The sequence below is a fragment of the Papaver somniferum genome, chromosome 2 (assembly GCF_003573695.1).
Source record: "Papaver somniferum cultivar HN1 chromosome 2, ASM357369v1, whole genome shotgun sequence".
Lineage (NCBI taxonomy): Eukaryota > Viridiplantae > Streptophyta > Magnoliopsida > Ranunculales > Papaveraceae > Papaver > Papaver somniferum.
The window spans coordinates 103,085,016-103,157,104 of record NC_039359.1 but is presented as its reverse complement, the minus strand read 5'-3'; the positions used below and the strand labels follow the sequence as shown (position 1 = coordinate 103,157,104).

General features: G+C 38.6%; 2 protein-coding genes and 2 long non-coding RNA genes across 4 annotated transcripts; all 4 read right to left on the bottom strand.

Moving 5' to 3' along the window:
- Positions 1-17,934: 17,934 nt before the first annotated feature.
- On the bottom strand, positions 17,935-20,449 carry LOC113348631. Its single transcript, XR_003359744.1, has 3 exons — positions 19,433-20,449; positions 18,299-18,821; positions 17,935-18,207 (listed from the first exon to the last, which is right to left on the bottom strand). It is a non-coding gene; the product is annotated as an uncharacterized LOC113348631 (long non-coding RNA).
- Positions 20,450-26,923: 6,474 nt separating this feature from the next.
- On the bottom strand, positions 26,924-27,740 carry LOC113348630 (glycine-rich protein HC1-like). Its single transcript, XM_026592474.1, has 2 exons — positions 27,529-27,740; positions 26,924-27,425 (listed from the first exon to the last, which is right to left on the bottom strand). Exons 1-2 carry the CDS (start codon positions 27,638-27,640, stop codon positions 27,097-27,099), a joined length of 441 nt encoding a protein of 146 aa, XP_026448259.1. The 5' UTR covers positions 27,641-27,740; the 3' UTR covers positions 26,924-27,096.
- A 32,165-nt stretch (positions 27,741-59,905) lies between these two features.
- Positions 59,906-61,953, bottom strand: LOC113353773. Its single transcript, XR_003361517.1, has 3 exons — positions 61,391-61,953; positions 60,587-61,191; positions 59,906-59,953 (listed from the first exon to the last, which is right to left on the bottom strand). It is a non-coding gene; the product is annotated as an uncharacterized LOC113353773 (long non-coding RNA).
- Positions 61,954-69,995: 8,042 nt separating this feature from the next.
- Positions 69,996-70,812, bottom strand: LOC113348629 (glycine-rich protein HC1-like). The gene is made up of 2 exons (XM_026592473.1): positions 70,601-70,812; positions 69,996-70,497 (listed from the first exon to the last, which is right to left on the bottom strand). Exons 1-2 carry the CDS (start codon positions 70,710-70,712, stop codon positions 70,169-70,171), a joined length of 441 nt encoding a protein of 146 aa, XP_026448258.1. The 5' UTR covers positions 70,713-70,812; the 3' UTR covers positions 69,996-70,168.
- Between the last annotated feature and the right edge of the window lie 1,277 nt (positions 70,813-72,089).

Below are 72,089 nucleotides of genomic sequence, written 5' to 3'. Positions count from 1 at the left end.
AAATTATTTGGATTTGAACTAGAAATAATATTATTATTAAGCTCAGTTGGAGTAGCAAATTCCTGATCACTATGCCTATTTATTTCAAATTCTTCATCAACACTATCCTCATCATAATCATTATAATAACATGAAAATAGTTGAACCTCATCTAAACAAGTAGTGTAACCAATTTTATCCTCGTCATCCTGTTTATGCAAATAACTATCCTCATTTTCAAGGGTATTATTGGAGACACTATATTGAAAATCAAGATTATTTCGAGCAATTCTTTCGTTCGTCTCAGCTATCATCTTGAGGGATTCCTCTAAAGAAAGTTTTCTTTCGTCATAAACGAAGTTATTCATCTCAGCTATCCTACGTGTCGACTCTTCTAACTTCCTGAGAGACTCCTTTAAAGGATAAATATAAGAATTTTGCTCATATGACCGGAGCGTATGTGGATAGTAATTGGGCTCACCACGGTATGGACCATAATCTTCAAAAGGCTGATGTTCCCAACCACTATTCACACTATGGTCAAAGTATTAACGTCCATTTTGAAACTCAGTCGGATATTCGTTGTATTGGCTATTGTAATACCAATTCGACATTCTACTGCAGGGGTGTGAGTTGTCACACAAAATAAAACCCACTGACAGGGGATTCGTGGGTGGATAGAGTCTTACCTCCCGTACCAGACGGGCGATGAACCGTTGAAGTCGACTCAGGCCACTGACTCCAATATCAGTGTACGAACCCGAGGGGCCGAGACAGTATCGTAACTGTCGTCCTTCCCTGCAAACAGTTTATATTTAATTTTTAACCCTTCTTTAGGGGTTCAAAATAATAATAATGTCCAGTCCAAAAATAAAGTCAAAAATAAAAATGTCCAAAAAGGAAAAGAAATATTACAAAAATAAAATCCTATTTACAGTTTCTAAAAATAAACAAAATAACCATATACAAAATCTTCTTCTTCACTCCTTTCAGATTCCTCTTTTTTGTCCTTCTTTGGCGATGCGTTCCTTTTATAGTACTTTTCTTTCCTTGTAGCTTCGCTCCAAATCTGAAAAGAATCGAAAAATACCAAAACGCGTAAAAAAGAACAAAAAAATAAAAAAAAATAAACCTAAAACAAATCTAAATACAAGTCTGCGTCGGCAGCGCCAAAAATTGATGTAGTTTTTTAAGTGGTAAATAAAGTTCGTTCAACTCGGACTTGTGTAGACTCAATTTCAGACTTAATAATAGAAAACAATAAAAATAAAGAAAATATATACACAAGGTTTGTCACAATGTCGAGAGATTACTGAGACTCAGGATTCCACCAAACCTCATACCATGTGGTTCAAAAATCAATTCTTAGACAATTATAGCTTTTGTTTATTGACTCTAATTCTTTGCCAGGGTAGATTTTAAAAAGATTAACTGTAAATCACTAGCATGATGCATCAAAAGCACTTAGACCAAGCATACATCATCATACGACTTCACAACTAATTAAGAAAAATCATAAAACGATTAAATTAATGCAAAAAGTCATAAAAAGAATTAAATATAATTACCACACGTATGAAATATGGCTTCCTCCGTCATCCCAGTGTTGGGGTTTAGCTCCTCATATTAATCATGATCTCAAAATATGTGTTTGTTGCTCAAAAGATAATTAAAAGAGGGAAAAGTAATAACACAGACTGTTTGCAACAGTGTATTGGTGTTGCAAAACAGCTGTTACAATGGAACTGTTACAGAAAAACTGTTGCTTTGTCGCTGATTTTAAGACCCTAGAGTAAGACTTCCCTGAACAGCTTAATGTTCTTCAGCTGTTAAACAATGACACTTTTCTGCGACTGTCTACCGAGGGTCAATGTTCTTCGGCTGTTCTTCTTCTTCAACAGCAGCAACATCAGAAACAGAGTTTGGTAAAGCTCTGATTTCTTCTTCTCTGGCTCTCCTTAGGTTCCCAAACTCCCGACTCCTCTTCTGTATGACCCAAGACATCTATTTATATCAAAAATACCGATTAAATCTCTCTCAAATCTTCCAAAATCTCTTTCCTTCTCTTCACGGCCAAGTTGCGACAATTTCTTGTTTTAGGATTTCTACGCGTTTCTGAGCTTTCCTTTTTATTCTAAACTCTTACTTAGATATATACAAATCTTTGGGAAGGTTTACAGTGTTTTAATCACTCTAAAATTCCCTAAAACAGGTCACACACGTGACTTTCCATATTTTCTTGTTGTGAGAAAAATCCGTCGTTTGAGCCCAATCTAATCGATTTAAACACCCATATCAGATTACTAGACCCATAAGGAGTCTATCCTATGAAAATCAGAGGTTTAATCGACCTCAAACTCCTCCAAATCACGATTGCCAAAACTGCTCTTTAACTACACTTTTCTTCCCGCCAAAACCTGATTTTTGAATGTTGAAGATGGTTGCCCCTTATCCAGAGTAGGGGTGCGATTAGAAGATGCCTGGAAATGGGATTCCCCTTAGCAATTAGGTTACCCCTTATCCAAAGTGAGAGTCCTAATAGCAAATGTCCTCCCATGAATGCAAAAAACACTTTTCGAGCCAATTTCGCCGCAAAATCTTATTTTTCAAAAACACCTACAAAGACATAAAAAGTCAAAATAAATACAAAATCGAGCACTAATAATATATACAATTGAGATTATATCAGACACAAAAATGTGTCTATCATGTTGTATTTGGTGGATTCTGCAGTGAATGGAGCGATGGATTATGGAGCTTCTGAAGTGCAGTGGTTAGGGTTGCAGTTGAGAATTGAGATTGTGCTGTGTGAAGTGTGGAAAGAAACAATTGGAGGTGATATTCAATAATGGGAAATTGAGTTATGGAAGAGTGAATGGAACTGAATTACTGTGTGGCCTGAGCTGAACTGAAGTTGATGGTTGAACTGAGTGCAGTCAAGCCATGGCATTGCAGGTGGTATGAAACTGAGCTTGGTAAAGGTTCGTGTTTTTGATTATTGTCAATTAGATTCTAATCCTGTGCAATGCACGGTGAGATTGTATGAAATTCGTAGCTATAGGTGTTGTTGGGATATATGTTTTAAAATAATTCTTTTGTACATTTATATCAACAATTCGATCTTGGCCCATTGGTTAAGCATTTTGGGCCTGGAGGGTTAGGTCTCAGGATCGAATCCCTCCCCCTACTGATTGTGCATATATATTAATATATATAACATTAGTCCGGGAGCGGGGCCTTGGGAGGTCTCTTGAATTTGGAAAGTATTTTTGCTGTTTTTAAAAGATTTTTTCAAAACGTTTTTACTGCACTTAATTATGTTTTAATTGCGCTAATTATGGCATGATTTATTTGCCCGTTTTTTGACTGTTTCGAATGGAATTTTAATTGCAGCAATTAATCCAATTTATTCTCCATTAACCTGCATTGACTGCCTAGTTATAAAAACAGTTTTGAGAACAGAAAAAAGATACAAGTTTTTACACTATTGTTTTTCTGAGAATCAAGAGACCAAAAAATACTGAGCAAGAATAGAGAGAGTAAAAGTGATCGATTTCTCATTGTGTGCGTGAGAGATCGAAAGAGAGTTTTTCTCGGCTGTTCTATCCTGGGGGCGTTGTGATGGAAAAGAACTGCTTGCACAAAATTCAAGGCAGAGCCACGAAACGTCCTAAAGAGAGCGACCTGGTCGTGACTCATCCGTCAGTTTGTTTCGTGTCTTAATCTCTGTTTTGCAGGTGTGAAATCGGCAGTTGTTCCAACAATTTTAGGACGTATCTTTCTGCCATGGAATCTGAAAAGAAAACAGTTGCTGATATCAACAAGCCGTTCAAGTTTGAAGGACTTCACTTCAGAAGATGGAAGCTAAAGTTGTTTTTCTACCTCAAACTGATGAAGTTGCACATGATGGTAACCTCCATCAAACCAGCTGATCCACAAGATGCAGAAGCTGCAGAAAAAGCATCTCCGACCGCAACAAGTGCAACTCCTCAACCAACTGAAGAACTTGTTGTGACCCAAACTGCTGAAGAAAAACAAAAAGCCTATGAAAAATGGATTGATAGTGACTTTGATTGTAAAAACTATATTCTGAATGCTTTGTATGACGATCTATATGAATATTACTCCACATTTGATACTGCTAAAGATGTGTGGGATGCCTTACAGAAGAAATCTGATACTGAAGAAGCCGGATCGAAGAAATATGCTGTAAGTCGCTACCTGAGATATCAAATGGTGGATGAAAAATCAGTCGTTGCTCAGGCTCATGAACTTCAGAAAATAGCTCATGAAATTATGACGGAAGGTATGAAAACTGATGAACAATTTCAAGTATCTGTATTGATTGATAAATTACCCCCATCTTGGAAAGGTTTTCGTAATGCTTTGCGTCATAAAACTAAGGAATTTTCTCTTGAAAGTTTGATTGTTAAGCTCAGGGTTGAAGAGGAAGCACGGAAACAAGACATAAAGGAAGAGATTCTTATCGTTTCCAATAATAAGAATCAGACTCAACCGAGTTTGAAACCTAAGAAAAAACCGATGAAACCTGACCAGAACCAAAGGAAAGGAAAACCTAATCAAAACAAGAACCCACACCCATCAAGGAAATTTCAGAATTCTGATTTTGAGTTCCTTTGTTATACCTGCGGTAAACCAAACCACATGGCTAGGGACTGCAGGAATAACAAAGGAAAGAATAACGCACAAGCTAATGCTGCTGAAAGCGTTATAATTGCCATGGTTTCTGATCCAGAGATTCACATGGTTGGTGGAGTCGATGGGTGGTGGATAAAAAGTGGTGCTTCACTCCACTGTTGTTTTGATAGGTCCCTATTTAAGAGCTATGCAGAAATCAAGGATAAGAAAGTGTTGTTGGGAGACTCCCATACCACTATTGTGAAAGGTTCTGGTACGGTAGAACTGAAGTTTACCTCTGGGAAGACAATTATGCTGAAAGATGTCCTCCACACTCTAGAAATGAGAAAGAATCTTGTTTCCGGCTATCTTCTCAACAAGGATGGGTTGTATCAAACTATTGGATCTGATGTTTACACAATTACTAAAAACAGAGTGTTTGTAGGAAAAGGTTATGCTGCTGATGGGATGTTTAAGCTTAATGTTGAAATGAATAAAATTGCATCTTCTTCTTATAAGGTGTGTACTTTTAATGTTTGGCATGCTAGACTTTGTCATGTGAACAATAGATCAGTAGATACCATGAGAAAGCAAGGTCTTATTCCAAAACCATCCATGCATGATTTGAAAAATGTGAATCTTGTAGTCAAGCTAAGATAACCAAGAGTTCCCATAAATCTGTTATTAGAGAATCTGAACCATTGGAGTTAGTGCATTCCGATCTGTGTGAATATGAAGGTATATTAACTAGAAATGGAAAGAGATATGTCATGACTTTTATTGATGATTATTCTAATTATACCTATGTCTACTTGCTAAGTCATAAGAATGAAGCTATTGAAAAATTTAAGGTTTTTATTGCTGAAATTGAAAATCAATTTGGTAGGAAAATTAAAAGATTTCGTAGTGATAGAGGAACTGAATATGATTCTAAACCATTCACTGAAATTTATGAATCTTCTGGAATTATACATGAAAAAACTGCTCCGTATAACCCTGAAATGAATGGAAAAGCTGAAAGAAAGAATCGTACATTTACTACTCTTGTGACTGCATGTTTGCTGAGTTCTGGTGCTGCCCCTCAATGGTGGGGAGAAATTTTGCTGACTGTTTGCTATGTTTTGAATCGTGTGACAAATTCAAAAACTAAAATTTCACCCTATGAACTTTGGAAAAACAGAAAACCAAATGTATCTTATTTTAAAGTATGGGGTTGTTTGGCTTATGTTAGTATTCCTGATCCTAAAATATCAAATCTAGCTAGTAAAGCTTATGAATGTATTTTTGTTGGGTATGCTCAAAACAGTAAAGCTTATAGATTTTTTGATCTAAATAATAAAGTTATTATTGAATCTATTGATGTTGATTTCTTTGAAGATAGATTTCCTTTTAAATCTAGAAATAGTGGGGGTTCTCTACCTAGTACAAGTTCTGAACTTAGAATAGAAGAACCTAGAACTGCAGAGACTAGAGACGCTGAAATTGAACCCAGACGTAGTAAAAGGGCTAGGATTGCGACAGACTATGGTTCTGACTTTGAAGTTTATACCCTAGAGGAAGACCTTTCTAGTCTTCAAGAGGCACTTAATTCTCCTGAATCCGGTTTTTGGCAAGAAGCCATAGATAATGAAATGGACTCCCATAATCTTAATGGAAATTGGCACCTAGCAGATTTACCCCCTAGTTGCAAAGCAATAGGTTGTAAATGGGTACTTAAAAGGAAGTTGAATCCTGATGGTTCAGTAGACAAACACAAAGCTAGGTTGGTAGCTAAAGGATTTAGACAAAGAGAAGATGTAGATTTCTTTGATACTTACTCTCCCGTTACACGATTGACTTCTATTCGTGTTTTGATTGTTGTTGCTGCTGTGCATAATCTTGTTGTTCACCAAATGGATGTTAAAACAACTTTTTTAAATGGTGAATTAGAAGAAGAAATTTACATGGAACAACCTGAAGGTTTTGTTGTTCCTGGTCAAGAACATAAAGTGTGTAAATTAGATAAGTCATTGTATGGTTTGAAACAAGCTCCTAAGCAATGACATGCAAAATTTGATAATTTAATGATTTCACATGGTTTCAAAATTAATGAAAGTGAAAAATGCATATACTATAAGTTTGGAAACAATACATGCATCATGATTTGTTTATATGTGGATGATTTGCTGATTTTTGGTTCAAACTTATATGTGGTTGAAGAAACTAAGAATATTCTTAAGTCTAACTTTGAAATGAAAGATTTGGGTGAAGCTAGTGTAATTCTGGGAATTAAGATTATTAGAACTAATGATAGTATTTCTTTGGATCAGTCTCATTATATTGAAAACATTTTAAAGAAGTACAACTTTTTGATTGTAAACCTGTGAGTACTCCTTTTGATGCTAGTGTTAAACTGTTTAATAATACTGGTGATAACACTAGACAATCTGAATATGCTAGTATAATTGGTAGTCTTCGTTTTGCAACTGATTGTACCAGACCAGACATTGCATATGGAGTGGGGTTTTTATGCAGGTTTACCAGTTGTCCTGGTTTGGAACACTGGAATGCAGTTGAGAGGGTTATGCGGTATCTTAAAAAGACCGTTAACCTAGGATTACACTATAAGAGATTTCCCGCAGTCCTTGAAGGATACTGCGATGCTGATTGGAACTCTCTTTCAGATGACTCCAAGGCCACTGGTGGATATTTGTTTAATATTGCTGGTGGCGTTGTGTCTTGGAAGTCAAAGAAACGGACAATTCTGACTCAATCTACGATGGAGTCTGAATTGATAGCACTAGCAGCAGCTAGTGAATAAGCAGGATGGTTGAGAAACTTGCTTTCTCAAATTCCTGTATGGGGTAGACCGATACCAGCTATTATGATCCATTGTGATAGTACCGCGGCTATTGCAAAAGTACAGAACTGTTTTTATAACGGTAAGAATCGACAAATGCGTCGAAAGCACATCACAGTTAGAGAGTTTCTCACAACTAGTGTTGTACGTGTGGATCATGTTAGGTCGGAAGAGAACTTAGCTGATTCTTTGACGAAAGGATTATCTAGGGAAAATTTATTATATACCTCTAAAGCCATGGGACTTTTCCCACTATAAGTTGAGTCATTTTTTGATGGATACCCACCTAGAAATAGGTTCAAAGGGAATAACGATTCACAAATGATATGTAGATAGAATCATGCACCTTTCCCACGGCATGATATCTTGAAGCAGGTTAAGGTTGAGTTTTTTAACTCTTAATGAAGTCTATAGCTCTGTATAGAGTGGGGTACCAAGCTACAGGAGTACCTTTGATAGACTCACCTATGTGAATGAGAAAGTATGGCCGCTTTCTATGAGAACATGGACAGTTCTCTAGAACATTCATTGAAACTGGGATAAGCACAGGGCCGTAATGTGCCGGCATTTAAGACTTTACTCTTAGTATAGTTGTGTGTGTGTTAAGTAATTTGTTCTCTCCATAGAGTTCAAAGACATGTGTTGAGTGTTCACTCTGTGACAGAGTTCAGAGAATTATATACTATGTAAAGGTTCAAAATCGAAAGATACCTTTGCTTATACACATAACTATACGAATCTTGCTCAATGATTTTAAAAATATAAGTGGGGGATTGTTGGGATATATGTTTTAAAATAATTCTTTTGTACATTTATATCGACAATTCGAGCTTGCCCATTGGTTAAGCATTTTGGGCCTGGAGGGTTAATTTCCCTACTGGTTTGATTGCCGAAATAACTACTTACGTAATTAGCCCTTGCTGATCACTCTCTTCATACTTTCTTTTTCTTTTTTATGTTGTCTTCATTTGAACGAAACATTTGGTATGTTCTGTTTCTACTAGTTGTTGACTTCCAAAGGCACAATAGTGGAGTGCCGTAGATTCAATTTCTTGAGTTTCTTTCTACTATTTGTTACTTCTTTTTGTTTCCAACTGTCATAAAGCTTGTTTCTGACTATTCCGAAGCTTCAATTCACCTTGGTTGTCAATCAGCTTAGTAAGCTTATCACTAGCTCTGTCATGACTAATGCCTATTTGCATTAACAGTTTTCCAAGATGAGTATCATTATAGTACAAACTAAAGAGAAACTGCCAGAGGATTTGTTGTAAAATATATATCAGGTTTGCTGAGAAATTTTGGCTTGATTCATGAAGTCATTTTGTCAAGGTGTAAGTCTAGTTCATGTTGTAACTGCCTTCGTGCTTGTTGTTTATTTTTGGAAATGATGCAGGAATTTGGGACTGAAAGTTAAGATAGTTGCATCTTTGATTCAAAGTTGGTTCATTGGTGAGACTGTTGTCTCATTCAAAATCTATGTTCTTTGGGCCTTAAGTGGGACTCTTGTCTTACTCAAAATACTGTAAGTTATTGTTACCATGTTCTTTTGTTTTAGTTCTGTAGGACTGTATATGATTCCTATACTTCCAACCACTTTTGCAGAACTGCGAGCGTGGGAATACTTATTTTGAGAGTGACAAAGGCAGTAACACAATTGGCTCTCTAACTGTCAATAAGCTCTTTTTCTTCAGGTTCTATTTTTGATTTAGTAAGATACTATTGATCATCTGTATTGCTTTTAATTAATGTCGAGTAATCGTCAATTTTAAGTTCTACTATTGATCTTAAAACGGCTTTTCGGATAAAATTAGGTTCCCTGCTCTTAAGATGAGGAAATTCTAGGAGAAGGTGATGATACAAAGCTCGAGATTCTGGTGAGTAAACCTTTTAGTGAAGTTTATACAAGTGTGGATTATGTGGCTTGTATGAGATGATACCATATTTTCCTGTCGTAACTAAATGAAATTAGACAAGGATCAGAAAATCCTGGTATAAGAATGACAAAGGAAGATCTTATTAAGGACTTCAAAACTAATACAAAAACTGGAACTTCTGGTATTTTTTCTACATATGGGGCTTCTTATTTACATATACCTCCCTGTTTTTTCTGCTCACTTTAAGTATATTGGTTTCTATACATACAGCCTTTGTGGAGAAAATGCAGACAGTTGGCGACTTCAATTTAATTGGACAGTTTGGAATTGGGTTTTACTGTCTATCTTGTTGCCGATTATGTCGAATTCATTAGCAAGCATAATGATCACAAACAGTAGGTGTTTTACATTACTGTATTTGCTAGATATTTTTCATGATCTTTGTTAAAACTATCTCAAATACAATCTTGTAATACTGGTTTCAGGTACATATGGGAGTCTAAGGCTGATGAAAAGTTTTTGTTATTTCTGAGGATGAATGTAATGAACCACTAGGACGAGGAACTGAGATTAGGTTGCATCTAAGCTGGGGAGTTTTGGAGGAAGATTAACTTAAAGTTAGCACTTGAATTTTATGTATAATTCTGTTGGGTATTTACTTTCCATCCCCTTAGCGTGCCAACGAAAACATTATCCAGAAAATTTCCTGCCCCTTTCTTCTAGGTTGTATGATCTAATTGGTTTCTGCGGATGATGTAACCAAGGAAGTGGATGTTGAAGTTCCAGCAGACGAATATGACAGCGAAGCTGAATCAGGTACGTACTTACACATTTCACTTTTAGTTGATGATCATACATGAACTCCTCTCATATGGTTTTACTCTTGCAAACAGCTGAAAGGAGTTTCATAGAGGGTAAAGAAGTAGAAGAAGATGGTGAGAAATACAAACTGGACAAATAGACTGGATTGATCAAGGTAATCAACAATCTTTTGCTTACCTATCTTCTCCACCCAAGTTTTCATTTGAGGTGTTAATTGGGATTTGATTACAGGTAATCTTTCTGGATGTTTTCTCCGAGCTCAAGCCATTGGTCTCATGCCTATGATCGACCAGGTAATATTCATGCTATGCACTAGCTTAACATTTTCCTGGTTTATGAAGAGAATCTAAAATGGCATCTCATCTCATATCGTGGATGTATGATAGATGCAGATCAGTGTTGCTGGCGGGTTAGTGTTAATACGGTACTTATACAAGGTCAGTTGTTTGCATTTTATCCAAAGGAATGCTATGTTAAGAGTAGGGCTGTTCATGGTCAGTTTTGGTTCGGTTTCTAGCCAAACCAAAACCAAAACCAATACTATTGGTTTCTAAAAATCTAAACCAAACCAATCCATTAACCATTGGTTCGGTTTCCAAATGGTTCCAGTTGGTTTCGGTTTGTCCCAGTGGTTTTTGGTTAACCAATAATTATGTCAAATCAAAAAAAAATACACAAATTTACAGATAAAAAAATCGTAGTTGCTGATAGTATTGGTTTACACAAATATACAGACAAAAAAAAGAAAAATCAAGAATAGTTAAAGCTTACTCTAAGTCTAGAGATCAAAAGAAGATATATAATATATCTTAATTTAGTTATTGACAAATAAAAAAGAAGGAAGACGGGAAGAAAAAAGTCGAGTAGCGGCAGCTGTAGTTGGGGGTGGAGAAGGGAGACGGCTGAGAGAAAGAGAAAGAGGGAGAGTATCATAATGAAATATTAGATTTAGGGTTTCTATTTATCCTCTAAATCAATGGGTAGAATCTAATACTTTTAAATCGACGGTAAGAACTAAATTTAAAAATTAATCGGTTCCCCAATGGTTTTTGGTTCGGTTTTCAGGTCAAACCAAAACCAAACCAGTAATGTCGGTTTTTCAACTTTTTTTACCAAACCAATCCAAATCTAAATGGTTTGGTTCGGTTTCTTTCTTATTGGTCTGGTTCGGTCGGTTTCCAACGGTTAACCGACACCATGTTCATCCCTAGTTAAGAGGTATTATTGCATTTTATATAAGTAATGGATTTGCCGACATTATGCTACTTTCTGATGATAATTTCCATTGAAGGGATCTGTATATCCATGTTGGCTGGCCTCTATATCGAAGATATGGGCATGCATTTGAGGTAATGTACTGCGAAGAAACCCTCATGTTGGGTCTTTACTCTTTATTTACTGCTCTAGTTTAATCTGAAATTTTATTGTTTACTAGGCATTCAAGTTGATTGTGGCTGATCCTGATACCAATCCAAGCTTGCACTGAAGCAATAGAGAGCCACAAGGATAAACTGGTAGTAAAGGAGGCACCAAGAGCAGTGAGTATTAACTTTCTTGAAATCAATCTTAAAACCTAGTGCAACATATACCGTAAGAGCTATGTAACATGTGGTTGTGTAAACACTTTTATTAATTTTAGTAAACAACTATGGAGTATGAATTATGAAACTGAATTTGAATGCTAGTGAGCAAGCACGACGACAACTTGCCCAGCATAGAATGAATGTAAAAGAGTTTTTAGGCACTAATCAGAATTTGATACTTAACAGAATTTTTTTTTGGTACTTAGAAGAATTTGTATTCTTTATTAATAGAACTGAATGAATGTTGATGTAAATTGATTGAAGCAATTATTGTTGAATGTGGATGGATCGAAAGGTTTGTACATGGTAGTACTTGGAATTCCGGTTTCCGGCAGAAAATATACTGCCGGTCAATACTGACCTGGTTAAAATTGGTCAGTATTACTAATTTTCACCAGGTCAATATCGACTGGCAGTAATTTTTTTTTGTTACAAAAAATTCGTAACGGCTTGAAGATGTTACGAGGGTCAAGTTACAAACATTTCGTACGGCTCTTGCCTGTTACGACGCGCCACGTAATAACGGCTCGTGCCTGTTACAAAGTCCATTACAACCCAAAATTCGTAACGACTCCATTGCCGTTACAAAAAATAATGTAACACCCATTTTTGAAACAGGCAAAAGGCGTTACAACCCATTTTAGTAACGGCTCAGTTCTGTTACTAATCCCAGAATTCGGTGTAGTGATTAATAAGACAATGTTTAGTGACTTTTACCTCGCTTCCTTGGTTAAGCCATGATAAAGAATATGGAGAAGGGTGTTCTTTTGTCTCTAACTTCCACTTGCAAACCACTTCTTCGGAAAAAATATTTTCACAACTCCCCGAACCAATCACAAGCTTGCAAACTTTCCCTCCAATTGTGTAAGTGGATTGAAAAATATTATGGCATGGCCATCGATCACCTTCATCGAGTTTTGGAGTAAAATAGTTACGCAACACTACCAAACATGGTCCTTGGTCACTGGTGATAAACTCCTCTTCCACTTTTTCATCGGGTTCTTTATCATATATTGATGGCTCCATAAGATCCAAATATACATCATCTTCATCATCACCATGAACAAGTAAGTTCTTCCCGGAGCGATCACTCTTCCTACATTCATATGCTTTGTGGCCTCCTTCTCCACACTTGTTACATTTACTTTGGAATACTTGTTGAGAAGTATTGGGTTTGGATGGAAAGTTAGTCGTTGGAGCTCGATTAGTTGGCATTGGAGAAGTAGTAGTTTTAGCACCTCCTTGAGTGTCAATACCCCAATTGGCATGAGAAACTCTCCTTGCATATTGCTTTTCTAAAGATAATTCCCTTTGATAAGCTTCCGGCACCGAATAAATATCAAATAAGTTTAAAGTATCTTGATATTGCATTCTCAAACCTCATATATACCTTGCTACAAGTTGTTCTTCCATTTCGTTAATATCTTTCCGTGCAACCAATTGATAGAACTCTTTGGTGTAGTCATCAATCGACTTGGACCCTTGCCTAAGATTTTGAAGTTGTTGGAAGATAAGTCTTGTATAATTAAGGGTAGAAATGCAAGTCGCATATGTTTCTTAAGCTTCTCCCAAGATTCAACTTTATCTTGACTTCTCCTTATCCTCATTTTTTTAAGTTGTTGCCACCAAGCATCGGCTCTTCCTCGAAATCGTGTTGCAACCAATCCAACTTTCTTATTTTCGGGGACTTCCTTGAAATCCAAGATTTCTTCAACTGTTACCGACCAATCAACAAAATCTTCCGGAGCCAGACCCCCATGGAATTCCGGAATATCAACCTTGATTCCACCTTCCCATCGGTTTGAAGTAGTAACATTGTGGTATCTCGCTCTTTCTTCAAACATTTGTCGTCTCCCTTGTGGATGAACATGACTAACAAAAGAAGTGGTCTCCTCATCCGTTACTTCTTCTTCATAATTATGATGTTGAGTTCTAGATTGATCTTGATGGATATTTAAGTTACCAAGTTTAAAAAAAAAAATCTTCAAAATTTTGCATCCATTCTTTGTTGCATTTCATCAAACACTTCATGCTTAAGGACTTCCAATTCTTCTTTCATAGAAATTTCATCTTGATTAACTCTTTTTCTTGGAGCCATAATGAAATCGCAAGGAGAATGAACCCAATTTGACAATATTCCACAAAAAGATTCAAAACCCCCAATTGCTTGACAAATAAAGAAGTAATAATTAAATTCTTCACTACAACCTTCCCCCAAAAAATCAACCTAAGCTCTTGATACCAACTAATATAAAGTGAAACTTCTACTTGCAATAATAATGTAGAATTGAATCAAAAACACCATGAAGTAGAATTACTAACCTTTAAATTTAAGCTTCTTCTACCCTTAAAATAAAAAAGAAACAAAAATCAAAGTTCTTCTCTATAACATTTACAACTTCTACCTAAAATTAATTGGAAGCTACAAGTTTATTGAGGCATCTCCTCACATCAACTCAACTCAAAGAGAAAGATTGGAAGAAAAGGAAAACAAGGATTCTAACCATAACATGGTTATGTCTCTCTAAAAATATAAGAGCTTCTCCAATAGTGATTATGGATCTTTCATATGTGGCATCACTTTTAAGACATCCTCTAGGTATAAAATCCTAAATATTAGGAGAAAATAAAATTTATCTCCAACCTATAAAATGTTGTGTCATTCTTTTGCTTATTTGTAGTTATATAATTGGTTAAAATTATTTGCTTTCTTGTTTTTAATGATTTTTATTAACAAAAATGTGACTAGGATGGGAAGACATCCTCTAAGTGAATGTCTAAAACTAGAGGTTGACCTAGAGGATGTCTAACTTCTTTTTTACCACATCGTCTTCACATCAATGGGTTGGAGATGATTTCTGTAAAAATTGTTGTGTACCCTATGTGGATGAGGACTTTTTTCTTCACACACATTCCATTGGAGAAGCTCTAACATGGCAGGAGTAAAGCTAGGCTTCAAAACATATAGGAAAGGTGAAGAGTAAACAAGAAAATAAAGCCAAAGAAAGGGGGCAAAAGAGAGAAAAATATTAACAAGGGTATAAGTGGAATACCACTATGCATCATATTTTCATTAATTATTAGATTACCAACATAAATCATCTCATTCATAATTAGAATGTACACTGTTCAAGCTACTATTTCAATAATTAGCTAGCAAATGCCAAATGCCAACATCGACTTTCTAATCCTCCTCCTCGTGCAATGTCGCTAGTTAGCGCTGTCATTTTTCTCCCTGGATGAAGCTTCTGCGTTCTGCGGCTCTCCTCAGTCCCAGCGTGTGCCCTAAAGAAGCCCATGTTCGATTACCTCACTGAGATTCGTCTTCCAACTTCTACACTGTGATAATTCCTGGACCACCTGAATTTATATAGTTAAAACATCACTTGTAATTTTAAAATGTCATGACCTGAGCCCGACAATGAGTTCTGTCAGTTCCTTACTTAATCGCACACTAATCCTACTGCTTCTAATTATGAATACGTGTACATTCTGTCAGTCACAATCTAAAATGATTATAGAGAAGTTATTATAGGTTGACTTTCATTAGGTTGCATTCAGTAGACAGCGCGGCATTGTGTGCTGCGTGATGTATATTTCTCGGCCAATACAGGTATAAAACGAAAATCTGTTTACCATAAAAGCCAAAGAAGATAAGATCTTCATTCGTGGGCATGGTGTGTTTTCGTAAACACCCTTAAATTATTATAGGGCAATGTGGAGACTAATCTCAATACACAATATAATTATATGGAGAACTCTGTTTTTTTCTGGGAGAATTCCCTATTTTTATAGGCAAAGCCTAACATGTAAGTATCGTACACGTGTACCCTAGTATCTTTTCTGGTAAATCTTCTATTATTAGTCATACACATGTACTATACTATAATTACAGTTGGGTTTATTTAGGCAGCCACTAGTCATCCTTTTGGGGCCGCCCGCTCGTGCCACGTCATCTTCAATGGTGGCTTCGGCTTGTTATTATCCAAAGCCCCCATTCTCATGTCTTCGTCTCTGATCAAAACCATGTGTTCACAGTTTTCTATGTGACAACATAAATAAGACACCTTTTTTTGTTTGCGGAAAATGGATCATTTGTCCAAATATTTTTAAAACACGGTTCAAATGGACGAGTAGAAATTAGTATGGGTGAAATGGACACAAAAAAATAGCAAGAATGAAACTGGTTTCATCCTGGCTTAAACTTAGAAAAGAGCGAGGATGAAATTGGTTGCATCTTGATGTAAATTAAAAATAAGAAAAAGTATTTGAAAATGGGTAGGATGAAACTGTTTTCATCCTGGCTATTTTTAAAATTTTGTCCATTTAAACAGTATCAAAATTTACATGTCTTTTTTACCCAGGAATTGTTGATTTTGGTCTTTTAACCAATTTTATGTTTTGTTTACTAGACTTGTGCAAAACAATATCTACTGAAAGCTGCAACATTTGATCTGATAGAATTGTGCAACAAACCATATGTTACGATAAAAAGTTTTCAAGAACAATATCAATCTCATGGGTCATGTTGTCCAGGTTTTCGAAGGGGATGTTCTTGTTCGAGATCTTATCCAAGTTCGAAAAACATTCAAATCATGGGGGAAAAGAATGCGTATTCAGATTTATACATGTTTAAATACTCGAGAAGTGGACAGTGATCCATGCAAAAGGCCAACCATTTTATTTTTAAATAGTCTGTCATCAACTTCTAATGCAAATGATGTTGTTGTCATTAAGATTACAAGTAGGGTGCACATGCTTTGCACGTAAAATGTATCCAGTCCTTATCTCGCGTAATTCGTAGTGGCAAAATTGTCCTTACATAATCGGAAGATATTATAACATTTTTATCCTCCGAATGCATTCGGTAGACAAAATATTACCCAACCTTCTGATTGTAGTCGGTGCAGTATTAGAATGATTTTTGTTTCATTTTTTTCATTTCTTTTTATTTTTGGGAAAAACGGAAATTTTTCTGATTTTGAACTTGCAATAATCGGAAGATACTTCATAAACCTAAATCTCCGAATTAACGTTGGCTAACCTTCTATAATGGCCCTTGGAACCACCTAGAGTCATGTCATGGTTGGTTTTGAACTTGTCATATTCGGAGGATAAGTCATTTTCATGAACTCCCGAATATACGATGGCCCAAAAATCAGAAGTTGGGAAAAACGGAGATTTTTCTGGTTTTGAACTTGCAATAATCGGAAGATACGTCATAAACCCAAACCTCCGAATGTGTGTTGGCTAACCTTCTATAATGGCCCTTGGAACCACCTAGAGCCACGGCATGGTTGGTTTTGAACTTGTCATATTCGGAGGATAAGTTATTTTCATGAACTCCCGAATATACGATGGCCCAAAAATTAGAATTTCGGAAAACTGAGATTTTTCTGGTTTTGAACTTGCAATAATCGGAAGATACGTCATAAACCTAAACCTCCGACTGAGTGTTGGCTAACCTTCTATAATGTATAACCACCTAGAGCTATGGCATGGTTGGTTTTGAACTTGTCATATTCGGAGGATAAGTCATTTTCATGAATTCCCGAATATACAATGGCCCAAAAATCAGAATTTGGGAAAAACAGAGATTTTTCTAGTTTTGGACTTGCAATAATCGGAAGATACGTCATAAACCTAAACCTCCGAATGTGTGTTGGCTAACCTTCCATAATGGACCTTGGAACCACCTAGATCCATGGCATGGTTGGTTTTGAACTTGTCATATTCAGAAGATATGTGATTTCAATAAACTCTCGAATATACGATGGCCCAAAAATCAGAATTTGGGAAAAACATAGATTTTTCTGGTTTTGAACTTGCAATAATCGGAAATAAATTTAGTTACATAAACTTCTGAATGTAGAGTGGCTCAACAATCCAAACCTGCCAAAATCCTTAGGTTTTGGCATTTTGGAACAACCATAATCCTTGGGTGCCACGGAACATATTCAAGGTGGCCGCGTGGTTAACCTGCTCATCAGTTAACGTTCCTTTCTTCTCTTTGTCCAGGGTGCCACGGAACATATTCATCAAAATGGTAGTGTATATCTGTCTTGTTCTGTAACTTGCATGCCTCATGAGCTCAGATCTTGATGTCTCTTCATCCCAACCTAAGCACTTCTTAGTTAGAGCATAAAGTTGTGCCCAACTTAACTGCTTTGTGTAGTTCAACTTCACAGCTGTGCCTTGATCAGGGAGGTTAATAATCTGCACAACATCATCCGGAGTAATCGTCATCTCCCCAAACGGCATACAGAAGGTGTCCGTCTCAGGATACAATCTCTCCACGAACGCCGATATAGCCACACGACCATGTTCCAACATTGAGTTCACGGAAGAAGTAGCTAACCCCGAGTTGGCTATAATTGTCTTGAACCTTTCACATTCATCGGATAAAGGCCAATCAAGCATTTTTTGTTGGTGCGGCAGTGGGTTTGAGTAGACGAACCACATCTTGATGATACTATTAAACACATGAAAAATGTTTAGAGTAAATACAAAAACTTTTAATACAACTATTACGATAGAACACGTAGACAATACGTTATTATTACCTCAGTTTTGTATATTTCTTCGGCCCAAGAGTCTTTGTATCCAAATAACAATTTTCCTCCATCCGCCGGTAGCCCAAGGATTTTGCCTTTTGGAATATTCTGCACCTTCAAGTGTTCAGGGACAAGGTGTGATGCTTTTTTAGAAATATCCTTCTTCCCACCTTCTCCTCATTTGTTGGATTTTTTGGTACCATTTGGTTGTCCTTCTTCTTCTTCTACTGTTGGCAATGGTTCAATTGGTTCAATTTCATGTTTGGATGTAACTTGTGGAGCACTTTGTTCTACACCACCTTGTTCAGTGCCTTGAGGAGCAGTTGGTTCTACACCTTGTTGAGTGTCTTGTTGAGCACTTGGTTGCACACCTTGTTCAGTTCCTTGTGGAGAAATTGGTTCTGCACCTTGTTGAGAACTTTAATTTCCCTTGGCACTCTTTTCTCTCCTAGCACTAGCTGATACTTTCTTACTCCCTTCTCGACGAGGCCCTAAGTCGCCTGTTTTGGGGGCTTGCTTAGCTCGACTTTGCCTAAACAAAAAAATAAAGAATGTTACAAACTATACAATCGGAAGGCAAAATACACAAACAAAACCCGAATATAGACAATCAGAAGTAAAAGGAAATATTTTGTTCCCGAATATACAACATTCGGAGAATAAGATAATTTTTTTGCTACCGAATACTCATCAATTAGAGTTCAGGAAGCTCTGAACTTTTCAGCCTATATAATCGGAAGTCATTCAAAAAAAATTCTACCGAATAAATACTGGTCCCAAAATGGGATTTTGCCTAAATCACAATTTTGAGAATTTTTCAAAATAATATATATTCGGTAGTAAGTTTACTTCCAAAAACTGTGTCTCTACTTAAATATATTCGGAAACCAACAAATTCATTAAACTACCGATTATTACCAGTTTGTACACAGAAAGATATGGCCAACAATATTCGGCAAATAACCAACATATATTTCTCCTGAATACTGTCGATGTTCTTGAGAAATGAAGAACACGACTACATTCGGAAGTAAATTAGCATGAATATCTCCCGAATCTGGGTAAATAACCGAAAACCCTAGTATTTTTTTCTCGATTCGTCTAATTAAAGCGAAATAAACCCAAAAAATGATAGAGTCTTACCTAATTGGGGCCATTTGAAGTTGTCGGATTGTTTGACTGTCAGAATCGCCACCACCAACTACATCCGCGTCTTCGTGTTCTTCGCGTTCTTTGTCATTTTCAGCAACAATCTCTTTATTTCTTGCTACCAATATTTGGGTCGATACCGCGAGGAAATTTTTCAGTTTTAGGTCTGTGGGGTTCATTACCCTTAACCATTGTTTTATAAATGAATCAACGATGTTTTACTTTGGCGATTCACGACGAAGACGATGAATTGAAAAAAGAGGAAATTTTTTTCCCTCCACAATCGGGAGTGAAGGGAAAGAGCTGAAGAAGAAGAATTGAAATGTGAAGAAAGGATTTTGATTTGGTTTTCATTTTTTTTTTTAATACAAGGGCATTTAGGTAACTTCAATGTGTTATACGGTATCCCTTAACTAGTGCCCTTAGCTGGGTATAAATTGTTGGCCCCTATATCCTTTTAAGTGGCCCCTAAAAATGCCAGGATCAAAGGGGGGGAGATGTACAAGAGGAATGGGTTTTATAATTGCTTGGAAAAGAAGAATTTCACAAATAAATCGGAAGGAATCAGAGTGTTCTCGCATAAGCTGGATCTCAATATCATCAGACATGTATGTAAGTAGTGTAATGGCCTAAGCGGTTTATGAAATTTAGTTTTTGGAGTCCAGTGATTTCCGTGGTTTTCTTCCTTTGTGATTGATACCAAACATTCCTGGGTTTTTTTTCAGCTGCAAGCACGGAGACGACAATGCTGGGATGTTTTTCCGTCTTTATCAGTCGATAAAGTTCTCAACATTGATATCAGGGACTGCGGAGAAGATGAATTAATTTACATGCAAACATAAATATCCACCAACTTTAACGTTCTCACTCAAAGGCCAGCATGAAGAGCCGTCCAAAAAGATGAATGATTTTTTGGACACTACTCAAAAATGGTGGGGACTACTAAGTGATAAAATATCTACCCTATAATTATAAGGGGTGTCCTAAAGTGTGGAAATGGCTAACCTACCCTTAACTTGTATATATTTAACCACCTCCTCCCATCATCATTGTAGCGCCCCCTACGCTAGCAACTGACTAATCCAAGAGATTAGCTAAATAAAGAGGCACTACGAATCTAAATCATTTACTTAAACAATCAATTAAGAAATCTGCTACAAAACTTATCCCAAACTAACCCCGCTCAGAATATATATACATGAACTTCTCTCAAATGATACATATACAATAGTCATTTGGTTTACAAATACAATAAACAACATAATAAACATAGAAGAAGTTAACTAATTAACAGAGTCAACACTTGTGGCTTTCGCTGCGCAACTCTGATCTGTCTTTGAAAACTGAATGTGAGAATAATTAACATTTGACTTCTAAGTAATCATAAACAAGATTAAGAAAAACAATAATGTTTTCTCAAACATTAAATAGTGACCAAGTCACTGAGATACACAAACACGAATACGGACAAGCTCTTTCGTTAAACAATGTATACTATGGTTGTGCAATTCCGAAGTCGCAAATTCACACCTAATCGTAAATATGGATGTCGACAATTCCGAACTCGCAAACTGTCGACCAATATATCATAAAAGCTCTAGGTATAAATGTGAAAGAGCATATCCTCACAGAAGTAAACAAACATGTATATGGACAAACTTCTTCTTCAAACAATGTATACTATGGTTGTGAAATTCCGAACTCGCAAATCCACACCTAATCGTAAATATGGATGTCGACAATTCCGAACTCGCAAACTGTCGACCGATATAAGCATAAAAGCTGAATTCATGTAGATATAAATGTGAAGGAGCGTACCCTATATACCACAAGTGAAAATTCTCATTTCCCATAACAATTCATAATGACATACCTTACAAGTCCTTTCCATTTCATGGAAAGATTCAAAGAATCAACAGAATTATCATAATGCAATTTAAATAAAGCATGGAATGCATAGACAGACAATGCATGGTTTGTTAAATATAAACTTTTGTAAAAGAAATAACAATGGTTACAAAAGAGTCAAATGTATTCCCACCTTTTTTGATGACAAGCCACGCCTACCTCGAGATCCACGATCCACTGGTTCATCATTTGAATCGATCGTTGTTAATATAGACTAACTGTTAATCACACAAAAACTCTAAGAACATAGCCAAAATGGCTAACACAAGAATCATACAAGTCTATCTAATGGTTCTAGGTTCATTTATCACTTTACACCTTTTCATTCTCTATCTTTAACATAATTAAGTTTTACTAAGTTAAATAAGTTAGTTATATAACCCATTATCTAAGTCTCATGAATTCTACAACTTGTAGATGAAATCACAGGTTAAGTCAGACCATAAGGGTCCAATGCACCAACATAAGATAACTAGCTAGTCTTAATCCCAAATTATATAAACAGGCCCATTAACCAAAAGCCTGGTCCAACTGGTCAACTAACAGTCAGATGTCAACTAATAGTCAACGTCCAGGGTCAATGGTCAAAGGGACCAACTCAGTCAAGGTTCACCGAGTCAAGTCTGGTCATGCCTAGTCACTGAGTTAACTCAGTCAGTCACACTGAGTCAGCTAAACAAATTGAGTCAGCTAAACTGACTGGGATGACTAATAGGTCTAATTCCTATGGAAACTACATTTCTTACACCAATTCCTTAATATCAAAACAGAAGTAAAACATTCATTTATTCTAAATAAATTTCAAGATCAAAATACAAATACAACTGCAATTTAAGCCTACCTGCAATTCAGCAGTTCCAAGCTTCTACAACTAACACTAACTGCAACTCTATAATCATCACCAGTTCAGCTTATTTGCAACTCAGCACATTCAACCACAATTGTGAATCCTTAACAGTTATCCCTAACATATTACCCATTCATATAACTCTCACAACTGCAATACTAACTCAACATTCTCTATATAACCACAGCTGCATATATTAGCCATAATACAACTTCAATCTGCAACAGTTACACACACCACCCTATATCATTCATCTAATTCTCCTTATTAGTTGAGCAAGACATACTTCACCTCATACCACCTGCCTTGAACTCAATTCAATATTCAACAATTCCTTGTAACTTTAACAACATCAAAGCAACTTGTAGCTCAGTTGGAAATCTTACACACAGACATTCATCTATCACCTACACATTCCTTTACATTGCCGTCTTAAACCCCCAACATCACCAATCTGCAATTGCGACTCCAGAACACTCGATTACAACCATCTTCATCACCACCTTCAATTCAGTTCATTCCAATACCTACATTCCAGACCTTCACCATCACTACCCCTGTAGTTTGACCTGAACTACCACTACACTTTCTCCCTGCATCTGCCAACATATCAATGTAAATTATATAATTCTAAACTACATCCAAAATTACTCAATCACATCACTTGGAATCATCCATTCATCCAAATATAACAATAACAATATTAACAATTTCCTTAAACTCATCCCATTATTCAACTACACCAGATTATACACAATTCAACACTAAGCACAAAATTTAAACGACATAGAAACTTACCCATTCACTAGCTTCCTTTGAATTGTCAGTTCACCAAACCAATTGCGTTGAAACCCTAATTATAATTTGGGGAAGAACACATAAACCCTAACTTTCTTCAATCTCTAATTCAAACCCAAAACATCAATTAAATCTTCAATTAAGCAAACCCATCTTGTAACCTGTCTATATCTTCTTAATTCCTACTCAAACCGAATTCCAACACAACATGCAGAAACCCTAACTATTTGATTCATCCTCGATTCAACTTCAGAACAACTCCAACATCTAATTAACTTCATCCCGTTCCTAAATTGACTAAACCCACTCTTAATCATTTATCAATAACATCTGCCTCTCTTTCTAAATCCTCTCAGATAAATCTCTTATGAAACCCTAACATCATATCACAATAACAATCAGTTCTTCTCCTCCCGATCCAATTTAACCACAGAATCAACATCTCCACCTTCGATTCAACTTACTACCAAGCTGGTATGAACCTCATACAAGATTTATGCTCAATCTCCTTGATTGGGATCGACAGAGAAGATGAAGATAAAGAAAAGAAATAACAAAGAAGAATAAGAAATTAAGAGAGATAAGAAAGAAGAATAATCTTCTCGGTTAGGTGTAGATGAGGCCGACCAAATTTGGTGACACACCCATTTGCTTTGACACGTGCACCCACGAGGTAATATTCAAAATTACAATTTTACCCTTCTAAAACAAATTGATAAATCTTCTTCACCCAGTGTCCGAATGACGCGTGCGAGTAGTCCATTATGCATAACTTTTCGAGATCTAAAAGCTTTGCAAATCTAGGCACACTAGCAAGGAGGGCGGTGCCTCAGGAGAACCTAGGCACCTCGTTTGTTCGCGGATCGAGACTGAGAGTCTTCAACCACTGTAAATAACAAGCATTTACCTTATTTACTGAGAAATCGGGAAAGATGACGGTCCCAAGAGCGTGCAACAAGTAAGCTATAGCCGTATGTCTAGCTCTTTCTGCGTCCATCACGATCTCTCCACTAGCGGTCTTGCGAGCAGATCCATCAAACTTATCCTTTAAACGACCAGGTTAAACTTCCTTGCGATGTTAAGTGTTTCACGATGTTCACCCGGTAGTTTAAATTCCCTTTTAGCTCTAGGCGCCGCTCCATACCCTATCTCAAACTCTTCTTCCGTTTCATCTTTTCCCCACCCAAGACAGTCTTTCACCAAGACATAAAGCTCATCCCAAGGAAGAGAATTGTTGAAACCCTCAAACACAGTCTTTCTTTCCAAAGCAAGACCGGTGATTTCCTTTGCATCAACCGGAGTCATAGTTATCTCGCCAAATGAGAGTAGAAAAGTCATGGTTTCGAGTCAGAATATTTCTCTAAAACTACAAACTGTCATAACATCATACATCTTCTGAAAAGCCTCGATTCCATGCCATAACCCCGAAACTTTTACCAAAGCTACCACATCTGGATGCTCTTTCTCCAATGACCAAAACTTTCCTTGTTGGTGCTTTAGTTTAGGGACTGCTTTATTGGAAAACTATAGTAATATAAAATTTTGGTTGTTACGATTAAATATCCATAATAAAATGAAAATAACATATATATATATATAATTTAATTTATTACCTTTGTGCCACAAACCCTAGCATCCCATGAAGACGGGTAACCAATCAAGACAGAAAGATCTCTTGGCACAACCCAAGGTCTCCCATTTTTCTTGGTAGGAAGGCACCATAACATCAATGATTTATCTTGCATTTTGTTTTGGTGGATACTTCTTCTTTCCCTCATTCTTGTCCTCCTGAACTACATATTTACCTTTATCAATAGCAGCACCACTAGAAGTGCCAACTTCAGTTCCTCCAGTAACAACAAGTACACCTTCACTTCCTCCAGCAACTCCACCTTCATTTCCTCCAGTAACAAGTACACCTCACTTCCTCCAGAAACTCCAACTTCATTTCCTCCAGTAACAAGTACACCTTCACTCCCTCCACCAACTCCAACTTCACTTTTATTAACTTCACTTGTATTCCTTGCATTTGCACCTAATGGTTTTGTGTAACGAGGTTGCGAAGTGGAATCACTAGAAGGTGTTACTTCTATTGATCTTTTCTACCTCTTTTCTTTTCTGTTCAAAGATAAACAAGACCAAAAACCAAAAGAAGATAAGTAAAAAACGGTTGGGACATCTTGACACAACCTAGCCGTGACAATGAAAACGGCTAGGAAATATGGATAGTCCCAAACGCAAACAATATTACGGATGGGATATTTAGTAACCGACCGAGACATAAAAATAATAACGGCTAGGAAATATGGATTGTCCCAGACGCAAACAATATTACAGATGGGATTTTGAGTTATCGACCAAGACGTAAAAAGAATAACGTCTGGGAGAAAAAAAATTGCGCATTGGTTACTCATATTACGGATAGAAAAACCTGGCCGTCCTATAAAATCAGCTAGTTTCTAAGTTTTACGGTTTGGAAAACTAATTACGGATAGGAAAAACCAAGACGTAACCATTACCGCTGAAAAAGAATTCGAACACAGGACAATATACGTCTAGGAATAACCCATCTGTAAATAACTTGTTGCAGATGGGATTTATCAATCTCGTACGCATCGACTATTTAACGGCTGAGAGTTCTAAAATATCCCAACCGTAATATTTATAAACGGCTGGGAGTTCTTAGATATCCCAATCATGATACATATACACGGCTGGGAAACCAAAAAATCCCAACCGTGAGACCTATTTACGGCTGGGAATACAAGAACTCCCAGCCGTAAGCATTTTCAGAAACTGTTTTTCAGACCTAAAATTCTCGAAACCAACTGAATAATCAATAAAACGCTTAAATAAAGAGTGGGTATTTCAATTCATACCTTATTGTTGTCATGTCAGGAGTCTCGGTGGCTGGTGCATCTCCTTCATTCACTTCCACTTCATCTTCACTTTCTACTTCATTTGTTGAAGTTGGTTTCTCTGCTTTAGGAGGAGGTTGGTTCGACGAAAAATGACCTAAATTTTCCTCTGCTTTCATGCTTTTATAGAATGAGTGTAATCGACAACGATTTTTTTTTGTAACGATGATTAATCGTTGATAAACGAAGAATGGACGAAGAAAAGAAGATGAAGGAAAAGAGAAAAAAAGAAAAAGAAAAAGAAGAATGGGAGGGGTAAAGGGTGACGGTTTTTTTCGTCTTCTAATAAATTTTCTGTTTTCTTTTTTTATTGGATTAGGTAATTAATGGGAGGGTAGAAGGATAATAAATAAAAATGATTGAGGATGTTTTTAAACTTTTACACTAACATGATCTCCCTCTATACCATTTAATCTCCGGTTAGTAATTTAAGCCCCAAAATCCCACCCCCTACATCCCCAATAATACAAAAGGCATTCAGAAATTGGTTCCTCATTCCAATTTCATTTTTTCTTTCTAGCAATTCTCATGCACGCTGGTCAAGTCTCTACAGCCACATAGTACATTATGCAGTGGGTGGATACTGGTTACCATAGTACATTATGCCATCAACAGCTGGCCCCAGCAATTTAAAATCCCTGACTGATCAGACACGTAACAGCTTTCAATTTCCACATTCAAAGACAACAACATTTAATAGCTCGACCTTGACCTTGACTTAACCTGTCATAACGCGACTCACAGCACATGACTCAACTCTATTTTACTGGTAATTCTTCACCTTCACAACATCAAAGCTCAACCTACTCAGAAGTCAAATTAGGAACCACAAACGATAACGGGCTCACCCCAATGTCTCTGTTTTCTCCCTCTAACTCTCATGATTATACAGTCAGCTATAACCATCAGCGCTGCACCTAATTACATGTCAAAACAAAATTAGTAAAAAGCACTATTCTATCTAGACGGAGTAATTTGATATGTGCCCAAGAGAGAGTTTATTTGGGTGATATATAAAAAAGAAAAAAAAATTATTTCAGGAAAACATTTGGGACGAAACTGTTCTTACAAATACATAAAGGGGAACGAGTTGCTAAAATATAATATTTCATTTTTATTAAGTAGGGCATCTTTGATTCGATGCTAATTAGCTTTCAAAGTAGCTATACATATAGTATGCTAGATTTCTAAGGCTTGAGATTATTGGGGGTCGCGGTAGTTTCAGCAGCCAAGGCTTTGGCTTGAGCAGCAGAATAGCAACAGTTGTAGCAATGTCCTCTGTAGTACCCACGGCCGTCACAACAGCCATGTCGGCATCTGTAACCACCTCCTCTACCTCCACCACCACGCCCACCTCCATAACGGTGCCCCCTTCCATTACCAGAGGATCCACCGCCACCAGGGGATCCGTATTCACCGCCACCAGGGGATCCGTAATCACCGTTACCTGAGTAACCACCGTTTCCTCCGTACTTGGCATCTTGCAGACCACTTTTCTTTGCTGTCTCATCTTTTGCTGCATTAATGCACAGAAGTTTATCGGAATAAGATGCCAACCATCCATATGAAAAGAATTGCACAGAAATTTATACTAAGATTTCATAATTGTCGTTACTTACTTGTTTTTGCAGCCAAATCCTTAGCAGCTAAAACCTCAGAAGAGATTAGTGTCACAACAGCAAACAAAAGACCCAACAAAATAAAAATTCTGCCATTGTTTCCGGTACCCATTTTTACCAAATACTCTCTCCCTTTTAATTATGGAATATTTGTATTGGTGTAGAGAAGGATGAGGAAATGAGTGTGACTTTGAACTCTCTTTATACACATGGAAAAGAAGATAGACGACGCAAATTGACTAATGAAGTCGTGTAGAATTTAATAGAAGGCTATTATTGGGGTGTCACACTCCACACAGAGGTTTCATTTGGATTCTTTATGTTCAAAAAAATGGTTATGGGATATCCTAACACATATACAAAATGTCTAGATTATCCTTTAACTAAAATAAAAATTTAAAAAGCGTAGAAGTGATTTTACGTCCAGGTTTTAATTAATTCTAACCGTAGAATTTTATTCGCATGTAGTTTTACGTCCAGGTTTGGATTAGTTCCAACCGTAGAAGCTCATTTTACGTCCAGGTTTCTTTTAATTCCAACCGTAGAAGTGATTTTACGTCCAGGTTTGGATTATTTTCAACCGTAGAAGTGATTTTACGTCCAGGTTTGGATTAATTCCAACCGTAGAATTTTAGTTGCATGCAGTTTTACGTCCAGGTTTGAATTAGTTCCAACCGTAGAAGCTCATTTTACGCCCAGGTTCTTTTTAATTCCAACCGTAGAATCTGATTTTATGTCTAGTTTTCTTTTAATTCCAACCGTAGAAGTGATTTTACGTCCAGGTTTGGATTATTTCCAACCGTAGAAGTGATTTTACGTCCAGGTTTGGATTAATTCCAACTGTAGAAGTTTATTTTACGGCCAGTTTTTCTTCCCACAAAAACTTTGTCCCAGAATTCACCAAGTATACAACAAAATTCATTAATTTAATTTTTATCTAATTAAATTAAATTAAAATTAACTAAATAAGGGTTGTTTAGTCATTACAAAATTATTTTAGATAAGGGGTTTCTGATATTACTTATGAGTGACCCGTTTTTGTCCTATTAAGTGACGTCCCTCTAATGGAATGTGACGCCCCAATAATAATCTTCATTTAATAGCTAGAGAGAGTATTGGTCAAAATTGGGGTATAGACAAGAAAATGTAGTTGGGTGTTGAGCTTTGGGGTCTCCATGATAAATAAGTTATATATCAAAATCGATCTTATCTTCTTCTCCCATCAAAGCTCAAAATCCACTTGAATTCACCATGTTTGCACTTTCATGCAAATTATGTAATTTGTAGTTCTATAGCCCACTGCTGATGGTTTTTTTCATAAAGGAATGGATTTCGGAGAATATTTTACTCAAAGGATAGATCATTGTATCTCCATATCAACCACAGATCGATCTATTATGTATAAGCAATATAGTCTATTGAAACTTGGAAGTGTTACTTTAAGCATTTTTACAGAACCAATCAACAACGTACACCCAAAAGACTTAAAATCCCAGTTCAGTATCTAATGCTAATGCATAATGCATCATTAACACTTTAACTAACTAGTTGCTCTCTTAAATCATTAATTAACACTTTGGCTAACTAGTTGCTTTCTTAAATCATCAAAAAGGTAGATGGTACTTCCCCACTGTTTCTTAGACTTTTTGCTCAGGTATGGATGCAGACATTTTTTCTGTCTGATATAGAAGAAGAAGAGAGGGATAATACAGATGATGATGTTAATAAAACTATTAACAACAATTAGTTTAAAGTCAGATGTTTTCTGTTAAAGATAACTGCAAATGACCGTTATTTCTTAGTTGTCATTAGCTGTCTCACCAGAACTCTGTCTGTATAAAGACATCACTTATTGTGTGTCAGTTTCTTTAATGAACTGTTAGAGAACTCTTCTTCCATAGTTTCTCTATGGTATCAGAGAGAAAAAATTAGGTTCTCTTTCTTGATCCTTCTCGTTTCCGCTAAATCAATTAAACTTTCTTACTCAGATCGTCTCTTTGACGTTTATTCTTGATTTTCTTTCGGTTCATCATTAGATTCTTCTTCTCCGATATCATCTTTTTCATGATTCAAACCTTTACAGATTCAAAATCGTCCACAATTTCAAATAATTCTAATATTACTTCAATTCCAGTACACCAACTCGCCAATTTAATTCAATTAAAGCTCAGAGATGATAATTTCATCACCTGGAAAGCATTGTTGATGCCGGTAATTCGAAAGTTTCAGATTCTTTCTTTTCTTGATGGTACTAATGTATGTCCTGCTCAATTCAATGGTAGAGGTGCTAATCAAGTTGAAAATCCACAATATGCTACTTGGTGTGACAAGGATCAAACCATAATTCTATGGATCCAATCAACAATTTCCGAAGTTGTTATACCTTATTTTGCTGGTGTTGTTTCATCTCATGAACTATGGAAGAATACTGAGTCAAGATTTGTAAGAACCTCAACAACTGATACCATACAATTAAGGAATCAACTTCAAGGTATTAAACAAGGTTCAAAATCCATATTTGTATTCTTGGATGATGTCAAGAAACTCTCTAATGAGTTAGCTGCTGCTGGATCTAAAATCTCAAATGAAGAGCTTGTTATTATCATCTTAGGAGGTTTGAATCCTACATAATCTTCATTTTGCACATCCATGAGAATTCGTAATCTTCCAGTTTCAAGCATTGAGTTACACAATTTATTGATAAGTGAGGAAGTAGTTATATCTGGCAATCAAAGCATTTTAGCACCTACCACAGCTTTTTATGCTACTAATAATAGTATTGCTCATAAGTCTTTTCCTGCACATTTTAACCCTATTGAAAAAGCGGGGGTACAACAACCACACCCAATATTTCGATTAACAATCTGTATGGACTAACTCCAGTATACTTTTAAGAGAATCAACTAGACTCAATCTTAATAAAGTATGTCAAAGAGTTATATCTCTCTTTCTCGATTCAATTCTTACTCAAGCAAAGAGAAATCTGCGAGTTTAATTGAATACAAGAGAAATCACTTGAACGATACCAAAGACCAATGCTCAAGGATCAATCAATTTCAATCAACAACCAAAGGTCGGAATTCCCAATTGATTGAGTCAAACGCACAACCTGTGATATTTCAATTATATAACAAAATATAATGCGGAAAAGAAATAACAAAGACACAAGAAGCTTTGTTAATGAGGAAACCGCAAATGCGGAAAACCCCCGGGACCTAGTCCAGATTGAACCAACACTATATTAAACCGCTACAGATACCAGCCTACTACAAACTAACTTCGGTCTGGACTGTATTTGAACCCCAATCAATCTCACACTGATCTAAGGTACAATTCCGCTCCTTATGTCTCTGATCCCAGCAGGATACTACGCACTTGATTCCCTTACCTGATCTCACCCACAACTAAGAGTTGCTCCGACCCAAAGTCGAAAACTTTAATAAACAAATCTGTATCACACAGAAAAGTCTACGGTAATAGATAAATATGTCTCCCACAGAAATACCTACGAGTTTTGTTCCGTCTTTTGATAAATCAAGGTGAACAGGAACCAATTGATAACCCGGACTTATATTCCCAAAGAACAGCCTAGTATTATCAATCACCTCACAATAATCTTAATCGACGCGGCGAAAGAAGATATTGTGGAATCACAAACGATGAGACGAAGATGTTTTTGATTACTTTTATATCTTGCCTATCAGAGATATCAATCTCAAGCCAATCGTTACGATTGTACTCAATACGATAGAAACAGCAAGATCAGATCACACAACTACAAGAAAGTATTATCGGTCTGGCTTCACAATCCCAATGAAGTCTTCAAGTCGTTAACCTAGAGGGTCTCGGTAGAAACCTAAGGTTAAAGGAGAGACTCTAGCTTATACAACTAGTATCACACAGGAGGTGCGGGGATTAGGTTTCCTAGTTGCTAGAGTTCTCCTTTATATACTCTTTCAAATCAGGGTTTGCAATCAATGTTAGCTTAGTAACAAAGCATTCAATATTCTTCGTTAGATGAAAACCTGATTAGATTCAAGCTAATATCTTTCAACCGTTAGATCGAAAACTTAGCTTGTTACATACAAATGAAATGCATGTTTTAGGTTTGTGTAACCGTACCCAAATATGTACATCCGTTGGTTCAACAGTAGATAACCAAATGGTTAGACATGTGAGCACTTTCATATTAACCATATTATTCTTTACCATAACTAGTTCAAATGACTCAAATGAACTAGTTAGAGAGTTGTTCAATTGCTTAGATCTTATAGAAGTATACAAAACACAATTGAAGCAAAAATGATTTGATTCACTAGAATAGATTCATGAACTTTATATCCACGGTTTGTAAACTTGCATTACTTAGTTAATATAAGTATAAGTTCACGAATAATCGTTTTTAGAAAATAACCAACCTAAGTATGCGGACTAGGTACACAGACTTAAGTACCCGGAATAAGTTTGTAAATAGTTCACAAACTCCAGAAGATTTTCTCGGGAAGAGAACCTCCGACAGTACGCGGAATGGGTTCGCGGACTCTGTTCCGGTTTTCCTGAGCAGCAAAGTACGCATACTTTTCTTCAAGGAATAAGGACTTGTACATGTATGAGTTACCACACAATGCTTATATCCAACAATGGTTATATAATCTAAACTCCCATTTCAATCATTGAAATATTCCTAGATGACATTATATTGTTCTTATTCACAAACCATTTTTCGTCAAAGCCATTTTCAAGTAATTGAAACATAATATGACTTTCGTCACTAGGTGTTGATGGTGGTTTTTAGCTCAGGGATAAATTTGTAAAACATTGCATCTGATGTGTCTCCACTCTGCGAGGAAACAGAGCCATGAGTGTCAACCTCTCCTCTAGCACGTTTATTGAGCCGTTCAATATACTTACATGAAATTTATCCAGACTGGCGCATATATCAACAATCCCATGCATTCTGTAAATTTTGGCACCTTGCCTACACTCAATTAATATAAGTTTCTTTGAATGCTTTCCGTGCTATGTCCCCGGCTGAACCCTGAATGTTGATATGGCATGACAATTTGTGTTCACTCGCAACAGAGTAGCACAAATTTCCAAATATCAAGGATAAGGTCTTTGCATAAGGTATTCAATCGGAAAGCATGCTTCTCTCTGGAAATGAACTTAAAAGAACTATGTGTCAACACATAGAATTCAATCAATTATCCTGACTAATTTACAAAAGTTAGGGTTTTGCGCCTTGCGCAGTATATCAGACCTTTCTTGTCGAAATTAAGCCTAGTCAAACTAGGTAATTAATCCTCCATGGATTAGCAGATGCAAAATCTTTCCCAACATCAGAAAACAAGGAGCCGCAGGATAGGAGCAACAACAAAGAGAGGTGTGGCCATGTCTTAGGCCAACCGGCGCCATTTTCCATTGGCCACGCCCCATCCTAAACCGGCCCTATTTCCCTCGACCAATCAGGTCGCCTTAAACTCGCCACACACACATAATTTGTGGCTGGGCCCATACTTGTCGACCCTATTTCCCATCGACCAATCAGGTCGCACTAAACCTGCCATGTGCACCAAAAGGGTGGCCACGCCCATGCTTGGCCGGCTCCCTGCTTTTATTGGCCAATCAGGTTGCTCTAAACCTGCCATGGCTTTAAAAAGGGTGGAAATTGTTTCAAAAGGTTACCCTACCAAGTTGGATTCCCAAAACCATGCCAACATGCTAACGGCATGTCAAACATGCCAAAACAAACATTCCAGGCGCATATTCCAAACGGCATGCCAAACATGCCAAAAACGCATGCCAGGCGCACATACCAAACGACATGCCAAACATGCCAAACGCGCATGCCAGGCACACATACCAAACGACATGCCAAAAGCATGCCAATCGCACACGCCAAACTTGCATGCCGAGTGCACATGCCAAACGTGCCACCTACCGCATACTACATGCCATATACGCTAATTAGGGTTTCGACATGCCAAACCCTAATTTAGGCAAAGTTGTCGCGCCAACCGAGCCAAATAATGTTCCAAAAAACATGGGGATCAATGTGGCCATTAAAACTGATGTTGCCACACCACGTTTGAATCTAACACCAACGTGCCAAAAATCCAACGACCATGGCTACGTCGTGCCATTGGCATGCACAAACTATGCCAGTCATGCCGCAATGCCACTAGCATGCACTAAAGGCGCCACTGTGCCATTGTCAGGCGCCAACGGATGGTAGACACAATCAACGTCTACCCTTCCCCATGAGATGAAATCTCAGCCATCCAAGTTCGCCACCAAACTAACAGACTTGTGGCAACTTTTAGGCGACCAGCCGCCTAAATCCCGTGGTCATGGCTACGGCCAGGCGCCACTTACACCATCATGCCGATGGCATGCACAACGGAAGGTATCCATAATCAATGGATACCCGTCCTCAAGAGATGCAATCTCAGCCATCCAAGTTCTCCAGCGAACTGATAGACTTGTGGCAAGTTTCAGGCGGCCATCCAAGACGAGTCTAATAGCATCACATGATATTTTCCTGCAAAAAGTCTCGTGATTTTGACTTTCCAAAGTGATACATGTTTTCCACAAAGAACACTCGAGACATCAAACATGTCACAAACTAGGGGGATACTCATCAGGGTATTGGTCTGGCGGTTTACAACGTGCGGCATGCAATACGCCTGTTACAAGAAAGTGTCATGAAGAAGGGAGGTTAGTAATGGCAAGAAGTAATGGTGTAAACGTTTACTTCATCATGGAAGCATAAATTCTAATGTTACACGTTACTCCACTCTTCCACCACTCAATCGTTTCCACTTCCTACGAGATCAGGGTACATTTTATTACGACTTGTATAAATAAGTTTCACCTATTTCCACCAGACAACAAGTTTTGGTCGCAGAACAACATAGTATCCAGAAATCACCTGGTAGCTGTCCATTATGCTAGCAAGTTCTACTTTCTGATGCAAGTCATAAGCAACCACACCTTCAGGATCAACGATTTTGGTCCTAACACTTTCTTCGCTTCCCTCCCTAAGACCAACCCTTCTCATTCACTTTGTGACTGAAGCAAGCCTGGAACGACCATTTCTTTATTTAAGCCAGGATTGTACAAATTTATCTCTCGAATCAAAAGTACTCCCATGCAGTACATTGTTTAGGGTTTAGCCTCGTTTCTCATCCACACACACGAATTTACCAAAACCAGCAGAAATCGTTTTCACCCTCAAACAATTGGTCACCACAGTGGGAGATTAAATCTCTCGGTTGAAAATTCAAATTCCCAATTTCATTTCCATCCCAATTGGTCTTAGGCCAAATTCAAACCCATTTTCAATTTCCTAAATTTCTCAAGATGGTTGATCTTAGGAATAATTCAGAAACCCTCAATCCCAATTTTACTTCTCCTAGCACCCAAAATACTCCACATGTTATCCATGAATCTGTTCTTTCACTCAAAACCATTGTCGAGGCTATGGAGTCTCGATATTTAATAACTATTCATGATTTGACGAAAATCCTGAATGATATTGTCGATAATCAAGTTATTATTGTCAAGACGCAGGACGGAGTCTTTACTCTTCTGAAAGCGCTCACGGATCAACTGTCAAAGAAACCAACACGTATTCATTCTGGAGGAAACGCTATCAACCATTAATTTTGGATCAATGCTGATGGTGGTAGTCCTTTTTCCAAGATTCATGTTCCTACTCCTAGTGAGGAGGATGAATCCTATGGTCACACTGAATGGAAAGGTATCCACCAAGCTGACTTGTCTGCTCATGAAGATCAAAAGATGTTTCCTCAAAATCAGAAAGAAGACTCGTGGGATTTATCACGTTCTCATCAGAGTTCTCGCAATGAAAAGGTGATTTCATTATGTGTATCCTTCCTGGAAAATTTTAATTCCCATATATCGCTGATGAAGGAAGAAAAAGAAAAACTCCAGCTGCGGAACAACAACCCGAACGCGTCGCACCAACGCATCAGACAGCTTCACCCCGGATGGTCGCGGCTAAGATTTCCGTGCAATAACAAGAAACTGGAGATGCTTCTCCAAACTTCCCGTTCACGATCGAGAAAGTAATCGAACTCCTGGAAGTATGGATTCAAGACGATGCCATCAAACTACCTCATGCTAGGCGCCTACCAACTGAAGAACAAATGGCAAATACCAAGTATTTCCATTACCACAGGTTCGTCAAACATCCTACCAGTGAATGCAATGCTCTGAAGCGCATCGTCCACGAAAAGATAGATTCAGGGGAATTACGCCTGCGGACTGGAGACCCTCCGTCTTTTCACGGATCGACATAAAGCTGTTATACAGACAGTAAAGGACGACTGTGGACTTCTCACAACCAGGATTGCGTCACAAAATAAACTCGTATTTGCAACCTGAAATTTCAGTTTTGTGGAGAGACCCCTAAGCGAATAGAGTATGTGGCCGTACCGGACGATAGCAAAAAGGGAATAACCAATACCATGGCGTAACATCCTCTACCACCAACACCAGCAACACCAGAAGCATCCTCTCTGACGTGACGCCTCTTATTACCAGAGCCAGAGCCGCCACTACTCCTAATATTTCTTAGAGCATGATGCCTTCAATCATCACCAGGGCTGCCACCACCTCTTCGTTAGGATGCGAGACTTGAAGTGCCAGAGGAAACCAAACTTTCCCATTACCATTATCGATTTGATGGAGAGACAGGAAGTTCTTCCCAAAACTCATACGGACATGGCCACAACTCAGAAGGAGCCTCTTCAACGTTTCGATCCAGAAGCCGCTCCGCTTCAACATTTCGCTCCATAAGCCGCTCCGCTTCAAAGTTTCGCTCCAGGAGCCATTTCAATTTTTCGCTCCAGAAGCCGCTTCAACGTTCTTTTCATAAGTCGCCACTCCTCCATGTCAAGGATCGTGATTACAACCGGCCAAGGTTCGTAGTTGTGGCCACTTTTTGATTCATCTCTCCAAAGCCCGTGGTCATGGACAGTTTACTCACTTACGCATCCAGCCTATCCCTTTGCTTCCATGGACGCCCAAGCAATTCCATCCAACCTATTTTGTTTCCACGACAATGTAGTCTCTGCGGATCACATATACTGTTGTTTGAGGGTGAAAACGATTTCTGCTGATTTTGGTAATTTCGTGTGTGTGGGTGAGAAACGAGTTTAAACCCTAAACAATATACTGCAAGGGAGTACTTTAGATTCGAGATATCAATCTGTACAAATATGGACTAACCCAAGAAATGGTCGTTCCATACTTGCTTCGTTCACAAAGTGAAGGAGAAGGGTTGGTTTTGAGCAGGGAAGCGAAGAGAGTGTTGAGACCAGAATAGTTGATTCTGGAAGAGTAGTTATTTCACGACTTGTATCAGAAAGTATGAAGCTAACATATGGAAAGGTAGCAAATATTTTCTGAATGTTGTATCCTCCTGACCTGAACTTGTTGTTCGGTGGAAATAAGTAAGACCTATTTATACAAGTCGAAGTGAAACGTACTATGGTCTCGTAAGAAATAGAAAACGGATGAGTAAATGGGAGGAGGTGGTAACCGGTAACGCCTGGAATTGATGTTCCATAAAAGAAAGTGTTTCACCATTACTCCCTGTATTTACTAACTGCACCATCCTTATGACACTGTCTTATAACGGGCGTAGTGTACGCTGCACGCTGTAAACCGCGAAACCAATACCCAATGAGCATCCCCCAGTTTGTGACATGTGTTGATGTCTCGAGTGTTTTCGTGGAAAACATGTATCATGTTGTTGTTCGGCAATTTGAGCTTGGGAGACTTGCCGGCTCGGTGGTGACCTTCGACGGTCGAGATTTTGCATCTTGAGAGGAAGGGTAGCCGTTGATTATTGCATCCCTTCATTTGGTATCCAGTGGCATGAAAGCATGGCCAGTACGGCTTTAATATGGCCTAGTTTAGGCCCGGCCAAAAGTTAGGGTTTTGGCTTTGTTTGGGTGCGACCAAACTAGGGCTTGGCGTCGGGCCAAAGGCTGCCATGCGTTAGCTGGTAACCTCGGACGGCTAAGATCTGCATCTTAGATGGAAAAGTGATCGTTGATCTTCGCAAGCCTTTGTTTTGGTAGCCGCATAGGGAAGGCCGGCATGGAGCGACAAGATGGTTGGCATGCCATTGGCACATGTGGCATGGCTGACATGCCTTGGTGCGGTTTGGGCGTGGCCAAAACAAAGGTTTTGGCGTTGGGCCAAATGTTACCATGCGTTGGTTGGCGACCTTGTACGGCTAAGATTTGCATCTTAGATGGAAGGATGGTCGTTGATCATCGCCAGCCTTTGTTTTGGTAACCGCACAGGAAAGGCCGGCATGGTATGGCGCGGCAAGGTGGCTGGCATGTCATTGACACATGTGGCATGGGCGGCATGCCTTGGCGCGGTTTGGGCGTGACCAAAACTAGGGTTTTGGGCCAAAGGTTACCATGCATTGGTTGGCGACCTTGCACGGCTAAGATTTGCATCTTAGATGGAAGGATGGTTGTTGATCGTCGCAAGCCTTTGTTTTGGGAACCGCATAGGGAAGACCGGCATGGTATGGTGCGGCAAGGTGGATGGCATGCCATTGGCACATGTAGCATGGCCGGCATGCCTTGACGCGGTTTGGGCGTGAACAAAACTAGGGTTTTGGCGTTGGGCCAAAGGTTACCATGTGTTGGTTGGTGACCTTGGACGGCTGAGATTTGCATCTAAGATGGAAGGGTGGTCATTAATTGTCGCACGCCTTCGTTTTGGCAGCTGTGACGGGAAGGCCGACATGGCATGGCTTAGGCGCGGCAAGGTGGATGGCATGGCATGCCATTGGCACATCTGGCATGGTCGGCAAGCCTTGGCGTGGTTTAGGCGCGGCCAAACTAGGGTATTGGCGTTGGGCCAAAGGTTACCATGCGTTGGTTGGTGACCTTGGACGGCTAAGATTTGCATCTAAGATGGAAGGGTGGTCGTTGATCATCGCACGCCTTTGTTTTGGTAGTCGCGAAGGTAAGGCCGGCATGGCATGGCTTAGGCGCTGCAAGGCGGATGACGCGGCATGCCATTGGCACATGTGGCATGGTCGGCATGCCTTAGGGTGGTTTAGGCGCGGCCAAACTAGGGATTTGGCATTGGGCCAAAGGTTACCATGCGTTGGTTGGTGACCTTGGAAGGCTGAGATTTGCATCTAAGCTGGAAGGGTGGTCATTGATTGTCGCACGCCTTCGCTTTGGCAGCCGAGAAGGGAAGGCCGGCATGGCATGTCTTAGGCGCGACAAGGTGGATGGCAAGACATGCCATTGGCACATGTGGCATGGTCGGCATGCCTTGGCGTTGTATAGGCGCGGCGAAACTAGGGTTTTGGCGTTGGGCCAAAGGTTACCATGCGTTGTTTGGCGACCTTGGACGGCTAAGATTTGCATCTAAGATGGAAGGGTGGCCGTTGATCATCGCACGCCTTTGTTTTGGTAGCCTCATAGGGAAGGCCGGCATGGTATGGCGCAGCAAGGTGGTTGGCATTCCTTGGCGCGGAGGTGCGGCAGGCATGGTTGGCATGCCTTGGCGCGGAGGTGCGGCTGGCATGGCATGCCATTGGCGCAGTGGTGCGACTGGCATGGTTGGCATTCCTTGGTGCAGAGATGTGGCTGGCATGATATGCCATTGGCACAGTGGTGTGGCTTGCATGGTTGGCATGCCTTGGCGCGGTGATGTGACTGGCGTGGTCTGGCATTGGCACAGTGGTGCGGCTGGCATGGTTGGCATGCCTTGGCGCGGTAGCATGAGAATTAGGGTTTGGAATAGATGATGTCAGTCAGTGTTAAGGGTTCTGTCGTGGAACATGACCCACGTAAAAAAAAAGGATACCCCGATAATTCTTACGTAGGCATGCTGATTGATTTAATAAATGTTCTAATGGTCATAGTGACGTCATGTCAGATGTACAGTTTTACGATTTTGACCCTAAGATAAAAACCACCATCAATATTAAGTCCCCTGCTTAGCTCGGAGCAGGAGCATTATTGCGAGGTAAGCATAAGATGGTGACAGGCGAGGACAAAAATCGAAATGACAGGTCGTGAAAAGATGGTCAGGAAAGTCCGACTAACCTTTTTTGAGAGGTAAGGAGAGTGTTTATGATCCTCAGGTTTGGAGGCCTTGCGTAGATTCTATTTGTGGTGTAGACCGTGAAGTGGTGAGATGAAGATCGTCGGCTTAGTCTGGCCATGTATCACCTTGGCTGGGTTAGGGAACATCATGACGCTGGCTTGGCGAGTTGTTGGTGTTGGTGCGGCAAGTCATGGTGCGGACGGCTTGGCATGGTGGGGCCAAGATAATGGCACGGACGGCTTGGCATGGTGGGGCCAAGTCAAGGCGCGGTTTGGTGAGGCAAAGCATGTGGACGGCATGGCGTTGTGGGGACAAGGCATGGTGCAGACGTCTTGGCATGGTGGGGCCAAGGTAATGGCGCGGTTTGGTGAAGCAAAGCATGCGCGGATGGTTTGGCATGGTGATTTGTATTCGCGGGCCCGGTTGCCTCTTTTCCTTACTTGACTCAAATATGAAGTCCTTTCCTTATTCAAACTCCCAAGTAACACGCCTATAAAAGGGAGCCGGCCTCTCCTTTTATTTCACACCTTTATATATTTTTTTTTATTCTGGCCGTGTGGTAACAGTAAAGTGGATGAGCGAATTCCAGGTATATCTTCCAGCACTTCCTCTTTAACTTGTTTTTCTTGTTTTCTTGTGTTAGTGCAAACCCTAGCTGTAGGCGTATCTTTTCATGAACTTGTAAAAATATTGGTCTTTTGTGTTGGTATGAATCCTAGCCGTAAATATGATTTGCGTGAACCTGTAGTAACATTTAAGCGTGAATACCGTAATAATGTTGGCCGTCTCAATTACTGTGCAAAGTAGGCATGCATGAGCTAGTAACTGTCATTCCCTTCCCGTGAAAACCTAGCTCCTAGGGTTTCCTCCCTTTTCCTGGTGTGGCCATGTGTATTGTTCCCATGGTGGGGCGCGCCTCCTCGTCCGGGCGAAAATTTCCTGCTGCAAGGTACGGCCTTGGCATAAGGTGGTAATGCAGGGTCCGTCAGTCCCAATTTATTTGCTCATGATCATTATGACTTTGCAACAAATTGGTTTGCGTCCAGGATGGATCTCCTGTGTTTGATAAAATAATTTCCATGCACTTTCCGTAATAATTTCTCTTTGTATTGTTCCATTGTAGTTGTCTCGAAGGTGAAAGTAGCGTGAGAGAATTTCGTTAGGATGTCATTTGAGGAAAGTTCTGCCGTACCGAAAGAAGTTGGAAATTCCAAGCCAAACATAGAGGATGAATTCTTTACAACATCCGTCACAATTAGGAAAAATCATCCCAAGTATGTGTCGATTCTTCTGACTGGTCCGGAAAGTGAACGAGAGGCCTGGTCAGTTCGGCCTGGAGTTGTAATAAGGTTTTGTCTTCAGAGGAAAGAGTATTCTGCTTCTCTCATTGACTTTAAAACCTGTGTGAGTCCGTTGCGTCCCTTTGAGAAATGGATGTGATTCATGATGAGCCAGGAATGTGTAAAAGCCAGTTTGACCAAGGCGCAGATTATTGATGCTGTCACAGCTTCCGCAGTGCTTCAAATTAGGAAACATATTCCAGGCTTGGTTGCTTTTACTTCCAGACGGTGTCCAGACACTCACACGGCCATATGCGGGTGGGTGAAATGACTATCTCTTTAGAGAGCGTGGCCGTCTTGTTGAACCTTCCCGTAATAGGAAACCTCGATGTCAAGTTGCTTGCAGATGAAGAAGAAATACGCGCCGCTCTGGTTGCGAAATCAAAAGGAAAACGAGATGAGGTGCTTCTATAGATGGCGGGTGTCTCAATGGTTTCTTGATGAGTTGGAGCCAAATTAGAAAAATAGTACACTTCATGTCGCGGCGTTCTTGGCTCTTTGGTTATCCAGAGATATTTTTGATGACGGCTCTGGTAAGAAGGAGATAAGACAGAAACTTATCAAGTTTGCCATAAAATTGGCAAAAGGTGTTGTTCTCCCTATTGGCGGATTGTTCTTGGTTCTCTGTACACACACTTGGATCATCTGGTCGCGTACATGTGCGCTTCAAATGGCTACATGAAAGTGGATTCGTATATTCACGCAGCCTTTCTCCAAGCGTGGCTGTAGGAGCACTTCAAAAGGTATGCTCCAAAACCGCTGGCCGTATTTCCTGAGTCTTGAGGTGGTTCTAGGATACTGTGCTGGTCGAATAGGCGTCCAAAGATTGGTTCGAACCTGGTTGGATTCCTTGACAACTCGCACACGGTCAATTTTCGTCCATGGGCTCCGGTTCATGCGTCCATAACTCAGATCAATACCTTTGCTTCTGCTCCGAGCATGTCTTTGTCTTCTGATAAATAGGATATGATTGTTGGAGAGATGGTGTTCATGCGAAGCTGCATGCCCGGGCATGTGTCGTCTTTCTTTCGAGGATCTTGTAAAGCAGTTTCTTACAATATTGATAGGGCGTCTCGGGATATGGGTTTTGACCAAGAGGTACCACTCGTTCGTCAGCCAGTTGTTCCAGAAGACTCGTTGCCAACTGTTCTCGATGCTAGTGTTCTTGTGTCGGGTAACAGTCTCCCTTTTCCGCTCGCGGAACGAAATCCATCAACAACCTCCAAATGTAACATATTTTGGCAGGATGAGTTTCTCGCTATCCATGGCTTCGTAAATGATGTGGTAGAAAACCGTCGCGGTAAGCCTTCTCTTGCGATTTTAGCGGAGCACCCACTGCTGAGAGATCCTTCTTTGACCAAGCAAAAATCCGTTAGCCCGAATGCAGATAGTCCCCAAGTGAAGGAGCGAACGTCTAAAAGTCGTGCAGACGGTTCCCAGTCAGACTCGACAGCCCTACTGACTTTCAGTTCGTCTAATATGCGGGTACGTATGCTTTTCTTATTGATTTTAGTTGGATCGCGTATATCCTTGTTTCTTTTCTGAGTATCCGTCTTTGTATCTTGCCAAGGGTCTCAGCAGCGTGAACACCTTTACCAAACTTGCAAGTAGTCAGAAAACATCGTTTCTCGAGACGGAGGGTGGCGTTTCTGAGCCTATCCATGGTGATGGGGAACCCGAGAAGGATGAAAGTTCAGAGTCCAGTGATGGCGAAAGTAGTTCTTCCGACAGCAGTGCTGAATCTTCCTCTAGTCGGTCTGAAAGCGAATCAGTGAGTCTCCCGCATGTTTTTTCTTCTTTCCTCTCTTCCTTTCTCTTTGGAAAATATCTAATGCGTGATATCATAGGGGGGAAGCCGTTTCTAAAGATGGCCTTGAGACGGAGACTGGCGGAGATACATCTTTGTCTCCAACTGTGACAGCCGCACCGCGACCTTGAAATGGATGTTGATCTATATGAAAACGTCGTTGTGACTCAAATAATGGAGAGTACTCCAGTGGCCGCAGGTGCAATTGTCGTTAGGAATCCCTTGCCGGTTTCTGATGCAGTCGCGGGCGCCACTTTCAACCCTCCATATCTGGTTCCTCATCTGGATCATGTGTTGATCGGGGGATTTAGCGTGCCAGCCAAACACGCGGCGCTATACACCAGGATTTTGGAAAGCTACGGACATATCGCCACAACCAAGAAAATTACTGGTCGATTTGCGTTGGTTAAGCATGTGAAGGAAGCTTTGTCTTCGATTAACGACATGTGCAATGTGAATGGTAATACTGTTTCTGAGGATGTAGTCTCGAGCTGGAGGTTCCATCGTGAAACGTGTGTAAACTTCGAGTTCAATGTTCCTTGGTTCATTGAAGGTTTATCTGAGGTTGAAAAGTTGCTGGCCGAAACAGTCGAAGGTCCTTCTGCGGATATGGTGAAGAAGCCGGAAGCAGAAGTCGAAAAGTTGTCCAGGAAGCTGAAGTTGAAGAGGGCGGCTCTCCAAAGAACGAAAGAGGCTTTTGCCAAGAAGAGCAATCCATTGTTGAAAAACTTTCTTTGAACGCATTTCTGTCATCTGAACTTTTTATTTTAGGTCTTTTTTTTGAAAGGCAAATGAAACGCCTAGTTTACGATTTTGATTTCCTGGATTTTTGGTTTGATAGACAAATGTTACCTTGAGGGTTTTGGATTATTATTTGGAACAAACTGTTTTTAGAATAACGATGCTTTTTGGTTATGGTTGCGAATGGTGCAAACATCCCAGGAAAGCCATTGAATCATGAGCATTGCTTGTCGAAAAAGAGCATGAGATGAAACATAACATGGCTATTGGTTTCATAATTCCCGTGAAAACCTGAAGTAGTAAACCACGTTTTTTGTCTATGCAAGACTTACTCGGTTTTTGGATCTTCTGGTGAAAAAGGAATCTCCCGGATGTAAGACCGAGTTTTGTGGGAAATATCGCCGTGACTGTGGAAAGTCCCCAGTCATTCCTTGTCGTGTTGCCGATCCCTGGGAGGATCGTTTGCTTCTAAAACCTCGGAAGTCCCCAGTAGTCCCTTGCCGTGTCACGACTGGTAATCGAGCCACCTAGTAGCTGAGTCGTCGATTCCTGAACGGATCGTTTGATTTTACTGTCCTGACATCTGGGTCGAGGGTTGAAAATTGACATCGTGACCGAAAGATCAACCTCCCACTGTGGTCGCCAATTGTTTGAGGGTGAAAATGATTTCTGCTGATTTTGGTAATTTCGGGTGTGTGGGTGAGAAACGAGTTTAAACCCTAAACAATGTACTGCAAGGGAGTACTTTAGATTCGAGAGATCAATCTGTACAAATCCGGCCTAAACCAAGAAATGGACGTTCCAGACTTGCTTCGGTCACAAAGTGAAGGAGAAGGGTTGGTAGAGGGAGGGAAGCGAAGAGAGTGTTGAGACCAGAATAGTTGATTGTGGAAGAGTAGTTGTTTCACGACTTGTATCAGAAAGTGGGAAGCTAACAGATGGAAAGCTAGCAAATATTTTCTGAGTGTTGTATCCTCCTGACCTGAACTTGTTGTTCGGTGGAAATAGGTAAGACCTATTTATATAAGTCGAAGTGAAACGTACTCTGGTCTCGTAAGAAATGGAAAACGGATGAGTAAATGGGAGGAGGTGGTAACCGGTAATGCCTGGAATTGATGTTCCATAAAAGAAAGATTTTCACCATTACTCCATGTATTTACTAACCGCCTCATCCTTATGACACTGTATTATAACGGGCGTAGTATACGCCGCACGCTGTAAACCGCCAAACCAATACCCAATGAGCATCCCCCAGTTTGTGACATGTGTTGATGTCTCGAGTGTTTTCGTGGAAAACATGTAGCATGTTGTTGTTCGGAAATTTGAGCTTTCCGGCTTGGTGGTGACCTTCGACGGTCGAGATTTTGCATCTTGAGAGAAAGGGTAGCCGTTAATTATTGCAACCCTTTGTTTGGTAGCCAGTGGCATGAAAGCATGGCCGGCACGGCTTTAATATGGCCTAATTTAGGCGTGGCCAAAAGTTAGGGTTTTGGCTTTATTTGGGAGCGACCAAACTAGGGCTTGGCGTCGGGCCAAAGGTTGCCATGCGTTAGCTGGTAACCTTGGACGGCTAAGATCTGCATCTTAGATGGAAAAGTGGTCATTAATCTTCACAAGCTTTTGTTGTGGTAGCCGCATAGAGTAGGCCGGCATGGCGCGGAAAGGTGGTTGGCATGCTATTGGCACATGTGGCATGGCTGGCATGCCTTGGCGCGGTTTGGGTGTGGCCAAAACAAAGGTTTTGGCGTTGGGACAAAGGTTACCATGCGTTGGTTGGCGACCTTGGATGGCTAAGATTTGCATCTTAGATAGAAGGATGGTCGTTGATCGTCGCCAGACTTTGTTTTGGTAACCGCATAGAGAAGGCCGGCATGGTATGGCGCGACAAGGTGGCTGGCATGCCATTGGCACATGTGGCATGGCCGGCATGCCTTGGCGCGGTTTGGGCGTGACCAAAACTAGGGTTTTGGGCCAAAGGCTACCATGCGTTGGTTGGCGACCTTGGACGGCTAATATTTGTATCTTAGATGGAAGGATGGTCGTTGATTGTCGCAAGCCTTTGTTTTGGTAACCACATAGGGAAGGTCGGCATGGTATGGCGCAGCAAGGTGGCAGGCATGCCATTGGCACATGTGGCGCGGTTTGGGCGTGACCAAAACTAGGGTTTTGGAATTGGGCCAAAGGTTACCATGTGTTGGTTGGTGACCTTGGACGGCTGAGATTTGCATCTAAGATGGAAAGGTGGCCGTTGATTGTCGCACGCCTTTGTTTTGGCAGCCGTGAAGGGAAGGCCGGCATGGCATGGCTTAGGCGCGGCAAGGTGGATGGCGCGGCATGCTGTTGGCACATGTGGCATGTTCGGCATGCCTTGGTGTGGTTGAGGCGCGGCCAAATGAGGGTTTTGGCGTTGGGCCAAAGGTTACCATGCGTTGGTTGGTGACCTTGGACGATTAAGATTCGCCTCTAAGATGGAAGGGTGGTCGTTGATCATCGCACGCCTTCGTTTTGGTAGCCGTGGTGGTCCCGGAGATGTGTGTAAAATATGAAGCGCAATAAAAACGCGGGCCTACAGTAATACCGCAAGTGCACGGTCGTCAGTTGTAGCTCGTGCAAGTACGGGTCGATCCACAGAGACTGGGGGTGTTTGGAGTTTCTAGCTATTTGGGCTCTAAATTGCTATTGGGCTTCTAATTGTGCTTTGGGCTTAGTGGGTTTTTGTAACAATGAAATGGTTTTGGGCTCAGTGGGCTTTTGGATTGATTTGGGCTTGACAGTGACAGGCCTTAGCTTGGAAAGTGAACTGTGAGTTGGGCTCTTAATGATCAATGCACTTAGGCCACAGTGAGCTTCAATGGACTAATGGGGAGCAAAACAGAGAAACTAGAAGAGCAAAAGATAACAAAAGAAAGAGAATAAAAGAGAACACAGACAGAGATGAGGAACAGGGAAGAATAGGGAACAATAACTAAGGGATTAACAATGGCAGTGAAGCAAACTAACAATGATCATGGGAAAGAAGCAAAAATCAGTGGCAATGAGGCACAAAGGCAGTTAGCCTAAGGCAAGGGAGCAACAATGAAACAAATGGTAACAGTGGCAGTTAACAGGAAACAAAACCAAATAAACCAAGGTTGTTAGCCAAGGGCAGGGAGGAGAAGAAGTAACAAAACAGTTAAGTTGCAAGTGACTGTGAAAACAAAATGTGGGTTAAGCTAAGGCTTTGAATCCACCCTTGTGTCCTAGCCAAACAATGTGATCCTAGGTTGAGTTGAAAATCCTATGCATACATCTAGAATGGGAGGAAAATCAGCTTGCTCACTGATATGCCTCTAGTATTGACTGTCTTTTGACAGCACAGTCAATCACAGGCATACCAGAGCACTAATTTCTTCCCATTGCACAAGCAAAACACTGCACTAAGGCTCTAACCTAGCATTCCACTACCTAACAGTCCACTAAAGCTTCATCTGAGCCTCAGCAGTGAACTCAGAACATGAGAAAACAGATGGAACAACACATGATTAACAGGAACAACACAAAAATTGGAGAGACTGGCTAATCCAGTTCTCCCAAAACATCACATTAACAACAACAGCAACATGACATTAAAACAGGGAAAGGAATTAAACACATGAACATTACATCAAATGGAGAAACATGGATAGCAAAACATGAATTGAAACAAGATAAACTAAAACTGAATTTGGAATTAAAATTGAAAATTAAAATTAAATCTACAAATACAAAACAGGGAAGAAAAAATCTACCCAAGAGGAACTGGCTAGTCCAGCCCTCATGGGGATACACTGGCTAGTCCAGAGATGCGTTATACAACAACCCAAGGTCTCAATTTATAGTTTCACACGTCTAACCCTAGAATCCCCAAAATATCAGAATTAGGGTTTCAAAGAAATCAAAATTAAATCATACCTACTTTCTGAAAACACTCAATAACGTCGACCCATTCTTCTATTGTGTCTTCTGTGTCTTCCCATGCCTTCAATTTGTCCATTGATGCCTACCAACTATTCTCTCCAATTTCACACACAAACGGCTAGGGTTTGGGGCGATGTGAAATTGAAAAGTCTAGTTGAAAGACATAGAGGTGATGATGGACTTAGGGTTGGTGGTAAGTGGAGTTAGTGGTGGTTGTGGTAGTGGCAGAGAGTTGGTGGCGGAGCAGGTGGTGGAAAAGGTGGTGGTATGGCGTCTGTAGAGGAATGGAGAAGATGGAGTCGATGGAAATAAGGAGGGGAGTGTTTGGCTAGGGGTATAGGGTGTTCGATACTTGGGTGTTAGGCGGGTTCAGCGAGGTTTGATGATCTGCGACAAGGAGCGATGGATGGGAAGATGGTAGGTGGATCCAACGGAGATACGAAGGTAAGCGTGGAGCGACCGTCGGATGAAGGGATGTAGCAAAACGGACGACCCAAGATGGAGATGGGCGTTGCGATGTAAAGCAGGGGCTTCGGAGTTTGATGTGCGATGATGGAGAGACCGTAGGATGCTGAAATGCTTCGATCTGACGGCTGAAATCCGAGACGGGCTTGGATAGTGGAAATGTGTTTGAGTAAGGGTTTTGGGCCTTGGGTATGCCAAGCCTCTTGGTTTTGTGCACAACGTTCTTCGCGGCTTCCTTGCGTAACTCCTCCCGGCTTTTCACTACTTTTCTGCTCTATTCCGCTCCGCAATTCATCCAAACTTTATTTATTACCTAAAAATATAAAATTAAGTAAGAAAAATATTTATTCTTGAAAACAATGAAAATACAGAATATGGGATAAAATGTAGAATTAATGCACAAAGGATGAGTTAAATGCCAACAAAAAGGGATAAATATATGCACTTTTTAGCACTCATCAAGCCGCGAAGGGAAGGCCGGCATGACATGGCTTAGGCGCGGCAAGGTGGATGACGCGGCATGCCTTTGGCACATGTGGCATGGTCGGCATGCCCTGGCGTGGTTTAGGCGCGGCTAAACTAGGGTTTTGGCGTTGGGAAAAAGTTTACCATGCGTTGGTTGTTGACCTTGGACGGCTGAGATTTGCATCTAAGATGGAAGGGTGGCTGTTGATTGTCGCACGCCTTCGTTTTTGCAGCCGTGAAGGGAAGGCCGACATGGCATGGATTAGGCGCGACAAGGTGGATAGCGAGGCATGCCATTGGCACATGTGGCATGGTCGGCATGCCTTGGCGTGGTTTAGGCGCGACCAAACTAGGGTTTTGGCGTTGGGCCAAAGGTTACCATGCGTTGTTTGGCGACCTTGGACGGATAAGATTTGCATCTAAGATGGAAAGGTGGCCGTTGATCATCGCACGCCTTCGTTTTGGTAGCCGCATAGGGAAGGCCGGCATGGTATGGCGCAGCAAGGTGGTTGGCATGCCATTTGCACATGTGGTGCGGCTGGCATGGTTGGCATGCCTTGGCGCGGAGGTGCGACTGGCATGGCATGACATTGGTGCGGCTGGAATGGTTGGCATGCCTTGGCGCAGAGGTGCGGCTGGCATGTCATGCCATTGGCGCAGAGGTGCGGCTGGCATGCCTTGGCGCAGAGGTGCGGCTGGCATGCCTTGGCGCAGAGGTGCGGCTGGCATGCCTTGGCGCAGAGCTGCGGCTGGCACGGCATGCCATTGGTGCAGTGGGCGGCTGGCATGGGTTGTATGCCTTGGCGCGGAGGTGCGGCTGGCATGGCATGCCATTGGCGCAATGGTGTGGCTGGCATGGTTGGCATGCCTTGGCGCGGAGATGTGGCTGGCATGGTATGCCATTGGCACAGTGGTGTGGCTGGCATGGTTGGAATGCCTTGGCGCGGAGACGTGGCTGGCATGGTATGCCATTGGCACAGTGGTGTGGCTGGCATGGTGTGCATGCCTTGGCGCGGTGACGTGGCTGACATAGTCTGCCATTGACACAGTGGTGCGGCTGGCATGGTTGGCATGCCTTGGCGCGGTAGCATGAGAATTAGGGTTTGACATAGATGATGTCAGTCAGTGTTAAGGGTTCTGCCGTGGAACATGACCCATGTAAAAAAAAAGGGTACTCTGGTAATTCTTACGTAGGCATGCTGATTGATTCAATAAATGTGCTAATGATCATAGTGACATCATGTCAGATGTACAATTTTACGATTTTGACCCTAAGCTAAAAACCACCATCAACAACTGCCAAGAACCGTTGCTGCTTGTTTGTTGATACCAGCCAGAGGTTTACCGTAACAACAACCACTACAAAGCTCAGGAGACACGGTGAACCCAAAAGTCATAGCCACGACAAGGTCATCTACTCTTCAAAGGTGTAGCGTAAGGATATCATCACCTATTTGCCCAGAACGCGTATGCAACACTTTACGAGACCCACGACGGATCCCAAGCCAACTCATAGGAAACAATTTTAGTAACCAAAGAGAAGTGCGACCGGGGACTGCTCATCGCGGTCCATCCCCGACAACAATCAAGCATTCATGCACTACACCAAATTTAGCATTTAGCAACATCTTAAATCTGTTGCTGACCGGGCTTGCAACAGATTTTTTCCGTTGCTAAACACCCTATCGCAGTTTTTCGCGACAGCTCTAGCTCTGTTGCTAATTTCGGCAACGGTAGTAGCAATAGAAACAAGCTGTTGCAAAATCAAAATATAGAAACAGAACAGAACTATTTAGCATCACATTTTTGCCGTCGCTAAAGTTTTTGCAACAAAAAAAAGGTCAAGTCTTCGTTGACCTAGTCAAAACGGATTTTCCCACAATTTATCATGCAATACCCCAGTTCCCTGCAAAACCCTGATTCATTTTATATCCAGCAATTCAATCTGATAGTTCTCATACTCTATGTTCACACATACATTCCCACAGGTTTAAACCTCAAAGACATTATACAAAGAAAGCAAACCAAATACATGTTGCATTAAGAAAATCAGGTGTCAAATTGTACAACTGAAAGATTGCATATGTAAATATGTTCTTGTTTCTTACATTGTACTGGTGCAACTATGTTTGTTTTAGCTTCTAAGGATTGCATATAGAAACAAAATGTTACAATCTCTTACAGTGAGTAATCAGAATGCAGCAGATTATTGTGGCTTTGAGAGGATGATCACACGAGGATGTTGAATTCTCGTCTTGTAAATACGACCAAGATGATGAAGAATCTGTCACAGATACATATAGTTAGAGATAACAAATAAAGAAAGTAAGAATACTTCAGAATTCAGGGTATATACTCTATTGTTAGTGATTTTCTTATACCTGAAAAATACTGGGGACCAATGAGACTCGAGTAAGTGTTGGGATTTCTGATGAGTGAAGCTCAGTAGTTGAGCTAGTCTGTTACCAGAACTGAACTGATCATCTCGGCGATACTCTTCAAACTCTGGAATTTTTAACAAGTATCCCAATTTAGGTTTCACAATACGACACACATAATCTAAGAATCAGTAACTATAAAAGCAAACAGAACAACTTCATTCTAAAACAAAATATGGACATAAATCATGCAAGATTTTGGCGGTGGAAGAAATTACATATTCAGACACACAAGTCACTTCATCCATTACCTAAAAAAAATAGGGACTTGAATAAGTATATAACTTATGGACATAAATCATGCAAGATTTTGGCGGTGGAAGAAATTACATAATCAGACACACAAGTTACTCCATCTATTACCTAAAAAAAATAGGGACTTGAATAAGTATATAACTTACCCAATCGCTGGTACAACGGACCCCCTCCATTCCACGATGCAACTAATTCAGATAGAGAATGCTTGAAATGGATATCGAACCTGGAAAACTGCGTTAGCTATAGGAATACTCATGACTATAGTTCATGTCATGTTTGCAAAATATTTTACTAAGAAGTTTACAGAAGGGGAGGCACTGAATACCTGCTTGTTTTGACAGCTAAGCATGTGTCATTCGACTTGCACTAGCTGATACTTTCTTACTCCCTTCTCGACGAGGCCCTAAGTCGCCTGTTTTGGGGGCTTGCTTAGCTCGACTTTGCCTAAACAAAAAAATAAAGAATGTTACAAACTATACAATCGGAAGACAAAATACACAAACAAAACCCGAATATAGACAATCAGAAGTAAAAGGAAATATTTTGTTCCCGAATATACAACATTCGGAGAATAAGATAATTTTTTTGCTACCGAATACTCATCAATTAGAGTTCAGGAAGCTCTGAACTTTTCAGCCTATATAATCGGAAGTCATTCAAAAAAAATTCTACCGAATAAATACTGGTCCCAAAATGGGATTTTGCCTAAATCACAATTTTGAGAATTTTTCAAAATATATATATTCGGTAGTAAGTTTACTTCCAAAAACTGTGTCTCTACTTAAATATAATCGGAAACCAACAAATTCATTAAACTACCGATTATTACCAGTTTGTACACAGGAAGATATGGCCAACAATATTCGGCAGATAACCAACATATATTTCTCCTGAATACTGTCGATGTTCTTGAGAAATGAAGAACACGACTACATTCGGAAGTAAATTAGCATGAATATCTCCCGAATCTGGGTAAATAACCGAAAACCCTAGTATTTTTTTCTCGATTCGTCTAATTAAAGCGAAATAAACCCAAAAAATGATAGAGTCTTACCTAATTGGGGCCATTTGAAGTTGTCGGATTGTTTGACTGTCAGAATCGCCACCACCAACTACATCCGCGTCTTCGTGTTCTTCGCGTTCTTTGTCATTTTCAGCAACAATCTCTTTATTTCTTGCTACCAATATTTGGATCGATACCGCGAGGAACGTTTTCAGTTTTAGGTCTGTGGGGTTCATTACCCTTACCCATTGTTTTATAAATGAATCAACGATGTTTTACTTTGGCGATTCACGACGAAGACGATGAATTGAAAAAAGAGGAAATTTTTTTCCCTCCACAATCGGGAGTGAAGGGAAAGAACTGAAGAAGAAGAGTTGAAATGTGAAGAAAGGATTTTTATTTGGTTTTTATTTTCTTTTTAATACAAGGGCATTTAGGTAACTTCAATGTGTTATAGGGTATCCCTTAACTAGTGCCCTTAGCTGGGTATAAATTGTTGGCCCCTATATCCTTTTAAGTGGCCCCTAAAAATGCCAGGATCAAAGGGGGGGAGATGTACAAGAGGAATGGGTTTTATAATTGCTTGGAAAAGAAGAATTTCACAAATAAATCGGAAGGAATCGGAGTGTTCTCGCATAAGCTGGATCTCAATATCATCAGACATGTATGTAAGTAGTGTAATGGCCTAAGCGGTTTATGAAATTTAGTTTTTGGAGTCCAGTGATTTCCGTGGTTTTCTTCCTTTGTGATTGATACCAAACATTCCTGGGTTTTTTTTCAGCTGCAAGCACGGAGACGACAATGCTGGGATGTTTTTCCGTCTTCATCCGTCGATAAAGTTCTCAACATTGATATCAGGGACTGCGGAGAACATGAATTAATTTACATGCAAACATAAATATCCTCCAACTTTAACGTTCTCACTCAAAGGCTAGCATGAAGAGCCGTCCATAAAGATGAATGATTTTTTGGACACTACTCAAAAATGGTGGGGACTACTAAGTGATAAAATATCTACCCTATAATTATAAGGGGTGTCCTAAAGTGTGGAAATGGCTAACCTACCCTTAACCTGTATATATTTAACCACCTCCTCCCATCATCATTGTAGCGCCCCCCTAAGCTAGCAACTGACTAATCCAAGAGATTATCTAAATAAAGAGGCACTACGAATCTAAATCATTTACTTAAACAATCAATTAAGAAATCTGCTACAAAACTTATCCCAAAACTAATCCCGTTCAGAATATATATACATGAACTTCTTTCAAATGATACATATACAATAGTCATTTGGTTTACAGATACAATAAACAACATAATAAACATAGAAGAAGTTAACTAATTAACGGAGTCAACACTTGTGGCTTTCGCTGCGCAACTATGATCTGTCTCTGAAAACTGAAAGTGAGAATAATTAACATTTGACTTCTAAGTAAGCAAAAACAAGATTAAGAAAAACAATAATGTTTTCTCAGACATTAAATAGTGACCAAGTCACTGAGATACACAAACACGAATACGGACAAGCTCTTTCGTTAAACAATGTATACTATGGTTGTGCAATTCCGAACTCGCAAATTCACACCTAATCGTAAATATGGATGTCGACAATTCCGAACTCGCAAACTGTCGACCAATATATCATAAAAGCTCTAGGTATAAATGTGAAAGAGCATATCCTCATAGAAGTAAACAAACATGTATATGGACAAACTCCTTCTTCAAACAATGTATACTATGGTTGTGCAATTCCGAACTCGCAAATCCACACCTAATCGTAAATATGGATGTCGACAATTCCGAATTCGCAAACTGTCGACCGATATAAGCATAAAAGCTGAATTCATGTAGGTATAAATGTGAAGGAGCGTACCCTATATACCACAAGTGGAAATTCTCATTTCCCATAACAATTCATAATGACATACCTTGCAAGTCCTTTCCATTTCATGGAAGGATTCAAATATTCAACAAAATTATCATAATGCAATTCAAATAAAGCATGGAATGCATAGGCATACAATGCATGGTTTGTTAAATATAAACTTTTGTAAAAGAAACAACAATGGTTACAAAAGAGTCAAATGTATTCCCACCTCTTTTGATGACAAGCCACGCCTACCTCGAGATCCATGATCCACTGGTTCATCCTTTGAATCGATCGTTGTTAATATAGACTAACTGTTAATCACACAAAAACTCTAAGAACATAGACAAAATGGCTCACACAAGAATCATACAAGTCTATCTAATGGTTCTAGGTCCATTTATCACTTTACACCTTTTCATTCTCTATCTTTAACATAATTAAGTTTTACTAAGTTAAATAGGTTAGTTATATAACCCATTATCTAAGTCTCATGAATTCTACAACTTGTAGATGAAATCACAGGTTAAGTCAGACCATAAGGGTCCAATGCACCAACATAAGATAACTAGCTAGTCTTAAGCCCAAATTATATAAACAGACCCATTAACCAAAAGCCTGGTCCAACTGGTCAACTAACAGTCACATGTCAACTAATAATCAACGTCCAGGGTCAATGGTCAAAGATACCAACTCAGTCAAGGTTCACCGAGTCAAGTCTGGTCATGCCTAGTCACTGAGTTAACTCAGTCAGTCACACTGAGTCAGCTAAACAAATTGAGTCAGCTAAACTGACTGGGATGACTAATAGGTCTAATTCCTATGGAAACTACATTTCTTACACCAATTCCTTAATATCAAAACAGAAGTAAAACATTCATTTATTCTAAATAAATTTCAAGATCAAAATACAAATACAACTGCAATTTAAGCCTACCTGCAATTCAGCAGTTCCAAGCTTCTACAACTAACACTAACTGCAACTCTATAATCATCACCAGTTCAGCTTATTTGCAACTCAGCACATTCAACCACAATTGTGAATCCTTAACAGTTATCCCTAACATATTACCCATTCATATAACTCTCACAACTGCAATACTAACTCAACATTCTCTATATAACCACAGCTGCATATATTAGCCATAATACAACTTCAATCTGCAACAGTTACACACACCACCTTATATCATTCATCTAATTCTCCTTATTAGTTGAGCAAGACATACTTCACCTCATACCACCTGCCTTGAACTCAATTCAATATTCAACAATTCCTTGTAACTTTAACAACATCAAAGCAACTTGTAGCTCCGTTGGAAATCTTACACACAGACATTCATCTATCACCTACACATTCCTTTACATTGCCGTCTTAAACCCCCAACATCACCAATCTGCAATTGCGACTCCAGAACACTCGATTACAACCATCTTCATCACCACCTTCAATTCAGTTCATTCCAATACCTACATTCCAGACCTTCACCATCACGACCCCTGTAGTTTAACCTGAACTACCACTACACTTTCTCCCTGCATCTGCCAACATATCAATGTAAATTATATAATTCTAAACTACATCCAAAATTACTCAATCACACCACTTGGAATCATCCATTCATCCAAATATAACAGTAGCAATATTAACAATTTCCTAAAACTCATCCCATTATTCAACTACACCAGATTATACACAATTCAACACTAAGCACAAAATTTAAACGACATAGAAACTTACCTATTCACTAGCTTCCTTTGAATTGTCAGTTCACCAAACCAATTGCGTTGAAACCCTATTTATAATTTGGGGAAGAACACATAAACCCTAACTTTCTTCAATCTCTAATTCAAACCCAAAACATCAATTAAATCTTCAATTAAGCAAACCCATCTTGTAACCCTGTTTATATCTTCTTAATTCCTACTCAAACCGAATTCCAACACAGCATGCAGAAACCCTAACTATTTGATTCATCCTCGATTCAACTTCAGAACAACTCCAACATCTAATTAACTTCATCCCGTTCCTAAATTGACTAAACCCACTCTTAATCATTTATCAATAACCATCTGCTTCTCTTTCTAAATCCTCTCAGATAAATCTCTTATGAAACACTAACATCAAATCACAATAACAATCAGTTCTTCTCCTCCCGATCCAATTTAACCACAGAATCAGCATCTCCAGTTTCGATGCAACTTACTACCAAGCTGGTATGAACCTCATACAAGATTTATGCTCAATCCCCTTGATTGGGATCGACAGAGAAGAGGAAGATAAAGAAAAGAAATAACAAAGAAGAAGAAGAAATTAAGAAAGATAAGAAAGAAGAACAATTTTCTCGATTAGGTGTAGATGAGGCCGACCAAATTTTGTGACACACCCATTTTCTTTGACACGTGCACCCACGAGGTAATATTCGAAATTACAATTTTACCCTTCGAAAACAAATTGATAAATCTTCTTCACCCAGTGTCCGAATGACGCGTGCGAGTAGTCCATTATGCATAACTTTTCGAGATCTATCCAACGGTACTAGTTTCGTATCCAAATCATTGTTAGATTAATTTCTATTAGTTAACGTTCGTGTTAAACTAATCGAGTTATTATCGGCTAAATCGTCTCTTCACTAGTCTAATAGCGTTGACAAGCTTGAGGTTCGTTACATTCTCCCCACCTTATTCATTTTCGTCCTCGAAAATCAAACCACCTTCTAGTCTTCAAAAACTCCCCACCTTATAGAAAAATCCTATCTCTTGTCTAAGCGCAAACGACAAAAAACAAATCACAAACCTAAATGGCTTTCTATAACTAAAATTTGTGGCTCTAGGTTCAACTATACTGATTCTAATAACTATCATACAAGGAAATCTAATTTTTCTGACACTAATTTTTATCAATAAGATGATTGTCTTACTTACAAGGAAGAATCTTACAAATCTTCTATGTGAAACTATATCTATTGGTTTTCTAAATTAAATTACAGTATATTTCTATGATCGGTCATCTCTGAATGCAGTTTCCCTGTCAAGGTTGGCCAAGCCCAACGATGCCTTCATACGAACAGAGAAAACACAACCTTCACTATTCCCCAGTGCTGGATTAATTAAAAGCTAACTTATTATGACTAATCAATCTCTAAATTCTATTTTAACCAATTTAGCTTGAAAATTTTGCTTCATAATTTATATAAATAGGTTACATCATTTTAAGCAATTTAATCATCAAAAATTATTTAATCATTATTATTATTTGTTTATTCTAATGAAATCGAATTTTAATTCCAAATGAAACTATATTCTTATAACTAGATAATTTTTAAATTCATGTACTATTAATAATAACTTAATGTTATATCCATTATCCAAATGTTACTATTATTGTTATTCTTATTATTTTCAACGTGTCTATTTGCTTATTTCCTTATGTGACTTGATATAAGTAAATAACAGCTAACAATTTTTCATAATTATTTGGTATTAACAATTTTATTAATATTATTACATTTATTTCTTATTTCTTAAACTGATAAAAGTTAATCGTAATTAATCATACTGTCATGTCAGGTTTAATTTTATTATTAATACTAGATTCGGTTTGATCTAACTTCATTTCCTAAAATTTTATTTATTGCTAAATAATCCTTAAGTTGTACTCTTAGTAAAAATTACATTTTGCTATTACTATCGAATAATTATTATCCAAATGATATTTGCAATAACTCTAAATTTTATAATAATTAGTATTATATAGTATTATCATTTGCTTATTTTATCAAAAGTTATTGTCTTAATTATATCATGTTCATTATTCTTAAGTTAATAGTCCAGTTGGTATACTAAACTTTAATCTTCTAAATATAACTCTGGATTCGCGTAAAGATTGATAATTCATATTGAATCCGTATAATGTCTTGTTAAATATTGTTTTTAATATGATTTAAACTTAAGTCTGCGTAAAAATACAATACGTCTTAATAATTTTTACATAATAAGTATATTATTCATAGATAAATTTATTTCCTTTAAATCTAATTTTGTACTAAGTATCCAAGTACTATAAATATCACTTCATGTGTATAGATTAGTGATTCGGTGAATCATTTATCGGACTAAAGGTAATCTGGGTATAAAGATCGTTAACAAGTTTAGTCTCTATTTTATGCATTATATAACCTCATCTTCTTAATCCTAACGAATAAATCTTATATTAACTATCTGGTTTAAACACAAACATACAATTCTAATTTGTTATTAGTTAACTTTGCAAAACTTAATCGTAGATAAGCGTTACCATTTTTTTCCATAATTATTTTTATTTTATTTTTTTCGTTATATATCCTTTTTGAAATTTTAATTAAGTTTAATATGGTACTAACTGGTAAATGCTAACATTACTCTATTAAAACTACTATTACTGTTATTATCATCTATAATTACTATATTAATAGTTTTATTATTAACATCAGTGGTCGAACTATTATTCCAACTACTCTCCCAAATGTTATTGAGTTCCAAAAATATTATTAAGATTTATGTGATTGTAAATTATTGACCCTATGTATAAGTCAAGATGCTTAATAAGTCTATAATACTAATCTCACTATTTATTTATCTATTTTTAATATTGGATTCTCTACGTGTTTATACTTTTTAGATTAATTATTCTCAAATGCCTATTAGCTAAAGTTATTGGTGTACCCTACATTTTTTACATCATAACAAACAACCAAAACAAAACAATTCAATTAATCAAATTAAGGATTTTAATTATTGATAGCTTTTAGTGATTAAGATTTATCTCACAATCCAACCCAGTTCTAAACTAATCTAGTTCTCTAACTGGCAGTGGCTAATTCTATATTTTTCCATATAAGATCAAATAGTGAGCTCTGATACCAACACTGTAGCGCCCCCTAAGCTAGCAGCTGACTAATCCAAGAGATTAGCTAAATAAAGAGGCACTACGAATCTAAATCATTTACTTAAACAATCAATTAAAAAATCTTCTACAAAACTCATCCCAAAACTAACCCCGCTCAGAATATATATACATGTACTTCTCTCAAATGATACATATACAATAGTCATTTGGTTTACAGATACAATAAAGAACATAATAAACATAGCAGAAGTTAACTAATTAACGGAGTCAACACTTGTGGCTTTCGCTGCGCAACTCTGATCTGTCTCTGAAAACTGAAAGTGGGAATAATTAACATTTAACTTCTAAGTAATCATAAACAAGATTAAGAAAAACAATAATGTTTTCTCAGACATTAAATAGTGACCAAGTCACTGGGATACACAAACACGAATACGGACAAGCTCTTTCTTCAAACAATGTATACTATTGTTGTGCAATTCCGAACTCGAAAATCCACACCTAATCGTAAATATGGATGTCGACAATTCCGAACTCGCAAACTGTCGACCAACATATCATAAAAGCTCTAGGCATAAATGTGAAAGAGCATATCCTCACAGAAGTAAAAAAACATGTATATGGACAAACTCCTTCTTCAAACAATGTATACTATGGTTGTGCAATTCCGAACTCGCAAAACCACACCTAATCGTAAATATGGATGTCGACAATTCCGAATTCGCAAACTGTCGACCGATATAAGCATAAAAGCTGAATTCATGTAGGTATAAATGTGAAGGAGCGTACCCTATATACCACAAGTGGAAATTCTCATTTCCCATAACAATTCATAATGACATACCTTGCAAGTCCTTTCCATTTCATGGAAGGATTCAAAGATTCAACAAAATTATCATAATGCAATTCAAATAAAGCATGGAATGCATAGGCATACAATGCATGGTTTGTTAAATATAAACTTTTGTAAAAGAAACAACAATGGTTACAAAAGAGTCAAATGTATTCCCACCTCTTTTGATGACAAGCCACGCCTACCTCGAGATCCACGATCCACTGGTTCATCCTTTGAATCGATCGTTGTTAATATAGACTAACTGTTAATCACACAAAAACTCTAAGAACATAGACAAAATGGCTCACACAAGAATCATACAAGTCTATCTAATGGTTCTAGGTCCATTTATCACTTTACACCTTTTCATGCTCTATCTTTAACATAATTAAGATTTACTAAGTTAAATAGGTTGGTTTCATAACCCATTATCTAAGTCTCATGAATTCTACAACTTGTAGATGAAATCACAGGTTAAGTCAGACCATAAGGGTCCAATACACCAACATAAGATAACTAGCTAGTCTTAAGCCCAAATCATATAAACAAGCCCATTAACCAAAAGCCTGGTCCAATTGGTCAACTAACGGTCAACTAACAGTCACATGTCAACTAATAGTCAACGTCCAGAGTCAATGGTCAAAGAGACCAACTCAGTCAAAGTTCACCGAGTCAAGTCTGGTCAGGCCTAGTCACTGAGTTAACTCAGTCAGTCACACTGAGTCAGCTAAACAAATTGAGTCAGCTAAACTGACTGGGATGACTAATAGGTCTAATTCCTATGGAAACTACATTTCTTACACCATTCCTTAATATCAAAACAGAAGTAAAACATTCATTTATTCTAAATAAATTTCAAGATCAAAATACAAATGCAACTACAATTTAAGCCTACCTGCAATTCAGCAGTTCCAAGCTTCTACAACTAACACTAACTGCAACTCTATAATCATCACCAGTTCAGCTTATTTGCAACTCAGCACATTCAACCACAATTGTGAATCCTTAACAGTTATCCCTAGCATATTACCCATTCATATAACTCTCACAACTGCAATACTAACTCAACATTCTCTATATAACCACAGCTGCATATATTAGCCATAATACAACTTCAATCTGCAACAGTTACACACACCACCCTATATCATTCATCTAATTCTCCTTATTAGTTGAGCAAGACATACGACACCTCATACCACCTTCCTTAAACTCAATTCAATATTCAACAATTCCTTGTAACTTTAACAACATCAAAGAAACTTGTAGCTCAGTTGGAAATCTTACACACACAGATTCATCTATCACCTACACATTCCTTTACATTGCCGTCTTAAACCCCTAACATCACCAATCTGCAACTGCGACTCCAGAACACTCGATTACAACCATCTTCATCACCACCTGCAATTTAGTTCATTCCAATACCTACATTCCATACCTTCACCATCACGACCCCTGTAGTTTAACCTGAACTACCACTACACTTCCTCCCTGCATCTGCCAACATATCAATGTAAATTATATAATTCTAAACTACATCCACAATTACTCAACCACATCACTTGGAATCATCCATTCATCCAAATATAATAGCAGCAGTATTAACAGTTTCCTTAAACTCATCCCATTATTCAACTACACCAGACTATACACAATTCAACACTAAGCACAAAATTTAAACGACATAGAAACTTACCCATTCACTAGCTTCCTTTGAATTGTCAGTTCACCAAACCAATTGCGTTGAAACCCTAATTATAATTTGGGGAAGAACACATAAACCCTAACTTTCTTCAATCTCTAATTCAAACCCAAAACATCAATTAAATCTTCAATTAAGCAAACCCATCTTGTAACCTGTCTATATCTTCTTAATTCCTACTCAAACCGAATTCCAACACAACATGCAGAAACCCTAACTATTTGATTCATCCTCGATTCAACTTCAGAACAACTCCCAACATCTAATTAACTTCATCCCGTTCCTAAATTGACTAAACCCACTCTTAATCATTTATCAATAACATCTGCCTCTCTTTCTAAATCCTCTCAGATAAATCTCTTATGAAACCCTAACATCATATCATAATAACAATCAGTTCTTCTCCTCCCGATCCAATTTAACCACAGAATCAACATCTCCACCTTCGATTCAACTTACTACCAAGCTGGTATGAACCTCATACAAGATTTATGCTCAATCTCCTTGATTGGGATCGACAGAGAAGATGAAGATAAAGAAAAGAAATAACAAAGAAGAATAAGAAATTAAGAAAGATAAGAAAGAAGAATAATCTTCTCGGTTACGTGTAGATGAGGCGGATCAAATTTGGTGACACACCCATTTGCTTTGACACGTGCACCCACGAGGTAATATTCAAAATTACAATTTTACCCTTCGAAAACAAATTGATAAATCTTCTTCACCCAGTGTCCGAATGACGCGTGCGAGTAGTCCATTATGCATAAATTTTCGAGATCTATCCAACGGTACTAGTTTCGTATCTAAATCGTTGTTAGATTAATTTTTATTAATTAACGTTCGTGTTAAACTAATCGAGTTATTATCGGCTAAATCGTCTCTTGACTAGTCTAATAGCGTTGACAAGCTTGAGGTTCCTTACAATCACCACCTATATATATAACCACCTCCTCCCATCACCACGTCGCAATTTTTTTCAACTAATCGAACTTTTCTCTGAAAATCTATATATTGAGTTCGGTTACGTCGCAAATTTTTTCATTTTATTTTCCCAGCAGAACTTTTATTTCGGTTACGTCGCAATTTTTTTATCCTAACCAAACTTTTCTCTGAAAGAAAAAACTCCATTAAAGCTGAGTTTGGCTACCTGCATTTTTAGAAATATTAGCCGAACTACACTTGCAGATGAGTTCGGCTACCTGTTAACCAAACCGAAATCAATTTGTAAATTGATCATTTTTAGGAATGTTTTGGCCAATTCAAGCACCATTAACTAAATCTGAAGTATCCTTGAGTACCCAATACATCATACTCTTGTTGTGGCTCTTAAAGAAAAAGATCTAACTTTTTTTTCTTCCAAAATCCTCATCTTCATTATCATCTTCATCTTCTTCTTCTCCCTCTCAATAATTATTCTTTTGAAAAAAATCAAATTATTAATTTAATCTCATTAATCATTAATTAACTCACTAATCAATACACTAACTAATTTTATTATCAAGGGAAAATTTGGTATTAAAATAATTAGATAAGGGATAACTCAAAATTACTTCAAATATCCACCCAAAAAATGAAGAGTAGTCCCCCTCCATTTTTGAGTACCGCCCAAAAAATCGTTCAACAAAATTCAAAACCTAATTGTAAAATTCGATTCTCCTTGTTGGTTAATTACTGCATGAGTTGTCACAATCATTTTTACTGGCTATTTACTCCTACTTTCACAATCATTCATAGTCACAGAGGACTAACTTGTCCACCACCATAAAGGAGAAACAAAGAAAACAATACTTCTTTGTTCCAATTTTTGTCTTTTGAAATCCGAAGACCTATTCCAAATAGCAGTTGATAAGCTTTATCTCTTTTAACAACTGTTCCACGCCATGAAGGAGAAATAGAGAAAAAATGACAATGTTGACTAAGATTTTGAACCTAAGAGAAAAAAGGTTAACAAAAGAACTCTATTATTGGGACTTAAAAAGGGTGAGTTATTTGGGGTTTAATGGGGTCATGAAATAACAATTCATAGAACCCCTTATCTATCTTTTTTTGTAATGTCTAATCTACCCTTAATTTGATTAATGCTAATTAAATTGATTAAGCTAACTAATCATTTTTAGTGAACTAATCAAATCATTAATCTTTTGCGAATTAAAACTTGATTTTTTGGAGTTTTGAAGAAAGAAAAATGACGATTTTGGTGAAATTTTTTTTGAAAAATTTGAAGAAAAATGATGAAACCATTCATCACAAAACTCAAGATAACCTTATAATCAACTCCCAACATCAATTTTATCAATTCAAATCCGTCAAAAATAAGAGCAAAATCTGGAGCTTGTTTTTACGGCTGGGTAAATGTGCCGACCCAGCCGAAAATACCAATAAACGGTTGGGATATTAGGAACTCCCATCCGTGAACACATAAAAACTGATGGGAAGTTAAGAATTTCTAGACGTTATGCTTCCTAGAATAACCTGAGTTTGTATTACGGCTGGATTAACATAATTTTCCCGTCCGTAATTCAATTTGAAAGTTGAGAATTTTTTTGTTTCATCATGAATTTTTACTAATACTTTCATTAACTAGACCACAATAAAACTCATTACATGCTTAATATATCCCCATTAAAAAGTTGGTTTTAACATTCCGATGTATCAAGAAATCTTTGATGATGGTCATTTGAGCTCCGAAATTGAAATTATAACCTTTCCATTTTCTCCATTCCTTCTTAGGTTGAGCTACGACTTCTTCATCAGTCTCAGCTCTAAGTCGAAGTTTCTTGCACATACGAAGTAAAACCATATACTCTTCCACTTTTTTGCGTATGTTTGAGAATCAAAGATACAATTCAATCCCGTCACGGTTGTTAGTGTTACCTGTTTCACTACAAAAAATTTCAAAAATCGTACTCCAATAAGATTGACTTGGTACACCACCATTCATTCGTTCTTCTCCTTTCTTTGGAAAGCATAACACAAAATTTTGGCAAAAAGATAAGTCTTCATCCAAAATAAAGTCGGGTTTATCCTTTGAGTACATTGCATTGAGTTTGTAAGAGTTTTAGTAGAGTTTGTAGGAGTAATTTTGATTTGGAATGGGTGGTTATATGGAGATGGAGTTATTTCAAGTTTAAATAGGTGGTTGAATAGCTAGAACCTTCTATAGATCAGTCTTCAAACGGATCTATTTTTCAAAATTCAAAAAAGTAGCCGATTTGATGTGGTACAAAAGGAAATTATAGGTAGTTACGGCTAGGAAATCGCTAGGTAGACCGAGACGTAATTCTGTATAACCTGCAAAGTTTATGGTATGTCAGATTTACGGCTGGGATTTATGTCCGTAAATAAGATTTATTACTTTCTGTCAGAATCACGGCTGGGATTCCTGGCCGTGAAATCAGTCTACGGCTTGGATATGCAGCCGTAATTATGAGCCTTTTTTTTTGAGTTACCAGAGTACTACATGTCTAGGAAATTCCCAACCGTAACAAGGTCACGGGTGGGTTTCCAAACCGTTGCCACTATTACGGTCAGGAACTCGAAAGGTCGACCAAGCCGTAAAATAATTTACAGTTTTCTGTCCTAACCGTAATCATTATACACGGCCTGGATATCTAGCCGTAAAGATGACTCATTCTTGTTCAGGGAGATCAGAACCCAACAACGGCTAGGTTTTTCCCAACCGTAAATCTATTACGGATGTGTTTCCAAACTGTTATTTTTTTTCCCGTTGGGAGTTTCTAACCGTTTTCTTGTTTACGGCAGTGAAAGTTTATTTGACAACAATCATAGACATTTGCGGATAGGTTTTGTGAAGCATCGACCTAACCAAAAATGCACAAAAAATTCAATTATGTTGATTTTTTCCTCATTTTTCTTAGATTAGAAAAATTGAAAGACTAACATTCATTCATACATGCAAAGTTATAAAAATAAATTCATCCATCCATATTCATAACCAAACAACGAAAATAAATAGACAAATTCCTAGATAATAAAACATCCATGAAGTAAAATCCTAAAAATCGAGTAAATAGTCATTCACTTGATTCCTCCTTCGAAGACGTTTACAAAAACGCATCCAAATCGTCCTCTTTGTCCTGTTCAACAACTTGTTCTACAACTCTAGACTTTTTACCTCATTTTCCCCTTCCATCTTGAGTTGGAGTCTTTACCTCCACTACATCCACCTCGATCACTTGTTCCACTTCAAGAACTTGTTCCTCCTCGAGCACTTGTTCCAGCACGACCATTTTTTTTCACTTCGAGCACGACCACCTTTTTCACCTCCACATCGACTACCTCGACCGCTTCGACCGCCTTTTCCTTTATTTGATTGATCTTGCTCACCAGAGGGAGTATCCGAGTCATCGCTATAAGAAGGAGACCTAGCCCTCTTACCTCTCCTTGATCGGTCCTCTTCATAAGCATATAGACCTTCTTTCTCAGGGATTATTATGCCTTTAACTCGATTCCAGAGTAATCGTTATTCAGGGACCGTCAACTTCTCACCCAAATCAATCATACGGTTCATGTCCTTGACCACCCAATTAACTCGTTCAACCAATTTTTTCATATGAATTACACTTACTGTAATTATTGATAGATAATTAACAAACAAAAACATTTATAAACATAATTAGTAGTATACATACCTCCATCTTATCCCACTCATCTTCTCCATTCATTGATTCTTTTGATTTTGAACTCTCTTTCTCTGCCTTCTTCAAATATCTCTGCGCCTCCAGATCCAAATTTTCCACATAAGGATGAGCCCACTCTTGATACCATTCCATGTAATTCACATCCGCTTCAGATGTCCCATAAGAAGCTTCAAGCGCTCTTGTACTCATTTATTTTCTTTGCATTGGAACGAGCATTCCAATGATCGATCGACGGTGTTGGTTCATAATAGTTCAACTTGACATCTTTGTCCTTAAACAAAGAGTTGGATATGCTCAGTCTAAAACAAGAGTCTTCAGGTACAATTTTCTAGACAATACTAATTTGGTGGAGCGTTCTACGAGGATCCAAAATGACGAACCCGGTTGAATGAAATAAAGGTCCCACATAGGTCGCCACATTAGAAAATACTCTACCAACTTCTTCTTTTGATTCCTCAAGTTTCAAATATGGATCAAACACCGCATCATCAATTGTCAAAGCATCCAATTTTTTCCTCATTTCGACCATTTCCGTCTCTTTAGCCTTGTGTTGGGTACCTCCAAAGGGGTATCTTCCTCCTGTAGGTTTCTCTAGAGGACAACTTGTATCCCGGGAAGGCCTCAAGCTTTTAAAATGATCATATACCCATGACTACGAAAAAAAAATTATAAATAAGATATTACACACAAACCAATATATAAAAGTAAAATAAATAAACATTTGTTAAATTAAAACAAAAAGATACATGGATAAGAGAAACACATCACGTAATTCGTGTTTCGTTTCACCTAAAAGCTTTGCAAATCTAGGCACACTAGCAAGGAGGGCGGTGCCTCACGAGAACCTAGGCACCTCGTTTGTTCGCGGATCGAGACTGAGAGTCTTCAACCACTGTAAATAACAAGCATTTACCTTATTTACTGAGAAATCGGGAAAGATGACGGTCCCAAGAGCGTGCAACAAGTAAGCTATAGCCGTATGTCTAGCTCTTTCTGCGTCCATCACGATCTCTCCACTAGCGGTCTTGCGAGCAGATCCATCAAACTTATCCTTTAAACGACCAGGTTAAACTTCCTTGCGATGTTAAGTGTTTCACGATGTTCACCCGGTAGTTTAAATTCCCTTTTAGCTCTAGGCGCCGCTCCATACCCTATCTCAAACTCTTCTTCCGTTTCATCTTTTCCCCACCCAAGACAGTCTTTCACCAAGACATAAAGCTCATCCCAAGGAAGAGAATTGTTGAAACCCTCAAACACATCCTTTCTTTCCAAAGCAAGACCGGTGATTTCCTTTGCATCAACCGGAGTCATAGTTATCTCGCCGAATGAGAGTAGAAAAGTCATGGTTTCGAGTCAAAATATTTCTCTAAAACTACAAACTGTCATAACATCATACATCTTCTGAAAAGCCTCGATTCCATGCCATAACCCCGAAACTTTTACCAAAGCTACCACATCTGGATGCTCTTTCTCCAATGACCAAAACTTTCCTTGTTGGTGCTTTAGTTCAGGGACTGCTTTATTGGAAAACTATAGTAATATAAAATTTTGGTTGTTACGATTAAATATCCATAATAAAATGAAAATAACATATATATATAATTTAATTTATTACCTTTGTGCCACAAACCCTAGCATCCCATGAAGACGGGTAACCAATCAAGACAGAAAGATCTCTTGGTACAACCCAAGGTCTCCCATTTTTCTTGGTAGTTAAAGGCACCATAACATCAATGATTTATCTTGCATTTTGTTTTGGTGGATACTTCCTGTTTCCCTCATTCTTGTCCTCCTGAACTACATATTTACCTTTATCAATAGCAGCACCACTAGAAGTGCCAACTTCAGTTCCTCCAGTAACAACAAGTACACCTTCACTTCCTCCAGCAACTCCACCTTCATTTCCTCCAGTAACAAGTACACCTTCACTTCCTCCAGCAACTCCAACTTCATTTCCTCCAGTAAAAAGTACACCTTCACTCCCTCCACCAACTCCAACTTCACTTTTATTAACTTCACTTGTATTCCTTGCATTTGCACCCAATGGTTTTGTGTAACGAGGTTGCGAAGTGGGATCACTAGAAGGTGTTACTTCTATTGATCTTTTCTACCTCTTTTCTTTTCTGTTCAAAGATAAACAAGACCAAAAACCAAAAGAAGATAAGTAAAAAACGGTTGGGAAATCTTGACACAACCTAGCCGTGACAATGAAAACGGCTAGGAAATATGGATAGTCCCAAACGCAAACAATATTACGGATGGGATATTTAGTAACCGACCGAGACATAAAAATAATAACGGCTAGGAAATATGGATTGTCCCAGACGCAAACAATATTACAGATGGGATTTTGAGTTATCGACCAAGACGTAAAAAGAATAACGTCTGGGAGAAAAAAATTGCGCATTGGTTACTCATATTACGGATAGAAAAACCTAGCCGTCATATAAAATCAGCTAGTTTCTAAGTTTTACGGTTTCGAAAACTAATTACGGATAGGAAAAACCAAGACGTAACCATTACCGCTGAAAAAAAATTCGAACACAGGACAATATACGGCTAGGAATAACCCATCTGTAAATAACTTGTTGCAGATGGGATTTATCAATCTCGTACGCATCGACTATTTAACGGCATAGAGTTCTAAAATATCGCAACCGTAATATTTATAAACGGCTGGGAGTTCTTAGATATCCCAATCATGATACATATACACGGCTGGGAAACCAAAAAATCCCAACCGTGAGACCTATTTACGGCTGGGAATACAAGAACTCCCAGCCGTAAGCATTTTCAGAAACTGTTTTTTCAGACCTAAAATTCTCGAAACCAACTGAATAATCAATAAAACGCTTAAATAAAGAGTGGGTATTTCAATTCATACCTTATTGTTTTCATGTCAGGAGTCTCGGTGGCTGGTGCATCTCCTTCATTCACTTCCACTTCATCTTCACTTTCTATTTCATTTGTTGAAGTTGGTTTCTCTGCTTTAGGAGGAGGTTGGTTCGACGAAAAATGACCTAAATTTTCCTCTGCTTTCATGCTTTTATAGAATGAGTGTAATCGACGACGATTTTTTTTTGGATCGACGATTAATCGTTGATAAACGAAGAATGGACGAAGAAAAGAAGATGAAGGAAAAGAGAAAAAAAGAAAAAAGAAAAAGAAGAATGGGAGGGCTGAAGGGTGACAGTTTTTTTCGTCTTCTAATAAATTTTCTGTTTTCTTTTTTTATTGGATTAGGTAGTTAATGGGAGGGTAGAAGGATAATAAATAAAAATGATTGAGGGTGTTTTTAAACTTTTACACTAACATGATCTCCCTCTATACCATTTAATCTCCGGTTAGTAATTTAAGCCCCAAAATCCCACCCCCTACATCCCCAATAATACAAAAGGCATTCAGAAATTGGTTCCTCATTCCAATTTCATTTTTTCTTTCTAGCAATTCTCATGCACGTTGGTCAAGTCTCTACAGCCACATAGTACATTATGCAGTGGGTGGATACTGGTTACCATAGTACATTATGCCATCAACAGCTGGCCCCAGCAATTTAAAATCCCTGACTGATCAGACACGTAACAGCTTTCAATTTCCACATTCAAAGACAACAACATTTAATAGCTCGACCTTGACCTTGACTTAACCTGTCATAACGCGACTCACAGCACATGACTCAACTCTATTTTACTGGTAATTCTTCACCTTCACAACATCAAAGCTCAACCTACTCAGAAGTCAAATTAGGAACCACAAACGATAACGGGCTCACCCCAATGTCTCTGTTTTCTCCCTCTAACTCTCATGATTATACAGTCAGCTATAACCATCAGCGCTGCACCTAATTACATGTCAAAACAAAATTAGTAAAAAGCACTATTCTATCTAGACGGAGTAATTTGATATGTGCCCAAGAGAGAGTTTATTTGGGTGATATATAAAAAAGAAAAAAAAATTATTTCAGGAAAACATTTGGGACGAAACTGTTCTTACAAATACATAAAGGGGAACGAGTTGCTAAAATATAATATTTCATTTTTATTAAGTAGGGCATCTTTGATTCGATGCTAATTAGCTTTCAAAGTAGCTATACATATAGTATGCTAGATTTCTAAGGCTTGAGATTATTGGGGGTCGCGGTAGTTTCAGCAGCCAAGGCTTTGGCTTGAGCAGCAGAATAGCAACAGTTGTAGCAATGTCCTCTGTAGTACCCACGGCCGTCACAACAGCCATGTCGGCATCTGTAACCACCTCCTCTACCTCCACCACCACGCCCACCTCCATAACGGTGCCCCCTTCCATTACCAGAGGATCCACCGCCACCAGGGGATCCGTATTCACCGCCACCAGGGGATCCGTAATCACCGTTACCTGAGTAACCACCGTTTCCTCCGTACTTGGCATCTTGCAGACCACTTTTCTTTGCTGTCTCATCTTTTGCTGCATTAATACACAGAAGTTTATCGGAATAAGATGCCAACCATCCATATGAAAAGAATTGCACAGAAATTTATACTAAGATTTCATAATTGTCGTTACTTACTTGTTTTTGCAGCCAAATCCTTAGCAGCTAAAACCTCAGAAGAGATTAGTGTCACAACAGCAAACAAAAGACCCAACAAAATAAAAATTCTGCCATTGTTTCCGGTACCCATTTTTACCAAATACTCTCTCCCTTTTAATTATGGAATATTTGTATTGGTGTAGAGAAGGATGAGGAAATGAGTGTGACTTTGAACTCTCTTTATACACATGGAAAAGAAGATAGACGACGCAAATTGACTAATGAAGTCGTGTAGAATTTAATAGAAGGCTATTATTGGGGTGTCACACTCCACACAGAGGCTTCATTTGGATTCTTTATGTTCAAAAAAATGGTTATGGGATATCCTAACACATATACAAAATGTCTAGATTATCCTTTAACTAAAATAAAAATTTAAAAAGCGTAGAAGTGATTTTACGTCCAGGTTTTAATTAATTCTAACCGTAGAATTTTATTCGCATGTAGTTTTACGTCCAGGTTTGGATTAGTTCCAACCGTAGAAGCTCATTTTACGTCCAGGTTTCTTTTAATTCCAACCGTAGAAGTGATTTTACGTCCAGGTTTGGATTATTTTCAACCGTAGAAGTGATTTTACGTCCAGGTTTGGATTAATTCCAACCGTAGAATTTTAGTTGCATGCAGTTTTACGTCCAGGTTTGAATTAGTTCCAACCGTAGAAGCTCATTTTACGCCCAGGTTCTTTTTAATTCCAACCGTAGAATCTGATTTTATGTCTAGTTTTCTTTTAATTCCAACCGTAGAAGTGATTTTACGTCCAGGTTTGGATTATTTCCAACCGTAGAAGTGATTTTACGTCCAGGTTTGGATTAATTCCAACTGTAGAAGTTTATTTTACGGCCAGTTTTTCTTCCCACAAAAACTTTGTCCCAGAATTCACCAAGTATACAACAAAATTCATTAATTTAATTTTTATCTAATTAAATTAAATTAAAATTAACTAAATAAGGGTTGTTTAGTCATTACAAAATTATTTTAGATAAGGGGTTTCTGATATTACTTATGAGTGACCCGTTTTTGTCCTATTAAGTGACGTCCCTCTAATGGAATGTGACGCCCTAATAATAATCTTCATTTAATAGCTAGAGAGAGTATTGGTCAAAATTGGGGTATAGACAAGAAAATGTAGTTGGGTGTTGAGCTTTGGGGTCTCCATGATAAATAAGTTATATATCGAAATCGATCTTATCTTCTTCTCCCATCAAAGCTCAAAATCCACTTGAATTCACCATGTTTGCACTTTCATGCAAATTATGTAATTTGTAGTTCTATAGCCCACTGCTGATGGTTTTTTTCACAAAGGAATGGATTTCGGAGAATATTTTACTCAAAGGATAGATCATTGTATCTCCATATCAACCACAGATCGATCTATTATGTATAAGCAATATAGTCTATTGAAACTTGGAAGTGTTACTTTAAGCATTTTTAAAGAACCAATCAACAACGTACACCCAAAAGACTTAAA

Bases quoted from the DNA above. Each gene is read 5' to 3' on its own strand.
- LOC113348630 (XM_026592474.1), bottom strand. From the start codon at position 27,640: ATGGGTACCGGAAACAATGGCAGAATTTTTATTTTGTTGGGTCTTTTG. The intron at 27,426-27,528 runs GTAAGTAACGAC...GCATTAATGCAG, and splicing joins GGATTTGGCTGCAAAAACAA to CAAAAGATGAGACAGCAAAG.
- LOC113348629 (XM_026592473.1), bottom strand. From the start codon at position 70,712: ATGGGTACCGGAAACAATGGCAGAATTTTTATTTTGTTGGGTCTTTTG. The intron at 70,498-70,600 runs GTAAGTAACGAC...GTATTAATGCAG, and splicing joins GGATTTGGCTGCAAAAACAA to CAAAAGATGAGACAGCAAAG.